The sequence below is a fragment of the Macaca thibetana genome, chromosome 5 (assembly GCF_024542745.1).
Source record: "Macaca thibetana thibetana isolate TM-01 chromosome 5, ASM2454274v1, whole genome shotgun sequence".
NCBI classification, from domain to species: domain Eukaryota; kingdom Metazoa; phylum Chordata; class Mammalia; order Primates; family Cercopithecidae; genus Macaca; species Macaca thibetana.
This window is the reverse complement of record NC_065582.1, coordinates 167,110,869-167,182,957: the sequence shown is the minus strand read 5'-3', so window position 1 is coordinate 167,182,957 and position 72,089 is coordinate 167,110,869.

The following is a 72,089-nucleotide window of genomic DNA, read 5'->3' as shown; positions in this document are numbered from 1 at the left end:
TGAGGCCCACCCAAGTTCACACTGTCAAGCAATAGTGGAAGTAGGCCCTAAATAAAGATTTTTCAGCCAGCAAAGACCATGATTTTTTTTCATAGGGCTATGCAACCAATAATATTATCTAGATTTATCCCTTACCATCAATGTCAACTTGATAGCTTACTCATGCTTCTGTGTTATCTAGGAGTCCATTCTGCTCCATAGGCCATTGTTTTCATACATAGATTATGTGGATTACCCAGAATAGTTTAATTTACAAATTTTCCTTCACTCAACTACAAATTTGGAAGTTACCTGCTTTGCAAGAGAAGGCAGGGACGTAGAGCAGAAAGGGGAAGAAAGTAAGAAAGTGAAAGCCAAGACAGACCTCCTGTATGAATTGTGTCCAGGAGTCTTTTGTCCAGCAGTGTTGGAGTCTTGTGGAATGAGTGCAGGGCTTTTATTTCTCCTTTATAGCTTCAACAGGAAGTTACTACCACACACGACACTTTCTGCCAAAACAGCTGACTTTGGGGATGTTCATGAAAATGATTGAAATGGATGCCTTCTCCCTGAGCTACCAGGGAGCTGTACCTAACATCTTTAAGGGCAGCTTGGCCTTCTTCCAGCAGAGGTACTATCTGATTTACTGCCGTGCCTACTGTGTTGCCTGCACAGCCCAACTTCCCACCTGACCAGTGGGGAACAGCTGCAGGAACATACCCTCCCCCTCCCCTTCGCCTCACTCCAGCCGGAAGGGGAAGGCCAACTCAACATCTGTCTTTCTTATCTGTTTCTGATGTGCACAAAAGTGCACGTTTTCGAGTTGTTGTTTGTCAAAGAAGCTTTCAGGCATGTAAGTTGTCCCTCCTCTACTTCTTGTTTAGATCTTTCTGCAACTCATTTGGGATCCTCAAAAAATAAAAACAATCTCTCCTTCACAGAGCTCAACTAGGGGATGTTAATGCAGAGACATATTTTATGTATCAGTTTCTCCTAATAGATTTTCACTGTTTTCATTATAAAAATAAAGTCCTAAGGAATAGGAAAGATGAAACATGCTACTATGCTGCATTTTAGTCACCATCAAATTGGTAATGACACTTACGGTCCTGGCCAGTGTGAGCCCAAGGTGCTAAGAAGTACAACAGTAATTTGTGTTTCTTTTAGATTTTTCTCCATTAGTTTTTCTAGTCCCCTCTCCCCTCATCAAATACTTTCATTCTGAGAGTGAATACAGCATTCTCCAGCAACTTTTGTAACTTACTCCTAAACGGTTTGGTTAGCTCCAAACTTGGCATGCTTTGTGCTATCCTGTTGTTCTGATGTGTGCATGTGAAAGAGGAAGCGGGAAATAGTGTGGAACTGGAAAAGCTGACAAACAATACAGAGTGCCTCATGCATTTCTATAAAACCGATTATTTACTGTTAGGGTTTTTGGAAAGGAAAAAAAGCAAAGCAAAACTCTAGAATAACTATTTTAGCCTAATGCTATTTGGTCCTTCGTGATGTTTGAGTTAGCCACCAAATGGGGAGGGCAGCAAAAAGGAGAAACTGTAATGTAATTTTTTTTTTTATTTAGATAAATATTTTAAATATATACTGAGAAGTTGGGGAGGAAACGCTAGTGGGAAACCTACAGATAGCAGAACATCTGATAGAAAACATCAGATAAACATATAGATAGTAGATATTATGATTTTTTAAAATTCAGTCATTGAGGAAGTGCCAGAAAGTGCTATTAACTATTTTGATTCCTAATTTTTAACATGCGTGGGGGGAATATTTTAGAAGAAATGATGTTGATGAGAATAGATATATGCATTGTAACGCAAATGTTTCTTGTCCGAAAAGATGTGCGAATTGGAGATTGATGCTGATTTCCAGAGGAGAGGAATCCAGTGAGGTGGAGTTTATTAGAAAATGATTCTGAAACATTGTTTGAAATAAAACTACACCTTTTTTTTTTTTTTTTTTTTTTTTGAGGCAGAGTTTTGCTCTTGTTGCCCAGGCTGGAGTACAGTGGCGCGATCTCAGTTCACCACAACCTCCACCTCCCGAATTCAAGCAGTTCTCCTGCCTCAGCCTCCCGAGTAGCTGGGATTACAGGCATGCACCACCAGGCCTGACTAATTTTGTACTTTTAGTAGAGACAGGGTTTCTCCATGTTGGTCAGGCTGGTCTCAAACTCCCAACCTCAGGTGATCCACCCGCCTTGGCCTCACAAACTACTGGGATTACAAGCGTGAGCCACCACACCCAGCCACCTACTTTTTAATCATCATTGAAGAAAATGATAATATACAACTTTGAGTGAGACTTGGAGACCATGCCTTAGATCAGCTTATACATTGAAGCTTAATCGTTTTCACTATTTCATTGATTTCTTAATAAACCAGAAAAAATTTTATCTGCCTTGTCATCACACTGATTCCTTGATTTCAGTCCTGTGTAGCTACTCTTAGGTGCCCAAGTAGACCCCACAGTTTCAGCTGCACTCCCTGTTGCATTCTTATCTGATGAATCCTGATCCACTTTTTCAGCCCCCACACTTCTTCCATGTAGACAGCTCTCCTTTCTTAGAAACTCAATACAAATTACAACAATGAATTTCAAGGATGACACTTAAAAAAAATACCATGAATCATATTTATCTACATATATATATATACCTTCTGTTGGTTTTCAAACACCTCGAAAAGATGAATTGTGTCATTTTTATCTTGTATTATCTCAAGTAAATCCTACAGTGCCTAGAGCACAAATGACAAAATATAAATATTTATTGAAAACTAGTAAGTTTGTAGATTGTGGTTTTGGTTTTCCTTGATGCAATTGCGTATTTATTTATAATCATAAAATAACTGATAGAAAAGGAGAAACTATTGGTGACAGCCATTTTTTTGAATCCACTATCTTCAAGGCTCAATGGCAATCTCTTTATTCATATTACCTCATCTAATTCTTACAACAATTTTTCATGTTTGAAGAAAAGTATGAATATTTACTATATGCAAATTTAAGTACATATTCATGTTCATTTTGCTTATGAGGAAAATGATGCTTAGAAAATTAAAGGTCACAGAGCTAATCAACAGAAGAACCAGTATTCAAATTTCATTATATTTTGATGCCAATATCCCAAATTTTTAATTAAAGGATATAATTCAAAATAAACTATTAAAAACTGACACTCTCCTTTCTATTTTCTCCATCTAATAGTCTACAGTGACTATTGTTCCCATGTTTATATCCATGTGTGCTTAATGTTTAGCTCCCACTTATAAATGAGAAAATGTGGTATTTGATTTCCCATTCCTGTGTTAATTCGCTTAGAATAATGGCCTCCAGGTTCATCAATTTTGCTGCAAAGAACATGATTGCTTTCTTTTTAATGAATGCATTGTATTCCATAGTGTATATGTACCACATTCTCTTTATCCAATCCACCATTAATGGGTACCTCAGTTGATTCCATGCCTTAGCTATTGTGAATAGCATGGCAATGAACATATAAGTACATATGTATTTTTGGTATAATGATCTACTTTTCTTTCAGAATATACCCAGTAATGGGATTGCTGGATCGAATGGTAGCTGTTTTAACTTCTTTGAGAAATCTTCAAAATGCTTTCATAATGGCTGAACTAATTTACATTCCCACCAACAGTGCATAAGAGTTCCCTTTTCTCCTTAGCCTTGCCAGCATCTGTTGTTCTTTGACTTTTTAAAATAAAAGCCATTCTGACTGCTGTGAAATGGTATCACATTTTGTCATTGATTTGCATTTCTCTGATGATTATTTATAATGAGATGTTCTCATATGTTTGTTGGCCATTTATATGTCTTCTTTCAGAAGTGCCTGTTCATGTCTTTTGTCCATTTTTTAAATGGGATTTTTTGCTCTTTGCCTGTTGATTTAAGTTCCTTGTAGATACTGGATATTAGACCTTTGTTGGAGGCATAGGTTGCAAATATTTTTCTCTCATTTTGTAGGTTGTCTTTTTATTCTTTTGATAGTTTCTTTCACTGTGCAGAAACTCATTAATTTAATAAAATCTCATATGCCAATTTTTGTCCTTATTACAATTGTTTTTGGGGACATAGCCAAAAATTCTTTGTGAAAGTGGATGTCAAGAAGAGCACTTCCTAGATTTTCTTTGAGGATTTTCATAGTTTGAGGTCTTATATTTAAATCTTTAATACATCTTGAGTTAATTTCTGTATATGGTGAAAGATAAGGATCCAGTTTCATTCTTCTGCATATGTCTAGTCAGTTATCCCAGCACTATTTATTGAAATCCTTTCCCCATCACTTGTTTTGGTTCAGCCTTGTGAAAGATCAGGTGACTATAGGTATGCAACTTTATCTCTGAGTTTTCTGTTCTATTCCATTGGCCCATGTTTTTCTTACCATACCACTGGTGCCATGCTGTTTTGATTACTGTAGCCTTATATTATAGTTTGGAGTTGAGTAATGTGATGCCTCCAAGACGATCCAAGAAGGTATCATCAGAAATGACAAAGATGATATTACAACTGATGTCACAGAAATACAAAATATCCACAAAGACTATGTACCACTCTATGCACACAAATTAGAAATAATGAGTTAGAAGAAATGAATAAATTCCTGGAAACTGACAGTCTTCCAAGATTGCATAAGGAATATACTGAAACCCTGAATAGACCAATGTTGAGCTCTGAAATCAAATCAGTAGTAGAAAACCTAACAATCAGAAAAAGCCCTGGGCCAGATGGATTCACAGCCAAACTCTATCAGGTATATAAAGAAAAACTGGTACCAGTCTTACTGAAGCTTTTCCAAAAAAAAACTGAGGAGGAGTGACTCCTCCCGCTTATTCTGTGAAGCCAGCATAGCCGAATACCAAAATCTGGCAGAGACACAATGCAAAACAAAACAAAACAAAACAAAAAATCTTCACACTAGTATCCCTGATGAACAGATGCAAAAATCTTTAACAGAATACTAGCAAACCAAATATAGGAGCACCTTTTGAAGTTAATTCACCACAATCAAGCAGGCTTTATCCCTGGGATGCAAGGTTGGTTTAATATGTACAAATCAATAATTGTGATTCAACATGTTAATGGAATTAAATGCAAAAACCATATGATCATCTCAACAGATGTAGAAGAAGCTTTTGATAAAATCCAACATCCTGTCATGATAAAAACCTTCAGTACACTGGGCATTGAAGGAACATACCTCAAAATAATAAGAGCCATCTCTGATAAACCCATAGCCAACATCGTACTGAGTGAGAAAAAAACCCTTGAGAACTGAAACAGATAAGGATGCTTGCTGTCACCACTCCTGTTAAACATAATACCAGAAGTCGTAGCCAGAGCAATCAGGCAAGAGAAAGACATAAAAGGCCGCCAAATAGAAAAAGAAGAAGTCATGCTATTTCTCTTCACTGATGACATGATTCTATACCTAGAAATTCCTAAAGACTCCACAAAAATGCTCCTGGAACTAACACATGACTTAAGTAAAGTTGCAAGATACAAAATCAATGTACACAAATCAGTAGCATTTCTATACACCAACAATGTCCTGGCTGACAGTCAAATAAAGAACACAATTGCATTTACAACAACCACAAAGAAAATGAAATACCTAGAAATACAGCTAACCAAAGAAGTGAAAGATCTCTACCAGAACTATAAAACACAGCTGAAGGAACTCAGAGATGACACAAATAAATGGAAAAATATTCCATGCTCATGGATTGGAAGAATCAATATTGTTAAAAGGGTTATATTGCCCAAAGCAATTTACAGATTCAACGCTATTCCTATCAAACTAGTAATGTCATTCTTCACAGAATTAGAAAAAAATCTATTGTAAAATTCTTATAGAACCAAAAGGGAGCCCTAGTAGCCAAAGCAGTCCTTAGCGAAAAGAAATGAACTGTTCTTAATGTAACAAAGCAATGAAAAGATGTCTTCTAAATGTATTCTTAGTTCATCACAAGCACATTGATTTGTATTTCTTTTCTAAGGCTATTAAGGAAAAACTCTTCCAAAATATCATTCAAAAATGTTTCTGGCCAGGCACGGTGGCTCATGTCTGTAATCCCAGCACTTTGGGAGGCCGAGGCAGGTGGATCATGAGGTCAGGAGATCGAGACCATCCTAGCTAACACGGTGAAACCCCGTCTCTACTAAAAGTACAAAAGAAAATTAGCCAGGTGCGGTGGCAGACGCCTGTAGTCCCAGCTACTCAGGAGGCTGAGGCAGGAGAATGGCGTGAACCCGGGAGGCGAAGCTTGCAGTGAGCAGAGATCACACCACTGTACTCCAGCCTGGGCCGCAGAGCGAGACTCCTTCTCGAAAAAAACAAACAAACAAAAATGTTTCTAATTTTGTTCAGTTGCTGAGTTTTGCCTTTCATACAATGACTTCTAAATTTTAAGTAAGCTATTATTCAATATCTTCTTACAACTAAGAAAGATGTGCTCACTATTCTCTGTGGTCAATGTTCTTCAACATTCGTCTTTCGTTTTAGTGCCTTTTATTTACAAATAACAGAAAATCAACTCTGTCTAAGCGAAATAATAAAGTAATGCAAAAAAAAGGTGCTTTATTGGCTTATGGAACTGAAACCAAATCTGAGATAAATTGGTTTCAGGCACCGCTAAAACTAGGCGGTCAAATGTATCAAGTCTTAGTCCCTTTGTTTCTTAATCATATCTTCTTCTTCCCTCTCTATCTTCTTCTGTTCATTTCTATCATTCTCTTTATATCTTAAATTTGCTTTCCTCTATGTTTGTTGCATTTTCAAACAGGCTTTCTCTGAATTTAGCAAGATGGCTACTCACAACTCTAGAGTTAAATCTAATACAATCAGCAATACAATTGAGAATAAAAGGTCTCTATCCAGTTAGCTCAAACAAAGTCTGTGGAAATACATTCTCTTTACTCATGTTAGTTATATTCTAGAAAGTTGCCATAAATGCTGAGTTAGAAAACACTGAACCATTGCCCCAAGGTAAAATACAAGAATATGGGACTAGGTCCCTGTGAATCTGAGCCTAATCAAACCATTCTCATCAATCATTACATAATCTTGTTTTATGTGTGCTTTTGTTTAAAAACCATTTATGGAAACACACATAAAACAAGATTATGCATTTTATATGTATACTATATGTATATAGTTAATATATAAAACTATATATATGACACTATATATATATAGTTTATATATACACATGTATATGCACACACACATAAAGTTATATAGTTGATTTATTTACATTAAACTCATGACAAACAGCACTATAGCTCATGCTTGAACAAAGCTTATATAACATGTATATTTTATTCAAAATGTATGTCAAATCCTCCTTGCTCTTTGGAACACTAGACAGCACTTTTTAGCACTATTCTTGCAGTCATTTTAAACGGTAAAATCACACACACAAAAAAACAAAACCCTACAAAAATGTGAAAAACATGGCCCGGAATAGACTTCAAAAGAACATGTTTACTGTATGAGAGCTGAAACTAAAAGTCAGAGCTTTACCTTGTTCAGCCTCAGCTGGGAACATGAACATGGAGTGACCCAATTTTTTTCTGCTGTGTTTGTGTCTTTGAATAATCAGGATTTGGGGATTGCAAATACATTTTAGAAGAATTTAGAAGAATTTATATCAGTACCCATTCACAAATATAAAAGCCATGAATAATGAAGGTGTGCTGAAAGCCTTATGGCTCTGATTGACCAAGTTCTGAGTCACCTACTCACTCTTAGACACAAAGGAACCGATATCAGTTCCCTGTAAGCAACATGGATGATTCAGTCAATTCAGGATGGCCCCCTAAGGGAAATAGATGCAATTATTAGTAGCAGGGGAAGGAGAGATTGGAATTGGTCAGGAAAAGAAGATTACTAAGTATTATTGACACCTTGTTTCAGCCTACTCCTTCCTGGGTAAAAGACATTTATTTCTTAAGACTTTTACTTTTAAAATTCTCTCCTATTAACATCTAGCTTTCCTCATGTGTAATTGATCAGCTGTTTATATGAAGACTCATACAGAAAATATATACTCTATATAGTAATTATTAATTAGTGTAAAACCATCAAATTATCCTAAATAATCTTATATATTCTATGCAAGTTTTTCTAGTATTTTCTTTAAATTAAATTTAATTTGTGATAATTCTGTTCTCATTTTCTTTTTTGAAGCTGATCACCAGTGAAATAACAAAAGTAAAGTTTCCTTATTAACTGGGGAAAGTGATTGTGTCATACTTATGTCAAGCCCTATTTGTTTTTATTTCTTAAAAGATAGGGAAATACTGCTTATTTTGCTTTCCTGTGGATAGGCTTCTTGCCTTTACAGATGGTGTTTTATCATCAAAAACGTTTCTTCTGAGAAAACATAACTGAGGCACAGTTTGGTAACGTAATTCCACCCATTGATGTACAAATTCAGTTACCACTTATTATTTTCTCTGTGCTTGGACTGTGCTTGGCATTGCAGACTCAATGCTCTGAAAGACAGGTAAACAGAGGGTTACTTACGGCATTCATTAAATAAATAAATAATTCTTAAAGGTCTCTTCATGCTAAAATTGGATTGGTTTGGGGAGATGGGGAGAGGGGTAGGTCCTGTTTTTACAGAGTGTGCAGTCAATTGAGACTCTTAACTCAGTACAAGGGGATCCATTAGAGGTGAGCATGGTTTACCTGGATAGCACACATGTGGAAGCAGAGATAAGGATAGGTGACATTTTAATGACACCTTAAAGGATGAGTAAGTGTGTCTGAGCTGATTGAGAGATTTGGAAGTCTCTAGGGAAGTTTACTAATATTTGGTTGACGCTAGTCCTTTGGGAACTCATAGGACTGTATTTCCCACTGGTGAGCTCCAGTCTTGTGAAATATGAGAAGTGACACATGGAAATAAAATCTTTAGGACCCAGCATGCTGGGGGAACATCCAGTGTTCCCATTCACCAAGATTAGGAGTTCACATGGCAATACAGGGATTCCCAACTACTGTTCATTGGAATAATAGCTGCCCATGATACTAATTAGTATTTTGGGCAAAATAATTTTTAGACCAAATAAATGCCCTAATTACTGTGTCAAAGAGGTCAAATGTGTACCTCTACTAAACTATTTCCTAGTACTCTTAGAATTTTTTTTTTTTTTTTTTTTTTTTTTAATGAATTCTCTCACTGTGACCCAGGCTGGACTGCAGTGGCCCAATCTCGTCTCACTGCAAGCTCCGCCTCCTGGGTTCAAGTGATTCTCCTGCCTCAGCCTCCCGAGTAGAGTAGCTGAGACTACAGGTACCTGCCACCACATCCAACTATTTTTTGTTTTCCTTAGTAGAGATACGGTTTCACTGTGTTAGCCAGGATGATCTCAACCTCCTGACCTTGTGATCCACCCATCTCATCCTCCCAAAGTGCTGGGATTATAGGCGTGGGCCACCGTGCCCGGCCTAGTACTCTTAGAATTCTAATAAAACTTGTGAAGTTACAGAAGGAAGATACATATATAGCATTCCTGATAATTGTTTTACCCACAGGTCACTAAATCCAACATATATTTTTCAGTCCTTGTATTGTTTGACTTCCTTGGTTTATTTGACATGGTTGACCTCTTTTCCTAAGGCATCTTATTTCATCCCTTCACCTAAGTGTGTGTTAATTATTCCAGTAACTTTTATGAATCACATCACATGTGTTAGGCCTATGTAGTCACTTAAGAAATAAAACAGTGAGCACAAACAGCCATCATTCACCATTTCACAGAGCCTAAGCTGGCTGAATGAGTTTGACTTTAGCTCAGCAGAAGGATGCTTCAGTTCAAGATAAGAAAAATCTTATAACCAAGGAGGCTGATCTACCCAGTGGAAGAGGGAAAACTAGGTGCTTGTGTCAATCCTGGAAGATGAGGAGGAGTTACTGAAGCTAAGGAGGCAGGGACCACCGAGCAAAGGAACAAGCATTTCAAATGATTTGCCATGTGTAGGCAAACAGCAATACAAGACCAAAAAAATGGTAGTAAGTCTAGTGTGGCTCAAGAACAGAAAAAATCATTAATGGCCGTAACCACCCAGTCATGAAGACCTGATGCCGGTGTGTTAGGCTTCAGTACTTTCTTTATCTTAAGCTATTTGACAATTCATTGAAGGAATTCAAGCTAGACAAAGGGATGCTGGAGAAGGGAGCGCCCTTTTTTGGTACCTTTCATTGTTGATCATCATTTACTATGTAAATCAAATAATGCGTCAGAAGAATAGAGACTCCCTGTAATGGTTCACCATGGTGTTCTTGGAGTCCAACAGAATGACCAGTCCATAGCATTCCATAAGTCTTTACTAAATGATTGAAAGAATTCATTATATGACATTTTTCATCTATCATCTCTCTCGTAGATTTTCCACAATTTGAAAAGAAACACTCTAATTCAGTAATTTTCAAACTTTAATGTGTATATGAATCACCTGAGAATCTTTTTTAAACTGAAATGGTCTAAGATGGAGTTTAAAATCCCTCAATTCAAATAACTAGAAATGAGGATGATACTGGTGGACCATGGAATACCCTTACAGTAGTATTGAGTCCTAAGCCCTGAATCCAAACCTAGATGCAGAGAACAGAGTGAATTCAGCAAATTCCCTCCTGTACCAGTGAGTCTCATACTCTCATAATTGGATGCCCATAGAAATAATCTGGAAAGTTCTCTCTCTCTCTCTCTCAATATATATAGATATATATCTTTTTTCTGGTCCCCATCACTAGAATCAGCTGATAAGGAGTAGAGTTATAAGCACTGGAAGACTGAAATCGCTATCCTTGATAGGCTAAGGAACACCCATGGCTGAGATTCAGCGTTTTATATAAAGGCGCACCTCTGGATTGCTTGGAGTTAAATCCAACTCTTTTGCCTTCTCTCCTCATTCCTCCAGTCCCTGGCCTGCCCCTACTCACTTTGCTCATTAGTCTAGCTCCTGCACAGATGGTGTTTGTGGGCATGCTGATGACTTCCATCACCATCAGGGTGCTCATTGCCAGAGGGTGCAGCAAATAAATTGTCTGTGCAGGTGTAATTGGGAAAGGAGGATTGATGCTCAGAGGAATGTCTTATTTTGTGATACATTCTATCAAAATCAAAATCCCCGTGGCTGACTTGCCAGGAAGTATACTTTGTCATGTTAATATGAAAAAGAGCTAATGACACTACATATATTTACTTTTCTTTCTTCTTCTTCTTCTTTTTAAACCATCCAGATGTTCAGGAGCTAGGCATTTAATATTCCATGTTTGACCTTATAGCCCTCTGCCATCTGCTACACAGGATGTTTCAGCAAGCTAATGTGAAAAGGCATTTGATAACAAATTAACTTGATTGTAACACATTTTGATAATCCCAATTCAAGGTAAAATTTTCATGCTAATAATTAATTAGATGAGGGCTCTCATGGATCTTCCTCAAATTTTCTGATGCCTTAAGTTTCCTGCAACTGTGTGAAGATAGGACGACATCCCAGCATAGCCTGTTAAGTCTTCCTTAAACTAAACTATATACTAAACTATAAACTGAGTCTTCCTTAAACTAAACTATATATCTCTTTTCCCTGATAACTGGGATAATCTCCTCTAATCTGGAAACATAACTTTATTTGGCCTTTAAAGAGTTAATACATTCCCAGAAAATACTATATCAGTGAGAGTAATAACAAATTCTAATAATATCCATGTATATATTAGTTACTTAGTCAATCCATAAAGGAACAATGTGAACAGCTTCATATTTTAGGTGAAAAGAAAACACCCCAAGAACAAGAAGAGTGTTGGGTCTTCCTGTGAGATTTGTACTTGCGCCCATTTATCCACACCACCCATATACTACAAACAATCTCAATGATAATTCATTGTCAGCATTCTCATATTGATATAATGCTTTTTTTCCTTTATCTTTCGGTCAAAACATCCTTTTAAGTTTTTAAGGAGTAATTTTAGATTCACAGTAAAATTGAGCAGAAAGTACAGAGTTCACACACACCCCACCGACTCACACACACAGCCTCCCCCAACATTCCACATATCTGTGATATATTTGCGACAGTTGATGCACCAACATTGACATGTAATTATCAACTGAAGTCCACAGTTTACATAAGGTTTCATTCTTTGTATCGTACATTCTCTGGATTTTGACAAACGTATGACAGGTATCTAACATTGCAATACCATGCAGAATAGCCACATGCCCTGAAAATCTCCCCTGCTCCATTTATCCTGTTCATCCTTCTCATCCTCACTCCCCATAATGTCTGGCAACAACTGATCTTTTTCTGTCTCTTTAGTTTTGCCTTTTCCAGAGGGTCAAATAGTTGGAATTGTATGGTATATGGCCTTCCTCAGACTGACTTCTTTCATTTAGTAATATGCATTTACGTTTTCTCCATGGCTTTTCATGGCTTAATAGCTCTTATTTTATTTTTGATGCTGAATAAAATACTATTGTCTGTATATACCATAGTTTGTTTATCCACTCATCTATTGAAGAAAATTTTGCTTGCTTCAAGTTAAATACAATTATGGGTAAAGAGGCTATAAAACTTTGTGTATAGATTTTCCTATGGACATAAGTTTCCAACTCCTTTAAGCAAATACCAAGAGTGCAATTGCTGGGTTGTATGGTAAGAATATATTTAGTTTTGTAAGAAGCCACCAAAATGTCTTCAAAAGTGACTTTATTATGTTGCACTCTCACTAGCAGTGAATGACAGTGCCTGTTTTCCACATCTTCACCAGCATTTGTGGTGTTAGTGTGCTGAATTTTTGCCATTCTAACAGATATATAGTTATATCATTATTGTTTCAGTTTTCACTTCCTGATGACATATGACGGAGGGCATCTTTTCATATGCTTATTTGTTACCTGTATATCCTCTTTGGTGTGGTTTCTGATAAGGTCTTTGGCCCATTTTTTAATCTAGTTGTTTGTTTTCTCATCAGTGAGTTTTAAGTGGTCTTTGTACAGATGCTCCTCAACTTAAGATGTGGTTACATCTTGTAAAACCCATTGTAAGTTGATAATATCATAAGTCAAAAATTCATTTAATACACCTAACCTACAGAACACCATGGCTTAGCCTAACCTACCTTTCCTGTACTTAAAACACTTACATTCTCCTACAGTTTGGCAAGTCATCTATTGAATACAGTGCACGGTAGAGTACTGTATCAGTTATTTACCCTCACGATCATGTGGCTGACTAGGAGCTGTGGCTGACTAGGAGCTGTGGCTGACTAGGAGCTGTGGCTTATTGCCACTGTCCAACTTCACAAGAGAATATCCTATCTCATATGACTAATTCTGGAAAAGGTTCAAATTTTGGACTCAAAATAGGGTTTCTACAGAATGTGTGAAGCTTTTGTGCCAGGGTAAAGTAAAAAGAAAAATAAATAAGTCAAGCCATCATTACGTTGGGGACCCATCTGCGTATTTTGGATGGAAGTCTTTTACCAGATAGATATCTCTTTTGCAAATATTTTCTCCAGTCTGCAGCTTTTCTTTTTATTCTCTTGACAGTGTCCTTCACAGAGTGGAAATTATTAATTCTAATTAAGTCCTGCTTATCAATTCTTTCTTATTTGAATTTTGCCTTTGCTGTTGTATCTAAAAAGTCATTGACAAACCCAACATTATATAGATTTTCTCCTATGTTATCTTCCATAGGTTTTATAGTTTTGTGCTTTAAATTTAGGTCTGTGAATCACTGTGGGTTACTTTTCTGAAGGGTGTAAGATCTGTGTCTAGATTTGTTTCCACTGAGGATCCAGTTGTTCTAAGAGGTTTTCAATTCTCTATTTATTCTTCATTCCCTCTAATTCTTCATTCTGAACAAACTCAGAATAAGAGAATTGGAGAAATCTCATGAAGATTATTGTTTTCTGTTCACCCGGTATGTAGATCACCTTCATTTTTACTTGGATGCTAATATAATTCTTTCCCCCACATTTGGATTGAGGACAGTTGCAATTCCAATACATGCTTTTCTGGATACAAAAGGAATTTAACCAGTACAAGAGTGGTGTGTGTGGGGTATGCACAATTGACTATCTAGCCCATTAGATGTGAGGAGCACAATTTATGAGAGTGGATATTTAAGGACCTTCTATAGCTTTTGTGCAGCAATAAAAACAATCATAAAATGAAAAGATAAGCAAGAGATTGGGAGAAAATATTTGCAAACTATAAATCTGATGTGTGTTATTATCCAAAATACATAAGAAACTTCTACAACTCAGTAGCAAAAACAAAACAAAGCAAAACAAAACAAAAAGAAATAATCCAATTTAAAAATGGGCAAAGGACCTGAACAGAGATTTTCTCAAAGAAGACATACAAATGGCCAACAGGTATATGAAAAGGTTTTCAGTATGACTAATCAAGAAAATGCCAATCAAAATCACAGCAAAACTTCACACCTGTTAGATAGCTACCATCAAAAAGACAAGAGATAACAAGTGTTGGTGAAGGTGTGGAGAAAAGGGATCCTTGGTATAATGTTGGTGGGGATGTAACTTGGTACAGCAATTATGAATATCAGCATGGAAGTTTCTAAAAAAATTAGAAATAGAACTCCTATATGTTCCAGCAATGCCTCTGCTGGTTATACATCCAAGGAAAATGAAATCATCACCTCCTAGAGATATCTGCACTCCTGTGTTCGTTGCAGCATCACTCACAGTGGACAAGATATGAAAACAGCCTGACTGTTCCTTTATGGATAAATAAAGACGTAGTGATATAGTGATATCATTCAGCCTTGAAAAAAAAAAACCCAGAAATTCTGTCATTTGTGACAACATGGTTGAAGCTGGAGAATATTATGCTAAGTGAAATAAGCCAGACATAAAAAGACAAATACTACATAAACTCACTTGTGCATGGAATCTGAACAAAGAGCAGAATACATAGAAACAGAATAGAATGGTGATCACTATGGGCAAGAAGGAGGGGGAAATAGGTCAAAGTGTGCAAACTTGCATTTGTGTAGAATGAATAATTCTAGAGATCTAATGTTCAGAGTGAGGACAATAGTTATTAATATTGTATACTGAAATTTTACAAAGGGAGCACATTTTAGGTGCTCTTACCACAAAAGAAGTATGGAAGATAATGAATAACTTAATCTGCTTGACTGTAGTAGTAATTTCATTATGTGTATGTATATGAAAACATCAGGTTCTACATCTTAAATATGTCCAAAATACTTTTAAATAAAGGTATTTTGTAGAGCAGTTGGGTGGAGGTGGTAATAAAATAATTTTCAAGTTGGCACAGGAATAGGGTCTTTCAGTTCAGGGTGTGCCAAAGAGATGGGTAGATGCCTTTTTTTTCCTCCTCTCAGTTTTATTCTATTGCAGAATTTAAACCTAAGATGAAGACTGATAGTTCCTGAGTGATGCTGGATGAATTCCTTATGAAATATTCAGGGAGGAAGATGTATTCTATAATATGTGTAGAAAAATAGTACATAATATTTTTAACTAAATGCTTAAACTACTTTTCTCAAAAGTGAAATAACATGACAGATATAAATAGATTGATGTATGCATACATACATGCATAATTAGAAAAAATGTGTGCATGCTTGTCTCTGCATGCCCAAGTTATATTTATTTTTCTTTTTTTTCTTTTTAATTTATTTATTATTATTATACTTTAAGTTCTAGGGTACATGTGCATAACGTGCAGGTTTGTTACGTATGTATACTTGTGCCATGTTGGTGTGCTGCACCCATCAACTCGTCAGCACCCATCAACTCATCATTTACATCAGGTATAACTCCCAATGCAATCCCTCCCCCTCCCCCCTCCCCATGATAAGCCCCAGTGTGTGATGTTCCCCTTCCTGAGTCCAAGTGATCTCATTGTTCAGTTCCCACCTATGAGTGAGAACATGCGGTGTTTGGTTTTCTGTTCTTGTGATAGTTTGCTAAGAATGATGGTTTCCAGCTGCATCCATGTCCCTACAAAGGACACAAACTCATCCTTTTTGATGGCTGCATAGTATTCCATGGTGTATATGTGCCACATTTTCTTAATCCAATCTGTCACTGATGGACATTTGGGTTGATTCCAAGTCTTTGCTATTGTGAATAGTGCCGCAATAAACATACGTGTGCATGTGTCTTTATAGCAGCATAATTTATAATCCTTTGGGTATATACCCAGTAATGGGATGGCTGGGTCATATGGTACATCTAGTTCTAGATCCTTGAGGAATCGCCATACTGTTTTCCATAATGGTTGAACTAGTTTACAATCCCACGAACAGTGTAAAAGTGTTCCTATTTCTCCACATCCTCTCCAGTACCTGTTGTTTCCTGACTTTTTAATGATCGCCATTCTAACTGGTGTGAGATGGTATCTCATTGTGGTTTTGATTTGCATTTCTCTGATGGCCAGTGATGATGAGCATTTTTTCATGTGTCTGTTGGCTGTATGAATGTCTTCTTTTGAGATATGTCTGTTCATATCCTTTGCCCACTTTTTGATGGGGTTGTTTGTTTTTTTCTTGTAAATTTGTTTGAGTTCTTTGTAGGTTCTGGATATTAGCCCTTTGTCAGATGAGTAGATTGCAAAAATTTTCTCCCATTCTGTAGGTTGCCTGTTCACTCTGATGGTAGTTTCTTTTTCTGTGCAGAAGCTCTTTAGTTTAATTAGATCCCATTTGTCAATTTTGGCTTTTGCTGCCATTGCTTTTGGTGTTTTAGACATGAAGTCTTTGCCCATGCCTATGTCCTGAATGGTACTACCTAGGTTTTCCTCTAGGATTTTTATGGTATTAGGTCTAACATTTAAGTTGTTCCACAGTTCAGGATCTGCCAACTTTTCCTCAGTTGGCTAAATCACTTTCATAACCAGCAAACATATGTTATTTAAGACGGAAACAAGCTATTTGATATATTTACTCATTGTATTTTTAAAATGTATTTTAATTTTATAGCACCTCTATAAGAATCAGTACATCTCCACCTGGAAGCTAGGACAAATATCTCAAGTATCAGGCCTCTGGGTGGAAACCTCGCCATATACCCAAAGTACTGGGCCTCTTCTACACACACCCTTTCTTCTCCTAAATAGGTAAGAACTGTGTAGCCTGATGACAATTACCTTATGCCCTTCAGAGGATTTCAAATTCACCAGCTATTATTAATCTTTATTTACCCTCCTTAAGTGTTCCAAATCATATCGATAACTCACATTCTTTTAGGACATACCATCCTGGACATTCAAAATACCAATTTGTTTTATTTTATTTTGTTTTTTGAGACAGAATCTCATTCTGTCACCCAGGCCAGAGTACAGTGGCACAATCTCTGCTGACTTCAACCTGCGCTTCCCAGGTTCAAGCGATTCTCCTGTCTCAGCCTTCTGAGTAGCTGGGACTACAGGCACATGCCACCAGGCTGGCTAATTGTTTGTATTTTTAGTAGAGATGGGGTTTCACCATCTTGGTCAGGCTGATCTCTTGAACTCCTGATCTCATAATCCGCCCACCTCGGCCTCCCAAAGTGCTGAGATTACAGGCCAAAATTTTGTCGATCCAGGCTTCCCACAAATCAAAAAGTCTAAGCCTTCTTTGCTGTTCTAAATACTTCTTGAGCATCCTATGCGTTTCGTTCTATGCTCTGAGAGTCCTTGCAATCACTAAGTCTGTTTGTTCCATTCTTTTTCTGTTATTCCAACTCCTGTCTTTGAGAGAGGACCCCATCATGGATAACAGAAGAGAATATGACTAAGGCACCACTGCCCTGTCAAAGTTGGCAAAGCTGGTGGTGCCTTGCATCCCCAACATATCTCCAAGATTGCAGAGGCAAGATTCTTTTATTAGAAACCACTGTAAACAATTGGTCCAGGGGCTCATTTAAATGCTGGTCAATCTGCAGTTTTCAGAACCCCATCTAAATCTGACACACAAGTTTTAGAACTTTTTTATACTTCTTGACTTTCCATTTTTAAAGAACAGGTGATTCCTTGGGAGTTTCTTAACACCTCTTCTACACAGCTTTCTCACTGCCACCTTCACCATCACCAATCCTGCCCAGCTAGCATACTAGACATTTCTGATTACTAGGGGGCCTCTAGCATATATCCATTATAGATGTTCCTAAAATTAAGCCGTGGTTGCATAAATTAGAAGTAATCAAATGTCCAGCTATCAGTAAAATCTTGAACTGCATCGATGTAATTTGAGTGCTAAAATGCACAGATATGAGTGATGTAATGTAGTTATTTATTAATTCTGGTGCAGTGTACAAGAAAGAATGTTGAACTGAAAATCAAGAGATGGATTAGGCCCTTCCTGTTTATTCCAGAATTAGTTTTATAAGCTTGCAAAATTCTCACAATTCCTAGCTCATTTAAAACTTAGGGAGTAACTCAGTCTCTAAGTTTTCTTCCAAGGTGCTATGGATTAAATGTTTTTGACCCTCCAAATCCATATGTTGAAACCTAATCCCCCATGTGATGGTATTTGGAAGTGAGGCCTTTGAGATGTGATTAGGTCATGATAATAGAGCCCTCATGAATAGGATTAGTGCCCTTACAAAAGAGGCTCCAGAGAGCGCTCTCATCCCATCTGCCATGGGAGGACATAGTGAGAAGACAGTACCTAAACACTAGAAAGCATGTACTCATCAGGTACTGAATCTGCTGGAGCCTTAATTTTGAATCTCCTGGCATCCAGAACTGTGAGACATAAATATGTGTTGTTTATAAGCCACCCACTTTTTTTTATTGCAACTTGAACAGACTAAAACACAAGGTTCCTTTCAGTTAGTTCTAAATGAAAACATTTTGAGGGGACCCTGTTTTGGGGGAACAGTGAGAAGGAGCTTATCAACAGAATGTAGGTTCCGTAGTTTAACACTGACGCATCCATTTGCATGATCTGTGTGAGAATAGCGAAAAAGAGGAACCTTGTCAGCCCCACCCTCAGACAATGCACTTTTCAATTTTTTACTTCAAGGCTTGTAGGTGGAAACAAGATTTATCATTGCTTTCAAATTATATTTCTATCTACGCAAGAGAACATAGGTCTTCAAAATAATACCAAAGTCTGGGAACTGTCACAGCGCAATTTAGGAAGGATTGCAAGTAAAACTATTCGAGGATACAATATAATGCAAAGAGTCAAATTCAGAGAAGAAAAATACATGTATAAGTTTAGTAAGAACCCTCAGCCACTCTTTTTTCAATGAATATAAATCTTTTGGGGAAAAACTCCTACTGAGATTCAAATTACATAAACAGAGAAAGAGAGAATATATGAGTTATTTATGGCAGTGTTACTAAGGTAAATGCAAATGCAACTGCAAAATGGCTGTGCTCATAATGGTAAAATGTAGGTTACATACATATTTTCCCTAGCATCTTACTAGTGGATTTGAAAGTAAAACTGCAATTGCAATTCAACTTGAAGAATGAGAAATGTTCCTACCTGGGAAGAAGATTAATCTCTCTTTAATTGACTCTTTGATCAGAATAAAGATTTATAAGATGAAAATGCAATATGCCTCTGATAAGGAATTAGGGATGATGAATGGAGAAGCCATTAGCATTATGGGGATTCTAGGAAGGCATGTGTTTCAAGACAAAGTAACCTTTATTGAGGCAAGGTAATTTAAGAAGTGAACTTTTTGGTTACATTCAAATTTATCTGCAAAGTACTTTCTAAACTTTCTAGTAACAAAATCCCAATTCTTGCATTGTTACAATGGCAGTTTAGAACAAGTTCTTCCTGCCTTTATTAGGTACTTGACAAAAACACAGACTAGCCTATAAAGTGCCATAAAAGCAAGGAGAATGTTGTTTATATTTTCCATAAAGGTCTCAGCTCACTATGAATGCTAAGTGGATGCTAAATCTGAGTCATGAAAATGCCTCTCTAATGAGTAGTAAAGAATTCGCAGAATAAGATCGTGTCTTTGTAACCAATGTCAAAAATCAACCTTCCTCCCTTTGTATCAAAGTGGTTCCCAGAAGCTCTGCCCATAATCCTTTATCATCCACAGACCAGGTACTCAGACAATGTTGATTGAATTAATTTGAGAGTTTTGTTGAAATAAAATGCCTCAGGAAAAAGGTTTAGTAGAACCAATATTTCCAGCTCTATTATCATATTGAAAAAGGTGTTTTTGTTTGTTTGTTTGTTTCTTTGTTTTGTTTCAATGCTATAACACTATCACCATACTAGTAAAATTGCAGGTTCAGTTTCAGGGACACTCATGGAAACCATTCTCCTGCATACGGTCTCAATTTTTTTCTCTTTTCTTTCATCATCCCACTCACTTTTCAATGCCAGCCCTGGTTAAATTCTACTTTGCATCTATATCCACACAGCTAAAAATGGTTGGAGACCAGAGCTATGCCAGCTGGTCTCATTTTGAATTCAAGATCACCCAATCACAAGTAGGCTCTGAATGCTCTCCAGCCACCAGAACTTATTCTATTCTAATTAGTTTCTCCGGCTCCTAGACAACAACTACGCCATCTTTCTTTTCTCTCTTCAAGCATCTAGCCCCTCTACTTCCATTCTCCATTTCTGCTGATGACCTTGTTTCCTATTTCACTTAAAAAATAGAAATTGTTTCACTATCTCACATCTCCTCACATAATGGTATCAGTTCAACACATTCTACCTTCTCTCCTAATGCCTTTGATGAATTTCCCTGCAAAAACATTGACCCAGCAATTTTCTCTCCACTGAATCACTCCGAGCAGCATACAGACATGCCGTTACTTTTCCCAACCGAAAAAACAAAATTGACAAACAAAAGGAAAACAAAAATCTCTCTACATCTCTTAACCTAATTCCTTCAACTGCAGCCCCTCTTTGTCTTACAATAGCAAAATTCCTAATAAATGTTGCCTACATTTGCAACCCTATTTATCTTCTCCATTTGCTTTTGAACCCATTGCAAGTAAGTTTTTGCTCCCCACCTCTCCACTGAAGTTACTGGGTCAAGGTCACCATGAGTTTCATATTGTTTAGTCTGCAGATCAATTCTGTCCTCATCTAACTGTACCTGTCTGCGTCATTTGAGAGTCAATTCCTCTTTCCTCTTTTGTTCACCTTGTTTTTCTGACTTCACTCCCTTTGTATCACTTCTTTTGGCTTTTCTGATTTAATCTCCTTTTCTGGTTTGTTCTTTTCTCTCCAATCACTTCAATTTTAGGAGTATACCAAAGATAAATTTCCTGGCTTCTTCTCTTACTTATCTGACTTTCTCTTGGTGATCTCATCTGATCACTGATGACTACAGAATGCCCATCTTTGGCATCATGTTCTCTCCTAATTCCAGCCCACATTATATAATAGCTGCCCATTTAATATTTCTATGTAGATCTGTAATCAACATCTCAAAATTAGTACCCCCAAACAACCATCTAAAAATATACCATTCCTGCCCGGTGCCAAACTTGCTTTTTCAGTTTCTTGGACAAAAAATTCTGGGACCATCCTTGAATTTTCTATTTCCCAGATACACTGCAGTTAAGTCACTAACAAATTGTGTTATCTGTGCCTTAAAAACATTCCCAGGACTGGGCGTGATGGCTCACACTTGTAATCCTAGCACTTTGGGAGGCTGAGGCAGTTGGATCACAAGGTCAGGAGTTCAAGACCATCCTGGCTAACATAGTGAAACCCCGTCTCTATTAAAAATACAAAAATTAGCTGGGCATGGTGGCGGGCACCTGTAATCTCAGTTACTAGGGAGGCTGAGGCAGAGAATTGCTTGAACCTGGGAGGCGGAGGTTGCAGTGAGCTGAGATTGCGCCTCTGTACTCCAGCCTGGGCGACAGAGTGAGACTCCGTCTCAACAACAACAACAACAATAACAAAAAAAGTATTTCCACAATCTGACTCCTTGATATTACTTTCACATTCACCCCACTGGTCCAAGCTGCTGTACTGTCCCATCAGCATTCGTGTAGTAGCCTCCTAACTAGTATCTCCACTTCTACTCTTATCAAACACAATCTATTATTAATAAAGCAAGAAGATTAATCCTCTCAAAACTTAAATCACGATTCCAATCAGAAAGTTGCAGTAAATACTGTTATGGCTATCTATTGCTGCATAACAAATAATGCTAAAACGTAATAGTTTTAAACAAGTTATTATATCTCTCTGTGTTGACTGGTGTTAGCTGAGTGGCTCTAGCTTGAGGCCTCTCTTGTGGGTTTTGGATGCTAACAGATAGTGTCTGGGACTGGAGTCATCTGAAGGACTGAGTGGAAGGATGTCCTAGATAACTCATCCTCATGGCATTTGACTGGAAGTTCAGCTAGCTGTGAGATTGTCTATGCTTCTCTCCATGTGAGTTTGGTTTCTAAGAGCATGATGCCTAAGTTTCAAGAATGAGTCTTTCACATAACGGGAAGTAGAAGATGACATTCTACAAACTGGGACCCAGAAACTGTCACAGTGCTACTTCTTTTGCATTCTGTTGGTCAAAGTAGGCACAAATTCTACTAAAGTTCAAGGAAAGGAGACACATACCCTGCCTCTCAATGGAAGAAATGTCAAACCTGTTGAGACCGTGCTTAATCTGCCATAGTTCCCATATTATTCATAGTAAAAGGCAACATTATTGCAGTCATCTTCAAAGCCCATTGTATAAGGACTCAAGATACCTCTCTGATCTCATCTTCTACTAGCCTCCCCTTTCTTACTTCATTCTAGCTACTCCTCAAAGCTGCAAAGCTTTAGTGTTTGTTATTTCCTCTTTCTAGAATCCCTTTCCCTCAGGTGTTTATATATCCACATGGCTTGATCCTTCTTTTAATGTCTGTTTAAATGTAACCTTCTCAGGGAAGCCTTCTCTGACAACCAAATGTGTGTGTGTGTGTGTGTATGTGTGTGTGTGTATGTGTGTGTGTGTGTGTGTGTGTGTGTATATATATACACACACACATATATTTGTTGTCTGACTCTTATCAATAGAAAGGAAGACGCAAAGTGCAGGGAATTCTCACAATTTTATTTACTTCTGCATTTGTGGTGTCTAGAATAGTGCTTGGAACATTAAACAAGCTCAATAAATATACTTTTGGAATGAAGAAACATACTGCGTTTCTTTAATTCCTAGCAGTAGATTTATTCCATTTAACTGCAACAATTAAGGATTTTTCCCACTTGACTCACTTTGAGTTCACAAGAAAAGAAAGAAAATAAAAAAGAAAAAAAAATCTATTTGTGGAAGGGGTGCTTATTGCCCAAATACTTGATTATACTCAGAGAACAACTCCAGATACATCCAGCATTAAAAGAGTGATCTTCTAAATCTTAAGACAGACAACTGAACTATTAACCCTGCAAAGATGGTGCCTCATTAGGGAGCAAAGGTGGCAGTGGAAGCTCAATTAACTCTTTCACACCACTTTGGAATTTGAAGAATCCAAATAACTAAATTAACTACTTTATAGTGTGTTAAGGTTTTGAGGTTTACAAACCTATTTCCTAAACTTTTTATGTACATAGATGGAAATCATGCTAAATTCAATGAATATTATAAGCTGAGAAGCCATCCATTGAACGCTTTTTGTTTCTCTTGATCTTTAGTTCAGTTCTCTGTTCATCGAACCGTTTTGCTCCCAGGAAACACATAGAGCATTTACATGTAAGCATTCACTCTGGGCCTTCATGTATGAAGCCCTCCTAAGATTTCTCACCACAAGCTCAGTTTCATTTAAAACTACAAGATATAAGGAAATTCTTGAACTTTCAAAAGTACTATTTTTATCATGAGTATGAGTCATTATTAAACATTATGAAGTTCACAATTAATTAATTCACATTTTATTGTGATTGTTGCTGATTATTTTTCAGGACTATGCTCTCCACACACCATAGTTTGAAACATTAGGAAAAATACTGTTGGTATAGCTTGTATACGAAACATGCAATGAAGTTTTCCAAAGGTACTTTTGCCTGAACAACATTTGAGCCCTGTCAGTGAGACCTCAGCACTATGTGTCAAATGAACTAGAGGGGAAGCTTCTAATATAAATATGGTATTGAAGACAAAGTCACTGGGCTCTTTGCAGCAGGGTCAGCTGAAGCCAGGAAATGCGTCCCACATTTTATCTGAAGATCAGCATAGGACAGCAGCCCCTGCTCCATCTGTGAAAGGTTAAAGTGATGCTCTTGCAGATGCAAAGAGGCAGAGGGCAAGTTTGGCAGGAAGAAGGGTGACACTGCAAAAAATGTCATTTAAAATTGTATTGAAGGATGTCCAGTAACTTCTAGCCAGTTGCTTCTCCTGGTATTAGGAGATGATTATTCACTTTGCAGCAGATTCCAGAAACTGTTTCATATTCAGTAGGTCAACATGTTTCAGAATCCTGCATTGATTACAATAATTCCAATTCTGTTAGCTTTTATTGAGAGCTTACTCTGTGCTATAACAATCAGCTGAATGAAAAATTATGTCACTAATCCTAAAACAGCACCAGGAGGCCCTTTAATTATTTTTCTAATGCATATTAATCTACCCATGTTAGTCCATTTCTGCTAAAAACACCAGCCAACATCGTCTCTCGCTTAAAGTATTTTAGTAACATCCAGGTAGCTCTCCCTGTTTCCATTCTTATACCTTAATCATTTCTCTATGCAGCAAAGAGATGGATATTTTTATGGTCATGATATATCCTTGTGTGATCTGTGCCCTGCCTACTCTATCAGCTTAATTTCATATCACTCTCCCCTCAATTTCTGTGTTCCACCTGTATTAGTCTTTTTCTTTTTGTAGTTCCTTGAATATTTCTTGTCTCTTCATCACTTACAGATATTTTCCTACAGAAGAAAGATCTCTATACTTATTCCTTCTCCCTGCCCCTAGAATATTCTATTCTTCCTTGTCCCAAATCTCATTAGACACTTTTTAAACCATATATTCCTTCTTACTCGCATTTAGAATAACTGCATGTCAGCAGTCCTTGGACAATTAATTTGTTTTCATCTCTGATGCAGAAGAATGCAAGCTTTGAAAGGGAAGAGAACACATCTTTTTGTTAATTTCTTACTTCCTTGGCAAGCCATTGTATCACCTACACATAATTAGCACCAAATATAAGTTTTCAAATAAATGAAAGACCCTTTATGCCTATAATATTAGGAAAAATGGACGTTTTGAATGAGAAGGATCACTTTTACAGGGAAGATAACACATAAAAACAGGTAAAGGATAGTCTTTGGAGGCACATCATCATAATCTTAGGGCCAATATTAGGTAATAATAATGACTCCCAAAGAGGGTGACCATGGAAAGTAGCAGGAACTTACAAGCAGAACTGAGAGTCATTCCATATATATATAAGATTATACACACACACACACACATATATAATCTTATATATATATGGAATGACTCTCATATATATATGATTATACACACACACACGTGTGTGTGTGTGTGTGTGTGTGTATATATAAAATTCCAAGGCAAATTGAGATTCGACTGGGCAAGGAAAGGCATCCATGTGAAATAGATTGCAGATTCCTCACTTGAAATATGCATTTCTCCTCTTTGGATATGTCAGAGTTTAATTGTAAGTTAACATAACATATGTATATTCAGGTGCAGCATCAGTTCACTTTTAAAAGAAGAAATGTTTTTCTGTACTCCAAAAAACATTGACAGAAGCGATGAAGATTAATGATTGTCCATGCTGACGTGAAGTTTCTGAGGCACTTGGTTCAGGAGCCTGCTCACTTTCCCGTAATGTGTTTTCCTTCCTTAGCTAAATGTGCTATTCTCTTCTGTTGTTCTTGGACTTGTTTCCCTGACATTTCCTTCTCTGTCCCTTCTTGAATGCTCTGTGTTTTTCCAGTGTTCTATCGTAAGCCTTCTACTTACCTTATCTGATCTTCTTACCTTATTTTCTACTTACCTTATCTGATCTTCTCCATTGACTGGGCTTTAATCACTAAAATTTAAAACAAACAAAATCATAGTTTCTTCTTTCTTTCATGTTGGCTTCTCAGATACATCATTTCCTACTCAAACTATCTGTTGAATGTTTATTATGGGCTAATGCGTTATCCACTGAGTTGGCAATCTGGAACAAAATGGGCACAAGATATGTGCCCTCACTAAATTTATGAATGCAGAAGAGACTGCAAGCCAATACATATAAGCAAATTAATAAAAATCAGATAGGTTATGATTCTGAAAAAAAAATCTAGACTATGTTATGTAAGAGGGAAGCACGGGAGACATAAATTTGTTGGGGTCTAGTCTAGAATGACCTTTCTAATATAGGGGACTTCCAGCTGATTTCTGAGGGCTAAAATATTTTAGACAGGCCAATAACATGAAAAGAGAAATCTGGCCCAAAGACAAGAACGAAGCTGTGTGTTTAAGGTGAGACAGGAGTTGTGTTAAAAAGACAATCTGTAACCAGCCTCTGGTTCACAAAATCTCCAATCATCGGGAAATTAAATCAGAGTATCTGAGCTGGTAAGTGAAGAAGCCACAGTGCTTTATGATTAGGGAAGGGAATGACCCTCCAAGACTTGTTTGGATATCGGGGGTACAAAAGAACATGGGGGTTTGTGGATATACAAAAACCCAATACCTTAGAGGTGACAGGAACTTCAATGGGTACCTGTGTGGACCAGGTACTAATTGTTACCACGTTGGAAGATTTGATGGTGCTTCCTGTAGTCCAGCTCAACATTGAGTTAAAGCTATTGAAAGGACTTCCCAGATGATTTCTGGGAAGGGACTCGCTAGAGCAGTGTTCAGCAAATTGTGGTCCATGAACTGAATGCCTGTTTTTACATATAGTTTTTGCAAGCACAGCTACACTCATTTGTATTACCTGCCACTGCCTTCATGTGACAATGGAAGATGTGAATAGTTACCCACAAAGCCTAACATATTTTCTATCTGTATTTTTTTTTTCAGAAAAAGTTTCCTAATCACTGCTGTGACCCTTACTTTCTGTTCCTTGCATCTAGATTGTCCTTAAAGTCATCTTTTGACTGACAGAACCCCTAACTTATCAAGTCGAAGTTCATGTCACTGTGCTGAGAAGACTTTAAAGAGTGCCTTTCTACCCTCACCCCACAGAGCTGATCACTCCTATCCTATCCTGCACTGCAATTATCATACTACCTCAATTGCAACATTTCTTCTTCTAACAGGCTCTGAGTAATTTGAGGCCAAGACCTGTGTCACACTGACTTCTGTATATCTCACATACTTTGCAGTGTATCTTGCATATCGCAGGGCAAATTGGCCAGGAAGGGCATCAATGTGAAATAGATTGCAGATTCCTCACTTGAAATATGCATTTCTCCTCTTTGGATACGTCAGAGTTTAATTGTAAGTTAACATTATTCTGGAATCACAGGTCTCATCAAGAATGTCAAGATTGTTTTATACTAGTTTGCTTCAGAGACCATAACAGTCAACTGGCTCTACTAACACAAATGACCAGGGTGATTTTCAAATGAAAGGTTTGTTTTTGCCAGTTCTGTGAATTAAATCATTTGGATATTTTGCATTTCCATAAAATGCTAATAGATTCACTAATGTAATCCAGCAGTCCTCCTCTAGATATGCAATTAAAGTCCACTCCCATCTCAGCCACCATTTATCAGAAACTTGCTGGCCCTGAAGGTCATCAGAATTTAGCACCAACCGAATACAGAGAGAGCAGATGTCCTTTTGTAGAGAATTACCCAAATAAATTTTTCTGAACAAAGAATTAACACAAAGCATTATAATAACTCACAAATAGTTCTCAGGTGGAAGGTGGTTTTCAAGATAACTATTAAGAAAAATAGAATTTCAATCATAAATGTTCACAAAATTTTCTATTGATTTCAAATAGCAAATGAGTTGGAATTGCTATTCCCTGATCAATTTGTGCCAAAATCATCAGAAAATAGTTACTGCAATTTCATATTTGGTAGGATTTTATTTTTATTCTTAGCAAATACTTTGTCTCATTCGACACTGAGATATTTCTCATAATAATTGTAGAAAAGTAGTAAAAGAGACAGTCCCTATAGATTTCCTCCCAAAAAGGCTAAGCCTCTCCAGATAACAATAAAGAGTCTACAACAATGACCTTGATTTAAGATTTAGTGGTCAAGGCCCAACAAAATGATCAGAATTCCTTTGTAGGAGTATATTCCAAATGATAAATTCTGTTATCTGTTTTCCTTAAAATGTTTCTTTACTATAAGTACTTGTGAAATAAACAAAAATATAGAACAAAAGAGAAAAGACTCAAAATGCCCTGGAGGTAAATTTTTTTATAAAAGTTCATGTGGCCATACTTACAATAATTCATACACAGCTTTAATCACTTGAAATCTTATGTAACCAATTTCCTTCACTCCAGAGACAGGTGGCTGGAAGGAAAGTCTTGGTCTTAATGCTCATTCTCCTCCTCGTCTCTCTCTTTTTGTCTTCAGTTCACTGGAATTCCCTTAGCTAGGGGGACTCTCCGACTCAGGCTTTGCCCAAAGACAGATCAGAGTAAAGGTCTTGTTATCCAGACCATAATCTTTCCTCTCCCACTGTGGCTGCTGCTCCTCTGTTTCTCTTGCCCTCTGTGAGGTGTGCAATAGCATGGTGCCACTTTAAACCAAACTTCCTCACTGTGCTGTCCTCTGGAACTTCTCTCAGGATAGCATTTCTCCTTCGATCATCAACCTCAACAAGAAGTTTGAGACTTTCTAGTCTGGTAAAGAATCTCACTCTTGGTGAAATATTTTCAGTTATCTCATTGATCGCATATTTCTGTAGTGTTGCTGATTACACTGATGACCTTGTGTGCAACACTCAAGTCTAACATCTTGCTGTGGTCTGTCTTTCCATCCACTATTATACCTATTATTCTCTATTTTTAATGTGTACTCTGGTGGTATTATGATACTACAAAATGGAGATTATTAGCTTCACATCCTCAGTGCAGAATCTTAGGCTGAGAGAGGTTAAGTTGAATGTCCAAAGTCACCAGTTAGCTGCCAAAGTCAGTATCCGAACTCAGATATAATTTTAAAATATGAATGAGCTACAATATTAAAAATCAACAGGCTCTGTATGAAAATCTGGAGCTTTTGTTGAATTATCAGATGCTCACAGTATCTCATGAACTTGCAACAGCCAATTAACCGGTGTAAAGTACTGTGGCATAAATCCACAGTGGCCAGGTCTATGCCAGCCACTCTGCGGTTATAGAGAATTTTTGTAACATGTAGAAGCTGACCTTGGGAAGCTGAGAATCTTATTGAAGAGAATGAACAATGGTACAAGAAACATTTTCAGAATTGTAGATCATAATCTGGTGCTAAAATAATTGGAAGGGAAAATGCATTAGTGACTCTCAACAACACAATTGGAGAAAGAAATAAATATTGGCCAGAATATCAATGAAAGTCACATGAATGAGGTGACTCAGAGGAGGTACGTTAGTCTGTGGATAGTAAGTCTCGGTTAATCTATTATTAAATTATTAGCCTGGGTCTCCTCGGAAGCAGACAGTGAGACAAGGACTTGACTTCAAGTGGTTTGTTTGAGATATAATCCCACAATATAATGATTAAAAAGTGCAAAAGGGGGACAGGGAAAGAAGAGAATCAGGAAAAGAAAAAAAAATAGCAAGCCATTTAGTATGTGGAAAACTAAGCATGTTACTACTGTAGACAATTGGAATTTAATACCACTGGGAATTCTGGCAGACCATATACAATATACATCAGAGTTGCCCCAACTGAGGAATGAGAAAGATAAATCTGCCATTGACTAAGGGCTACTCCAAGTGGTATTAACTCTTCAATGCTGTTGGTCACCTGTACACAGATGCAATTTGCCCTGCTAGACAGAGAAGATTTCAACGTGGCTGTGTTTTTCATTCAGAGATGCAGAGATGAGTGCTATGAGGATGTGAGTGGGTCACTGATAGTCAGCAATAGGTGGGAGCAAAAAACAAAGAGAGAGAGAGAGAGAGAGAGAGAGAGAGAGATAGTCTGGAAAAAGAAGAGGAAAAGACAGGTATTTTTAAATGATAGAAATTTAAGTATGCACATGAAGGTAAAGTGACTCCAAATAATCGCCCTATCTTATATCATTTTATAATGTACAAATTGCTTTCACATATGAAATATTAAATTGAGTACTTGATATGCTATTATGAGAGGACTAATAGAGGAGACCAAATCTCAGAGGCCTTATTGAAGAGTGATGAAAACTAAAACTGAGTAAGTCTGTGTTCTAGATACCCCACAAAGTAGATGAAAAGATTAGTCCTTCTCATGGCAGAGAAAAGGAGCACTGGTGGATTGCATAGGGAAGGGCTATGATAAATGCAACATTTCAGAAGGATTTTTGACAACTATGTAGCCATTCATTCATTTGTTGCAGAAATATGTTAGTCACCCTCTATATGCCAGATGCTGAGAAAGAATAAAAGTGTGAATAAGATGCAAGAGATGCACATGCAGACAAACAACAGCAAGACTAAGGGTAGGTGAAAAAGAAGAAAAACTGTGACACAAATGTGGCAGAAGAAACTGGAATTCAGAGAGTAGACAGAGTCTCTATTTTTTGTAGTAAATCCATTGGCGGTTCTGTGACTTCCTAAAACAGGAGAGTATCAGGGGGATTGTAGAGAAAATGATGGAGAATGTAGCAGGCATTGTTAGTTGCCTAAACCAGTAGACTTGCTAACGAAATTCCAGTTTATTTGGGAATATAATGGGGCCAGCCCCAGAGATGAAAATATGATACACCTGAGACAATCAATCAAAACAATTTCATTTCCTTTGCCTGATATATCCAGCTTCGCTTGAAGCTAGAAGAAACTGTGTGGAACTACATATAGCCAAAGAGATATTTTCAGAAATATGGTGGGGATGGAGGTATGAGTGTAGTTCTTTCTGATAAAAATACATATCGTGTGTTCCTACCTTGAATATTGAAGCATAGTCTAAGAACATGATTCTTAGACCTTTTCTTGTGGCTGGGTGTAGTGACTTGAATAAAGAAAAAGAGGCAATATGATCACAATAGCTGAGCAAAACGATGGGGGAAATGCCTGAGATCCTGAACCAGCCCTGTAATTACAGGCCACTGTTTTTTGTTTGTTTGTTTGTTTGTTTTTGTTGTTGTTGTTGTTTCCTTCTACTTTAAGTTTTCGGGTATATGTGCAGATCATGCAAGTTTGTTACATAGGGTATACATGTGCCACGGTGGTTTGTCACACCTATCAACCCATCATCTAGGTTTTAAACTTTGCATGCATTAGGTATTTGTCCTAATGCTATCGCTCCCCTGCCCCCCTCCCCTGACAGGCCACAGTGTGCGATGTTCCCTTCCCTGTGTCTATGTGTTCTCATTGTTCAGCTCCCACTCCTGAGTGAGAACGTGCAGTGTTTGGTTTTCTGTTCCTGTGTTAGTTTGCTGAGGATGATGGTTTCCAGCTTCATCCATGTCTCTGCAAAGGATTTGAACTCACATTTTTATGACTGCGTAGTATTCCATGGTGTATATGTGCCACATTTTCTTTATCCAGTCTGTCATTGATAAGCATTTGGTTTGGTTCCAAGTCTTTGCTATTGTAAATAGCACTGCAATAAACATATGTGTTCATGTATCTTTATAGTACAATGATTTATAATCCTTTGGGTATATACCCAGTAATGGAATTCTGGGTCAAATGGTATTTCTGTTTCTAGATCTTTGAGGAATCGCCACACTGTCTTCCATAATGGTTGAACTAATTCACACTCCCACGACACTGTTTTGTTTTGAATTTATGATTATTTGGATTTTTCTAGGCACTCTTATTCAATATTCTACTATATGTAACTACAATCTTTCCTGTCACAATAAGTGTAACACTTTATAAAAGCACTGTCCTAAAACAAACAGAAATGGTAAGTGGCAATGGGTTTAGTTGGTGACATATTTAAATTAAAGTAGTAGTTCTCAAAGTGAATATGATATAAATGGTTCCAAAATCCCACATGGAAGAGTCATTCTAAGTTGGCCAATAAGGTTTGAGTAATGTCTCATGTACAACAGGAAAGGAGGTTTCTAAGAGAATGCCTAAAATAATTTGCTCTTGTCATTCTTTTTGTCAACCTTCTTTTCTAAGTTTTTTGGCTAAAGACAAAGAAAACATACATATGATAATGCAAGTGAATCACATATTAGATAGTTGATACCTTGCTTCAAATAATTGAGACTCTAAAAATATTTTGGCTAGATAAATAACCTAAAATATAGCAGATGAAACAAAATATTGGAAAAAATATAAGCTTTAGAATTAGGTCCATTAAACAAGCACTTAAACAATGCAGCTAGATGTTACAGTTCAACAGCAGGTGATGTGAAAATGACATATGTTATTTGGCTACTTTAAAACTCAATGTAAGTCAAATGTACATTCATTCATTCATTCATTCATTTATGCAAGCCTCATGTTAGATAATGGACATAGGCACACTCAAAAAACAAGACACCCCAAGAGCTTAAAATGTGTTGAAGGGTTTAATAAGTAAATTACTGATCACAATACGGTTGATAAATGTTTTAGTGATACTATACTTGAAAGATATATGTGTATATATATAGAACCTTTCCTTTAGTAGGTAAAATACACCCTAGCCAACATACTAGCTATTAATAACATCATGAAAGTTCCTAAATATCAAACCTCTATTTATTTATTCCCCAAATAATTATTAAACATCAACTATGTGTAAGGCTCAAGATGAGAAGCTTTATCAACTAGGATTTACATTCATGTAAGAGATGGATAAAGAAAAGGAATGAGAATTGACCATTGGATCTGGGGAGATGGCAGTAGTTGGGAACTTTGTGAATTCAGTAGATGGATGTGGATTAAAGAATAACTGAAGATAACTGGAGGTAAGCAATGGAAGGAAGTAAGCACAGAAAAATAATGTTAAAAGTGTACATACAGTCCACTGAGAAATGAAGTTGTAGTTGGAGAGGCAGCTTGTCTGAGGAGGATTTTAAAAATAGACAATATCATAGCTCATGTGTAACAGGAAATCCCACAGAGAAGGTGAATTTGATGATAAAAGAGGAAGAAGGGATTAGTATGAAGAATCAAGACATAGAGTAAGTCAGAGAACATGAAATGATAGTTCTTCTTTACACATGTAATGATAGCTCTCCCATTTTAAAAGAAAATAATACAGAATATATGAATATATTTGAAGGTGGGTTTGTAGAATTAGTGATCTTCTAAGTGCTACTATTTTCTCAACGAAATAAGAAGCAGGCCAACATTTGAGGCTAAGAAGTGGAAAATTTGATAAGAAAGAAGAGATTTAATACAATATTTTGTCAATCAGGATACACCATATGATGCTAAAGTAACAAACAAGTTTCAGTGGCTTAATACATAACGTATTTCTCAGTCATGTTAAACGTACAGCATATGTTAGCAAGAGATCCTTCTTACTGTAGTCATTCAAAGACCAAGGTCTACAGAGAATCTATCTTAACACATTACTATAAACACACTGACACAGTGAAAAGGGAATGTGTTCACTGTGCACTGACTTTTAAATCTTCTGCCTATGCTGATTGTTATGTGGGTTACAAAATAAGTAGAGTTATGTAATATAATGTGCATATCTAACACAAAAATTAAGTCATGTGTTCTTGGTTGGAAGTCATTTAAGAATAGGAATTACATTATATAGCAATCACACAATAGATACATTCAATGCATTTTAGCAAATCTAAAAAGACCATTTCCTGATTCTTAATAATGTTTGCAAGTTATAGATAATCTATGTCACTTTCAATGGAAATTTTGGGTTACCTCTCTAATCATTCATTTTAGAATCTATTTCTGATGTAAGATGCAAGGGAAAACTAAGACTTTCCAGCCAGGCGTGGTGGCTCACACCTGTAATTCCAGCACTTTTGGAGGCTGAGGCAGGAGGATCACCTGAGGTCAGGAGTTCAAGAATAGTGTGGCCAATAGGGTGAAACCCCATCTCTACTAAAAATACAAAACAATTATCCAGACATGGTGACGCACACTTGTAGTCCCAGCTACATGGGAGGCTAAGGCAAGAGAATCACTTGAACCTGAGTGGCAGAGGTTGGCAGTGAGCTGAGATGGCACAACTGCACTCCAACCTGGGCGACAGAGTGAGACTCCATCAAAAAACAAACAAATAAAACTAAGACTTTCCACCTCAAGCCACGTATAATTTAAATCACAGTCTTATTTGATAAGAAATATTTAGCTTAGCAAATCTTCACAAGAACCTTAGTGAGAAGTGGTTAATTTGAAAGATGGAATTCATCCACACTAATAGTCCATTTGTTCATTTCTACATCTAAATTTTTACCACTAGGCAAGCTGCTCATTGGGCTTCTTACACATTTTAAATTTCATTAGAGTAGCAAAAATTAAGTTGTATTTCTAGTAAAGAGTACATAAATCTACAGCATGTGGTCACTTACTATAGCAATTCAAGTCAGACTTAAAGCCTATTGTAAGAAATGGAGTATTTCTACTAAAATACGTTTTTGGAGAACCATGTTATTGAGTCAGAAAGAAGCCAAACAATAACAACTGAAATATCTTCAGGAATTGACTTCCAAATAGAGAAACAGCTAGGTATACATAGCTTGTAAGCCAATGAGGAAAGAGATTAAGAAAAAAACCTAACATCATCTGAAGCATATGATATGTAAATATCACAGGAGAGAAGTTAAAAGGTATTATTCATGAATACTGAACACATACATATTATGAAAACATTTCTTGCAAAAAAAATCACTGAACCACTGAGCACAGAGATTAATCTCTTATGGAAAACACTGGAAACCCAGTTGCCTGAACCAATTAAAATTGAATTGACCACAGTAACATTTTACATCAGCTAACAAACAGGGCTCAGGTAGGAAGAAATAGCCAATGGATTATTTCCCTACTCAGATATCAATGTTTTTGTGAAATGAATCTGCAGAGAATAAAACATCACAGTCCCAAATATAATCTACTCATTTATTTTAAGTAAAAAAATTGTTTCCTTCACCCTCTAAGTACGGGAAAATATATGAACATAAACAGAGAAGGGTAGTAATTACAGAAGGAAGTGTTTGTAACAAAACAGAGCAGGAGAAAATTCAGTGTGTGAACAGACTTTCAAGTAATGGGTAGAAGGAGAACATAGTTGGGTTAGATGACTGGTGAAAAATGAAATTTAGAAGCTAAATAGATGTCCCTGAATTCACTCCATTCACCCAGGAAATCTCATATTATGAAGTCAAGATCAAAAACAAATTAAATGAATAAACATTTCCCATTTAATTTTATCAATACAAGCATCAAATCTTGGAATAGTTATTGGGAAACTAGAAACACTCGACTAGAATATCTGCATTGATCATTATCATCAAATGATGACTTCACTACCCAGCCCTGTTTTACTAAAGGTAGAAAAATGCCTAAGGAAAATCTCAGAGCTCTTTAAACAGCAAGAGTCAGAAGTATTTATGGTATCATTCTTCTTTTCTAATGTATGTGGTGAGCTCCCCAGAAGTGGGAGTGAAAAATATTTCAGGAAATTTGATTTCCTAAGTACTGTGACCAGTCTCACAGCTCACATCTATCTATGTTTGTTTAAAGCCAGTCCTGATCTTTACTTTGCTAAAAATTAGTTGAATGTTAATCTGCTTAAGAAAGAAATGATGAGAGAACTTGAGCAGAAATTTCTAAATTCCATAAACACGATGGCTAATACCTTCAGATTCCACTTTTGAAGAAACTTCTGTAAATGTTTGGGATCCACCTTTTTCTCTGTTGCCACCATAATACAGGTTAAGTAAAAAGCAAGTAAAACCAAAAGGGTGAATAAATTTAAATAATAAAAATATAAGTATAGGCTGGGCATGGTGACTCATACCTGTAATCCCAGCACTTTGGGAGGCTAAGGCAGGCGGATCACGAGGTCAACAGATGGAGACCATCCTGGCCAACATGGTGAAAACCTGTCTCTACTGAAAATACAAGGATTAGCTGAGCATGGTGGTACCCGTCTGTAGTCCCAGCTACTTGGGAGGCTGAGGCAGGAGAATAGCTTAGACTCAGGGAACAGAGGTTGCGGTGAGCTGAGATTGTGCCACTGCATTCAGCCTGGTGACAGAGTGAGACTCCATCTCAAAAATAATAAAATAAAAATAAAAATAAATTAAAATAAGATAAAAAGGTGTATAGTAGGTTGCTGCTTCACAAAACCTAAAATTATAAGTGGCATGGCATGACCTTTACTACTTTGGATATATGTTATTTTTCTACATTTTGAAGCCAATCATGCATTGCAATGTACTATTCTGAGAAAAAGCATATTGATAACCTATTGATTTCAGGCATAGTGTTTCAATGCAAACTATAAATAGTATATAAAGCAGATCTAGGATGAAAGAGGAGATGAGTGGTTATAGTCTGTAGTCTATGGTGTTAGATAAGAATAAAGAGTGCTTATCCTGGTTCCTGCGACAGAAAAGTAAAGGGAAAAAAGGGCTGTCATTAGTCATCAACTGAAACTGAACCTTAAAAGTTTGGCCTTTCCAAAAATCTGATTTGCTATTTCCCAAAGTGATATGAGGTTTGAAAATGAGATGATTGTGCCTGGAGAGGAAGTGGGTGTGGGTTCTGTGGCTTCCAGACAGCGGAAGGGAAATCATTGTGTCTCAAGCCAGGGTTATGTTTTCCCAGGCTTGGGAATGTTGATGGGACTTAGGCAAAGGCAAGAAGACAAACTGGTCGTTGGCCTTTTATTTTTCCTCCCTCAGGTCAGCCGCAAGGAATTAGGTATAGAGAAAGGCAGAAATAAAAGTAAAGGAGACCCATCTCTTAACCTCTCAAAACCTGGTTCAAGATGTCATAAATGCAGCTGCCAGAAATAAAGAGAAAGGAAGTGTATCGGAGTCTAAGAAAAGCAGAAGAGGAAGGGAGGCTTTGAAAAGCCACCATGGTAATCAGTAATCTGTTTGACATCTGGCAAAGAGACACATCTGCAGGGGGCAACTGGGATGAGTAATTGAACTTTGATTTCTACATTTTCACTGAATGTCTATGTTTAGCACCTAAATTTTAAACACAGAATGATTTTTGGAAACACACTCTTCTCTAAGAGGTTGTTTCATGGGATACAGGAAACATCTGGAGTTAGATCAAGTAAGTTTCATGGCTGCCCAGACAACTGGTGTTTGTACTGTTTCGTTATGGTCCTATAATGGATAGTTAAAATTCATTTGAGGGTTTTCCTAAATGTATATGGCTATGCCAGCATTTCTCAGAATCCAGCCAGAAACAAGAAAAAAGCTACCTCAAAACACATGTCAGACAAGGGAATAGAATCCTAAATTGAGCACCTGCAATAGAGGACTAATTTATTTAAAGTTAAAGGACACCTTCCACTTATTAGAATTACTAAAGAACAAGAAATAATTTATTTCAATATATCTATCTTGTGATATTATGAATAATTCTTCTGTAGATTGAACTTAGTCTATTTTCTTATTCCCTAGCTTCAGATAACCTACAACAAATTGAATCAGAATTCAAGATAATTTGCCTAAAGTGCCTAAAAATGATGCTTTTAAGGTCCATCTTTTAATCCTGTATGAGGCATATTTGCTGGTTTGTAATGAGGTCCCCCACTTCTGCTTCACAATAAACCCAGAAGATGTATGCAAGGGTAGAAATGAGGTAACAATGGAAATAACAAATAGTTATTAAGTACATATTTTAATAATGGATACATTGGCATTCTAGATTAGGAGCCTTAAAATAACTCATATCCCTTTGCTTAGTTGATCCAAAAAGAATTATACACAAAGTTATTTGTCACAACATTATTAATAACAAACAAAACTATAGTCAACTTAAATATCCCAATAGAAATTGGTCAAATTATTTTTAGGATTGGTGTGATGAAATATTACATAGCTAATATAAATGATATCTTCAGAAACTAGGTAAAATAAACAGAATACTTAAAATGTTAACAATAATTTCCCTTCGGGGGATATAAAACTGTATATAAAGTAATTCCAATATTGTATGTGTAAATACATATGTGGAGGGGAGCTAAGTTTACAAAAGCAGGAAGATTCTTCTCATAAAATGTTACCGGTATAGGGTCTTTAATAGCCTGCTGGGTGTAATGAATCATGAGAGGGGCTATGGCAGAGACAGGAGACATTTATGGATGGACAAAGAAAAAGGAAAAGAATCTTTTCATGAGAATATAACTCAGGAATAAATAGATTAGCTTACTCAGCATAAAGTTTGCAAATTTTATTTTGCAAATAAAAAAGCAGATAAAAATTGTTATGTGTTTAAGTGCAACGAATTCCAAACAGACATGCAGATTCATATTAGTTAGCTAGGGTATTTGAATAAGAAGAGATTCATTAAGAGAACTCAAAATTTGCATTAATTGGGAAGCATTTTTTATTTTGTTTATTGTAAATAATAATATAGAAACAACAGGAGCGAAAAAGATAATAGCTAAGCTTACAACAGGTGAGGCCAAGTCTCAGTGTAAGTGCTTCGAATGAATTAACTTATTTAAACCTTAAAGCAACCATATGATTGTACAGGGGAGGAAATGGATAACTCTCAGTTAAAAATGCATTGATCCTGCTGGGCGCGGCGGCTCACGCCTGTAATCCCAGCACTTTGGGAGGCCGAGGCGGGTGGATCACGAGGTCAGGAGATCGAGACCATCCGGGCTAACACGGTGAAACCCCGTCTCTACTAAAAATACAAAAATTAGCCGGGCGTGGTGGCAGGCGCCTGTAGTCCCAGCTACTGGGGAGGCTGAGGCAGGAGAATGGCGTGAACCCGGGAGGCGGAGCTTGCAGTGAGCCGAGATCGCACCACTGCACTCCAGCCTGGGCGACAGAGCGAGACTACATCTCAAAAAAAAAAAAAAAAAAAAAAAGCATTGATCCATAGATTGATCCATAGATAGATACATAGATAAATAGATGCATGTATGCACGCATATGCATGTGGTAGCATTCAGTTAGTAGGAAAGAGAGTTGAGATCTAGGCAATCTGACTTCGGTTGCCTACTCTTGTATCATTGACAGTTATACTATATGTATTAGTCCGTTCTCATGCTGCTAATAAAGCATACCCGAGATGGGGTAATTTATAAAGGAAAGAGGTTTAATTGACTCACAGTTCAATTAAACTGTGGCTGGGAAGGCCCTGGCAATTTATAGTCATGGTGGAAGGTAAAGGAGAAGCAAGGCACCTTCTTCACAAGATGACAGGAAGGAGAAGAGCTAGTGAGAGAAATGCCAGACGTTTATAAAACCATGAGATCTCTTGACACTCACTTATCATCACAAGAAGAGCATGGGGGAAACCAACCCCATGATTCAATTACTTCCACCTGGTCCCTCCCTTGACAAGTAGGGAATATAGGGATTACAATTCAAGGTGAGATTTGGGTGGGGACACAGAGCCAGACCAAATCACTACACTAACCCCTCTTAGTTAGAAGTATTATTTTTCTAATTAAAGATATAAATAGCATTTTAAAAAATCTGAATGACTAATATAAAATATGCCCATACTTGCTAAATGAAGAAGGTTTTCTTATTCATTGAAATATCAAAAGAAGATTTTAAAAATAAAATGAAATAAAAAAGGGAGAATATAAGAGATTCACCATTGACTCTGGGTCTGTTCCTTCATGTAACTCACAGGCTTCCAAAGCTCTTATCCAAGTTAGGGGTGAGTTACCCATCAGGACTGGAGAGGAAAAGGAGAAAGTGAAAGGAGATGTATAATAAGATAGAAGGGGATTCAGGAACTTTGCATAATATTTTAGATAACTAACTGTATGTTTTTGCATGCTGTAACTATCAGTGACCTGGGGAAAACTCATGTTTACTTTAGCATTGTTGTTAAATTGGTTTGTGACATTTGATAGCTGCCTGGCTTATTAGTGCTTCTGTTTTTCTTGTTATCCAGTCATGATGACAACCGACCCTGTTGTAATTCTCAGGCATCAACAGTATGATGCAACTGGCCCTGTTGTAATTCTCAGGCTTAAACCAGAGTACACAGTTTTGTTTTACTCTTATTCTTATTAGGGAGAAAAACAAGTCAAGGCAAATAAATAATTGACATAGCATAAATAGAAGACACTATTCTTTATTTCATAAATTGGTAAGGATTAAAAAATAACAAATAGAAAAGTGTCAAGTGTCATTACAACACCATAGGATTTCAATAAATTCAAGATTTTATCCTTCTCTCTGATCTTTATTAGATCAATTCCAAATTTATTCAATTATTTTCCTCCATTCTACCTATCAAGTACCCAATCTGATAAAATAATTCAAAGAGCTTGATGTGTGGCATGCTCGTTAATTCATTAAGCATTTACAGAGAATCTGCTAAGTGCCAGACACTGGAAAAATCCTAGGGCATACAGTTGTGAAACAGGCAAATGTGTTTTTATTTTCATTGGATGATAAGGATGTGAGAAGGAAGCAGAAAAAAATTGAGTGTTTAAGAACTCAAGCTCTAAAATCAGCCTGCCTAGTTCAAATCCAATCTCCAACTTTTACCAACAGTAAACTTTAGGTAACCTACTTAGCCTCTCTATAAATATTCTGTGTATTTATTAAGTGGGAATAATATTAGCTAACTCACTTGGTTGTTGAAGAATACAATTTGAGACGAGACACAGTGGCTTATGCCTGTAATCCCAGCACTTTGGGAGGCTGAGGTGGGAGGATCACTTGAGGCTAGAAGTTTGATACCAGCCTGGCCACCATGGTGAAACTCCAAGACTCTGTCTCTACTAAAAGTACAAAAATTAGCCAGGCATGGTGATGTATGCCTGTAAGCACAGCTACCTGGGACACTGAGGCATGAGAATCAGTTGAACCTGGGTGGCAGAGGTTGCAGTGAGCCAAGTTCGCACCACTGCACTCCAGCCTAGGTGACACAGCACAGCGAGACTCTGTCTCAAAAAAAAAAAAAAAAAAAAAAAAAGAAGTAGGCTTGGGAGTGGTAAAATTACACACCTGAACACGCCTGTAGTCCTAGCAGTTTGGGAGGCTGAGGTGAGCAGATCCCTTGAGCCCAAGAGTTCTAGATTAGTCTGGGCAACATGATGAAAACCTGTGATATGATTTGGCTGTGTCCCTACCCAAATCTTGAATTGTAGCTCCAATAATTCCCATGTGTTCTGGGAGGGACCTGGTGAGAGGTAATTGAATCATGGCGGTGGATCTTTCCTGTGCTGTCCTAGTGATAGTCAATAAGTCTCACAGGATCTGATGGTTTTACAAAGGGGAGTTCCCCTACACAAGCTCTCTTGTCTGCTGCCATGTAAGACGTGACTTTGCTCCTCATTTGCCTTCAGCCATGATCGTGAGGCCTCCCAAGCCATATGGAACTGTGAGTAAATTAAACTTCTTTTCTTTAAAGTCTCAGGTAGGTCTTTATTAGAAGTGTAAGAACAAACTAATACACCCTGTCTCTACTAAAAAATAAAAAATTTAGCTAGGTATGGTGGTGCATGTCTGTTGTCCTAGCTACTCAGGAGGTTAAGGAGGGAGGATCACTTAAGCATGGGAGGTAGAGGCTACAGTGAGCCTTGATGGCACCACTGCACTCCAGCCTGGGTGACAGAATGAGACCTTATCTAAAAAAAAAAAAAATTAGAGAGTAAAATAGTACTGTGAAAATAGTAAATGATCGATAAATGTTAGTTTTATAACTTATTACAATGGACATTTTTACCAGGGCCTCCAACTTAGTCATTAGAGGAGATAATTTGGAGTAAAGACCCTTTGCTAGTCCTCTACAAAGCTGTCTTCTTTATATATAAAGTATATATATAAAGTATAATGTGTATACACATATATATATAATTTTTATATATACACACACACAAACACACACACACACACACACACACACACACACACACACCCTGGATCCTGTGACTGGAAGCGAGAAGATCTGTTGATGTTTGGATCCGAATAGAGATTTTCAGAAAAAGATTGTTATCTTGCGATGCCTACTAGTAATACTCATCTGGACATTGCAGAATTATGGAGAGAAATACAAATTATGGATGACAGAAAGAGATTTTAGCCAAGGCCCTAAAGAACAGCTTACCATTATCAACTGCTTAGTTTGAAATAGTTACTCTTAAAAGCACTTTATGGCAATTAAATTGTTTCATACTCACAACATGGCCCTGGTAGTGAGTTTTAGTGTTTTAAACATTTTGTGGAAGTTGTCAGAGTCAAAATAAATTCACTTGTGTTAACAACAAAACAAAACAAAAACCCGAAAAACAGAACCAGAGAAGGCCATGAAGGATTATCATGCATGAATGCCTAGTAACAAAAACAATCACAAAAGACTACAAAAACCACAATCTTGCACAAAGGCCATCACTACCTTACACCAAAAAACTGCTCAGCAAGTGCCAGCCCAACCTTGGACTGATGCCACCTTTTTTTTTTTTGTTCCTTGTCACCAAGGATAATTATCTCAAAACAATTAGGTAATACTCTATTTTTCCTTGAAAAGCCTTTGCTTTCCTTTGCCTCACTGAATACACACATAGTTTACTATGACACCAGTGTTCCTGTTGCAACACCTATTCCCAAATAAACGTTTTCTTTGAGAAATTCTCGTTCTTCATTATTTAGATCAATGATTTCATAAATTAGGGAATGCAGGCATAGAGAAGTAAAAGGAATTACTTAAGTTCTCACAGATAGAGGCAGAACCACAGAACCACGCCTCTGACCTAGAGAGATGGAACCAGGCTTTAACACCTACACTCTGCTCCTTCTCTTTGCTTGCCAATCCAATTAAAATCAATACAAAATATCTAGAAAAATGGATGTACCATCATGCTCTCATAGAGATGTTAGATGCTGAAAAACATGAATCGCTTTCCTTATGTAGAAAATATAAAACTGCTATTCTCAAAAGAAAGCTAAGACATTATAATATATTTATGTAATATCCAGAAGAAAAAATTTGAGAACAAGAGAAAGACATTTCACATTCTGAAGAGATAAATTCCAAATTGTTAACAGATAATAGGTAATCACAAATGAAAAGGTATGAAAATAAGTGCGCACTAAATGAAATACTGACGTTGGGTTGCTACAGTGTCGATCACTTTGGTTGTTTCATTGATAGAAAACTGGATTTTAGAACTCTCTTGGATTTTTAGGCTAATCATTTATCTAAAGTACAGACATAGTCTGGATTGATAATTAAAAACCAGAGACACTGGAACTTTAATATAAGCAAGAACTATATAATGACCATATTTATCCAGATCCTGGTTAGTGTCTGGGAGTTAATGAGCCAAAGTCTCTAAGAGTATGCAAGTTAGGCTAGATGACCCTTCGATAAGAGTATTACAGATCCAGAGCTGGATAGGCTGTTTAGCCAACTAATCTGCAGATTGCCTTATGAACCAGAAAGTCAGGGAAATAATAAATGTCCTCATTCATCAAACCATTATTGAGTACCTATGTATTCAGTTCTATATTTTCCTTAGTAGAAAAATAAGATGTGGCCCTTTTTAGGAGATCTCACCATCATTATAAATACAATATCTAGTGACACTAAAATTTTTCTCCCTGATTTGTGCATGCCCTTAAACATCTAACAAAAATAAATAAATTATTGTGTTAACTTTTTTTTTAGCAGAGTTAGGTGGGAGGAGATAAGTTTCACAGAAATTAAATGAGTCTAGTTCAAAACAGAAAAAGAACTATGAATCCTTAAAGATATGAACTCAATGCCAAGTGGAAAAAGAGAAGAAAACGTATTAAGAATGTGACATCCACAATTCTGCTGCCAAACACGTGTGTGCATGAAGGAGGGCACAGAAACACTTTCACCTGGGCCTGAGGACTGAGGCTGCTATGTAAAACAGGGATCCATCTGCCTGTGAACAATGAGGTCATCCCACTGTGTTTCTCTGACACTTCATTGATTGTGTAATGGCATTTGATATCACTAAGACCTGGTTGTTCTGGAAGCACTGGTGCATTACAGCAGAGAGATGCATTGTGTATGATGAGTCATGCCCCACAAATTTGTGCTCAGTCTCTGTACAGTAAGAAAAAAAAAAAAACAAGATCAAGTAACAGAGAACTGGGGAGGGAGAAAGTTCTCATTGCAGGCACAAATACACCTCCACTTTGTGCAAGGTAAAGAGGGCTTACACACACTCAGTTTTCCACAGAGTTCTAGTAACTTTCAATAGTCCAAATCCTGGATCAGATGTCAGTCGAATAATAATTCCAATAGAGGAAAAATACTTTTCATCTGTGAGTCATTTTTCAGAAGGGATAATGTCTAAACCTCGTAGCCTCTTCCTGGTTACCCTGAGGTTTGGATGTTTGCCAGGAAGGAAGTAGAAGAATAAACATGACCAAGGCAAAGAGTTCGATGAGAAACCCTCAGAATTTTTGGAGAGAGGAGAGGAAAAACAATCTGAAACATGAGTATATCCAGAAAATCAGTTCATTTATGTAACCCAGGATGATTGGCAGATATTTGCTGGCTTTCACAAGTCAATCCTCAAACAAGTAAATGGACACACCTCAAGGGAAAAAAAAATCCTTAAAATGTATATGTGACCTTCTTTACCATCCCATTATTTTTAAAGGGGAAAAACCATTACCTGAGACCACAGTCATGATTTGACAAAGGAAATCTGCTTAACATTCTTCAAACTGTTTTCTATAGAGTGAGATACCAGCATCTTTCCAGGACATCTGTGAATCCTCTAAGATCTGGCCCCAGCCTCTTTCCCATACTTCTTTCCTTCCAAAATTTACTTCCATCTCCCCTATACTTCAGTCACATCCCTCTATGCAGAGTGCTCAAGGGAGTCTTTTCACATTTTCTCCTTTGGCACATTCTCACCTTGAGTGGCATGCCTTCCACACCTCACCCACTTGGCAAAATCCTCTCTTCTCTCAAAGCACAACTTGAATAGTCCCTGTTTATGGAAAGACATCCATGGGCAGCTCCTACTCCATTTCATTTTATCACACCCTCCACTGTTTTCACCATTTAATAAAAGTAAAGCTTCTTTTGCACTTACTTTGGACCATGCAAAATTACAAGAGTCTTTTAATATATTAACTCACTGAATCCTAGCAACAGCCCTATGGAGGAGGTACTAACACTATCTCCATTTTACAGGTAAGGAGACTGAGGCACAGAGAGTATAAATAAATTTCCAAAAATTGCATCACATGTACAAAATAGAGCTGGAATTTGGACTCAGTGTATGTTGACTAACCTGTTCTTTGGTTTCTATCCCAATCGTATATTCCATCATACTTGATTTCAAATATTTGTTGACTATTGTCTGCAGTTAAGTGTGAGTGTCTTGAGGGCAGAGTCTGAGCTATATTATGTGTATGTTGAACATCTTTTGCAGAGACTGCACATAGCAGGTACTGGGTAATAAATAATCAGTAAACCAGCAAAGCAAGCAAGAGTAGGAATATTATATAGGTTGTGAAGTAAAGAATTAAAGATGATAAATCACCCTAGAAATAACATTTTCTGATTTGAAAACTGTTCCAATTTTGTGTTTGTGCATGCATTTTTCCCCAAGTAAGGCAGAGGGCATGGTAAATGACATAACAGAATTAAGGAGGGAGCAAAGAGAAATGGAAAATAGTGGTGATCTAAGAAGAGTAAGGAGAGACTCCCAGATTCAGAGAAAGACTGGAGCACACTGCTAGCATGGAGAAGACAGAGAGTATCCCAGCACTGGCTATAGGCTCATCTCTGTCTGATGCTAGGCTCTGATAACCACAGGTTTCAGGCAAAGGGAAGTACTGGAAAGGTTTTGTTTGAATGAGCTGATTTGCAGGGTAGTGCATGGTCGTTTGGCTTGAAGGAGAAGACCAATGATTCTCTCCCTTGGGGGAGGCGAGGAAACACTGATGACTGCATCAGACTTCTGCCTGGCCATGAGGACTATGTCCAAACCATAAGGAGAGGAGGCTCCAATAGTCCTTTTACAGAGGACACTTTGAGATATTTAATACAAACATATGCTGCTTCAGGGCAGGGGCGATAAAGAACCACTCAACTGGACAGAAGACTATTCTCCCCATTTAGTTGAAAATTAGAGTTTTACATCTGCCAATTAAGACCTGCAGGACATGTGGCAATGTGTACATTGGAGGCAGTGGCAATGTCCTCACGTTTCCCCGAAGAAGAATCTTTCAGCAGCAACTGTACCCTCTTTAGGAAGGGCTATTTCAAGATTCTCTCTGTTTCTTCATCAACCTGTTTCTTACAAGTCTTCCTTAGTAAAAGGCTGTTATCTGCTGGACAGGAATGGTGAGAGCCTGGCGTCACTTGGTTTGTGTTTACCACTATGTACAATTTCTATACCACAAATGCAATGGACCACACCTTCTTGTGTATTCTTTGTTTTTCTGTGTGTGTGTGTGTGTGTGTGTGTGTGTGTGTGTGTGTGTCTTAACCTGCACATTCTTAGTGAAGGATGTGGTCATTGTGAAGTCATTTTCAATGTGTTAAGCAGACTGACCATGGCTTCCTGCTGGTCTGCTCTCTCTGTTCAAACTTCTCCACCTAAAGTTCAACACATAATAAAATCAGCCTTTCATTGGGAGATCCAGCATATTTGAAGTAACAGAATGATGGATGAGACCACTGCTTCAGTCTTGGGTAAAAACTGCATGTTTCAATCAAAGTATTAACAAGTTCATGATGTGTTTCCTGTTTGGCCCCTCGTGGGTATTCTCCCTATAGAATAGAACCTGGAAGGAGGGATAGGGGTCCCACGGCATGTGGGAAGCCACAAGGAACATCAGCTGAGAGCGCCTCTGTAACAGTGTGCTGGGCCTTCATATCCACACTGCAGTGAGTGTTCACAAGGGAGCTGCAGCAAAGAAGGGAACTAAGTACAGAAACTCTGGTAGGTGAGCCTGATGACAGACACCTTTCAGAAGCTCATGAACTGGACTCTCAAACACAAGTGAGAAGACTTTGCTGGGTACTATGTGAGCAAGCAAGGGCCAAAGTCAGCAAGATATGAGTTGTAGTGCCGAGATTAATATCTCATAAATAGCCAAAGACTGGTCAGGCCTGGAGAAATGCAGAGTGTGTGAAAGTCAGAAGCGAGCTGAGAACAGATTTAATGACTGATACTCTAAGCCGTTCTATTCCTTCAGTGTGATTAACTTGTTATGTGAAAAGGGAGACCCTATTTAAAGTGGTCTTGAGGTCTCTTACAAAGAGTGTGGATTTTGGAGACAGAGCTCTGACTTTAAATAACATGTCTCCTATTAAAAGTGATGTGATCAGATGTAAATCCCTTAAATTCTCTGAGCCTCTCATTCCTAGAGAGTATTTGAACTGCATTATCGCTCTCTGCCTTCCATGACCATGCTAGTGAGCATGATAAAGGTGAACACTTTTTGATAGGAAATTAGAATAAACAGAAAATCTACTAAACTTGAATCTTTATTTTGATTCTTTTAGAAATCATTTCAATATCATATAATAACACTAGGTCAGATCATGGACATCAGGGAAAACATTAAAAAAAAATCCTGAATGAAGGAAAAATGATTTAGGAAGAATCACCACTGGGCTACTTTTAAGCTATGAAACTGGGTTAAGTTAGACAAACTCTCTGAAACTCAGTTCTCTCATCTGTAACATTAGACAAATAATGCATATATTAAAATCTTGAATTTCATGACCTAGCCTCATCTCAGCAAAATATTAGCAATAACTTTGTGTAGCTCAAGCCTTGATTTCTGCTTCTGAATGAAGGGCATAGAAACATCCAAAGGCAACATCTAGTTATAGCATTTGGTGGGATCAAGAATAAGATTTTTCTTTTCTGCAAGTGATTTAATCTGGTTTACCCAGTGGGAAAGCACTAAAGGCTATCATTTTGTTTTCCTTAGTTGAAGCTATTAACTGTAATTGCTTTTGTTAATAATACTTTACTTATTATAATCAAAGTTCAATTTTTGCACTTATACCCTGGGGCCAGTTTGCAGAGGCACAATTTATAAATGGATGAAAGACAATTAATAACAACTAGAAAAACCATTAATGATCTTATCAACAAAGTGCTATGCAGTCTCCAATTGCAAAATCTTGCCCAACACATAAAATACAACACACAACCTCAGCTAGTGCTGTGGGCTTTCCCAGTAATGACCAAACAGAGTATTTCAATAGCAGAAAAATAATGCCTCTGAGGGCACTCTCCTCCTGGGCTTAACAGGGGATGCTTCTATTAATCTACTGAAGGTCAGATGCAGCCTATTATAGTTCCTGTGGGGTGTGAGCCTTCAAAGAGCTAAACTACAATAATTTAAAAGGAAAAATATTCCATCATCTCTCCTCCAAAGCAATTCCCTGCTATAGCCACCAAGACATTATATGATCAGGCTACTACCTCCCTCTCACACCAGTCCAGCCCCTTGCCCCTTAAATGCCCCCTTAACTCTAAACTCCAGCTTTATTCCTGAAAAAAAGCTTAATTTTTTTGCCTACAGCCTTTTATTGACTTTCCCCTTTGCTGGGAATAAGTTCCATGGATGCCTTCTTCTTATATTCAGATCTCAGCCCTAAAACAGGTCTCAGGTCTTCCCCTAACCCCACTTCGAATGTTGCTGTCAAAAGCCCCAGACTTTGTTTATCATATCACTATTTGAAATTAATGGATTCAACGTCTGGTTTGTCTTGCTCACTACTGTATTCCCAGTACCTTGAACAGGGTCAGAATCATACTTAGTTCTCAAAAAATATGTGTTGAATGAATGGTCTAGTTGATGAATTAATGAATTCCCACTGGCTGCTGGGACAAAGCAAATAATTACTTACTCATGCCATTTTTCTCTCATGAACATCAGTTACCAATGTCTCCTTCCTCTCTCCTCCTCTCATTCCTTCCATCCCCTTTCTTCTCCCTCTTTAATTGCTAAAAACAATTTAATTGCTAAAAACCATAATTTTAATTGCTAAAAACCCAGGCTCAAGTGTCCAGCAGCCTGTGTTTGAATTTAGACTTCATTTACCTGTAGGTCCATGAAGGCAATCATTGTCATTTTTTGTTCACAATTTATTTTCCTGGGACTAGCAGAGAGCTAGCATCTGCTCAATAATTCTTTATTACCAAATGAGAAAAAAAATGCATGAATAAGTAAGTGCTTTCTACTTTTCTTCTTTCTAGCTGAGTGATGTCAGATAAGTTACTTAACCTCTTTAACTACGTTTTTCATCAGGAACAATTTAAGAATACTATTTGCCACATGGTTTTATTGCAAGGATCAAATGAGACCAGATAGGCCCAGGGAGAGTAAACTTTCAATAAACAGTTAAGGATTTATTATCAAAATTTTCTCCATTTATACTTAAAATATAAGTACAAGCTTTGGTCCAATCACTCTGCTTCGATGTTTTTTAACCCTGCAGTAAAGTATGGCCTTGCTTCCAAGCCGTCATGCTCCACTACCACAAAACTGAAGCTAGAATTCTACTCAACCTCAGCCCATGAAAAGAAGACTTGGAATATCACTCTCCCTGGGCTCTCCAATTCACTTCCCAAGACCCTAGCCATTCCCCACTCAACAGGGCCACCTTTCTGATAATGGAGGTTCTTACTTTGAATTTCTGAATTTGCATTCTCATTGCATAAGATTTCTTCTTTGATGCCAAGTCAGTTGGAATGAGTTTTATTGAATATCTGACTGGAAAGAAGTCATTAATTTATCTACTTGCTTTTGTCATAAACCCAGATGAAGAACAAGTATCCAAAAATAAGACCAAGTACGGCTTCATGTTTACAGTGTCAACATGGGTCACTGGTGCTGAGCTGCTTGTGACTGTACACTCCATCCCATCATAGGCCACACTTACCTACACTTCAAGCCTTAGGTTGGGCATTAGTCTCTTTGTGAAAAATTCAAAGTCTCAAATATTATAAGCCAAGTAGAAACCAATTGTACATATCCAGAACTTCTTATGAATTCTTTCATTCAACAAACATTTTTTTTCAGAACCTACATATACTGGGATGCTCTGATTTTTGTTTGTTTGTTTGTTTTGAGACAGTCTTGCTCTGTTTCCAGGATAGAGTGCAGTAGCGCGATCTCAGCTCACTGCAATTTCCGCCTCCTGGGTTCAAGCGATTGCCCTGCTGCAGCCTCCTGAGAGCTGGGATTATGGGTGCACACCACCACGTCCAGCTAATTTTTTGTATTTTAGTAGAGACGGGGTTTCACCATCTTGGCCAGGATGATCTCAATCTCCTGCCCTCATGATCTGCCCTCCTCAGCCTCCCAAAGTGCTGGGATTACAGGCGTGAGCCACTGCGCTTGGCCTCTGGGGTGCTCTTTTAGACATCAGTTATATGGTAATGAAACACAACAACAAGGGTGACAAAACAGGCAAAAATTTTTATCTTCAGAAATCTACATTATGATAGGAGAAAAAGACAATAAAGTAGAAAGATAAATAAGATAAAAAATGTTTTGCATAGTTTCTGAGCAGAAAGGTAAAACAAGGTACAGAGATAGATGCCCCATGGAGATATAATTTTATTTAGAGTGTCCTGGAAGGTCTCAGTGATTAAGGTGGCATTGCAGTAAAGACCAGAAGGCAGTGAAGTGTGGGCGCTGCATATCCCTGTCTTATCACCAACTACGTCACAGTAATGTCACAAAGCCTAAGCTAAGTAATGTCGCAAAGCCTAAGCTAAGGCTTGAAGTTTAAGTAAGTGGGCCTATGATGGGATGGGGTGTATGGTCGCAAGCAGCCCAGCACCAGTGACCCATGGTGATATTGTGACATGAAGCCATATTTGGTCTTATTTTTGGATACTTCTTCCTCATCTGGGTTTATGACAAAAGCAAGTAGATAAATTAATGACTTCTTTCCAATCAGATACTCAATAAAATATTGAAAGAAGAAGAAAGGCCTTCCTGCTCCTTTTTCCACAATCACAACTTAAGTTCCCTGAAGGAGAGGGTCATATCTACTCATAATCTTATCCCTGGAACTTAGCTCAGGGTAGAGAATGTACTATGTGCTCAACACGTGTTTGCGAACTCCTCTGCTATTCTGCTGGTCACAGCCATGTTACCCTTCAAGGGCCAGGCCCTATCTCATATTTATGTACTGTGGAAGTTGCATACACCAGAGTAAAATCACATTTTTTTCGGACCCAGCCAAAATAGGGCCAGGAAAGCTGGAAGGAGAGGAGGTCCATATTTACATGTAGGAGATATGAACTGTTTCCAGGAACTTTCTAAAAACCCTTCATGTGTCTCCTGCTTTGATAAATTTTATCATTAGACATTCTTAGGACGGTACTGATTCAGATCAGAAGTTTTCAGAACACTTGCCCAGTAAGGGCATCTCCACCAATAAACTGGCAACAATGCTGGCTTTGAACCTCTGATGAACTCTGTTTCTAAGCAACTTACATAAATTTATATTTTAAAATTAAACTCCCCTTTACCCTTTTCTCACTGAATGCACTCGTGGTTTGCGATCCCATGCATTCTAGATTATAATCCTTATTTCTTTTCCAGAATAAACCCAACATATTTAGAGATAATTTTCTCTAGTGTCTTTTTTTTTCAAGGCTGACAATAATTTCCAGGTATGCCCACTGCCAGCCTTTCTCACTCTCGCCGAACACATCTGGATTCCTCATCACTGAGTTCTACTTACTTTCTTGAGAGAACTATCCAGAAGAGCACTAAGGAATTGAATAGCCAGGTCACCAATCTACAATGGGGTACAAAAGCTTTCTGAAAATGTACCTTGATAGAGAAAATCTCCAATTCATTTCCATTTGTATGGTGAGGCAGACGAATTCTACAAGCTGTAAAGAGGTGAGGGTTATATCCTCGAGGGTCATACTTCCTAATACTTGATCATCATCATACCACATGTTAGTCCATTTGGGCTTTTATGATAAAAGATCATAAACTGGGGGGCTTAAGCAATAGGCTTTTATTTCTCACAGTCTGGAAGATGCAAAGTCCAAGATCATGGCTCCGGCAGGTCTCCGTATCTGGTGAAGGCTTTCTTTCTCTCTTGGAGACTATTAGCTTCTCCCTGTGTCCTTGGATGGCAGAAGGGAGAGAGACAGAGACTCTATTTTCCCTTCTTCTTTTCATAAGAACACAGATCTCATTATGAGAGCCCAACTCTCCTGACTTTATTTAAATCTAATTATCTTCCACAGGCCCCATCTCCAAGTACCATTACCTTGGGGGCTAGGGCTTGAACATATAGATTCAGAGCAGGTGTAAACATTCAATCCCTAATAAACTTCCTTGTACACAGAACTGTAAATGAGAATAATTATAAGATGCACCACTTCTAAACTTTTCTGAATGTAAAATGAGCAAAAATTAAATAAGTAAAACTCTTAGCATGGCTCAACTGGGCAATATTTACTATCCAATTCTGAGGCTTTGAACTCAAGGCTTTATTTATTATTTACTTTAGACAGTAAAAGAAGTCTCACAGAGGTGGACTCACACAGAAAATAATGTTCATCAGTCATTATTGTCTTAATAATGCTGCTTTACCAACTACTATCAAATATTAAAGGCATTCACAATAAGCAATGATTTCTCACTCACACATCAGTGGTCAGTTGGAGTTCAGTTAATCTAAACTCATCTTCACTGCACTTGATTCTGACTGTGGGTCATAACAGTGATTACCTTAGGTATGTTCACAGGAAAAGGCAGTAGCACATGAGGGCAAGGGCATTTCAAGCTCTGCCAACACGTCTGCCATTATCCAATCCTTTGTGAAATTGTGAATTGTCCAAAACAGTTGATTCCAAAGAAAGGTGCAGGAAGGTAAACTCTACTCATTGAAAAACCATTGTGAGGGTATGGATAGGTAATAATACTCCAGGAAAATGAAGAATTGGGATTTATAATCCAACCTACCACACATTCCATTGCATTTGAAAGCATTATTTGAAGAACTGCAATGCTTATGTTCAATAGTTAAGGACTATTAAAAACTAAATATAATTCATAACACAGTGAATCTTGTAAATCCTAGGTGCTTATAATTTGCTTATAAGAAACAGAGGTATAGCTTTATTTTTTTTTTTAGCATGGCCTAATATATTGGAACCTTTGTTTTTGAACTTTTATCTTTATTATGGAAGCAGTATGGCTCCGTGGGAAGAATGTTAGTGGGATTTCAAATACCCAGATTCTAGTCCTAGATTTACCACTAATTAGCTCTGAGACAATCAGCCAATTATCTCAACTTATCTTGGCCATGTTCTCCTCTTCTGTAAGGGTTTGGGCTGGTTAGTTACATTTCCTTCGATCACTACAACTGCATGAGCTTGTATTTACTGACATGTAAGTTGGCCGATAGGGCTTGCCTCATCTCCTTCTTTTTATTCAAAAAAAAAATTGTTGCATCATATTAAGAGTTCCCAGTACCAAAAATACATGTGTGAACCAAAGTGCGAATCTTATCTAAAGTCGTGGACAGCATTTAAATGTTTTTCAGATGAACCAGAGTTAAGCGGGCCCTTCGTTTCCTGGCCACACACTGTCAATGTGGAGGATCTCTGGCCATGAGTTAAAGATCACCCATGATACCAAATTGCAAATTGTGCAAATTGTGTTGAGAACGGAGAGGGTTTGCAAAGCTGTAATGAATACACAAAACATGCTTATTTATATCACTCAGGTTTGTATGGAAACGCAAAGTACTGTTTGCAAATATGATGGTATTTATCTTCCTGAAATTGGCACAAATTACAAATGTTTGTTTGGGAAGTTAATAATTTCACATATGCTTTTGACAGTGACATATCAGCAAACAATTTTTATAGAGCATTGCACACACTTCTAACACACCACAGCTGAGGTCTGATTCAAGCTAAAACCCCAAGTGACTATAAACCAAACAATTATTTTTTTAGCCCTAATGTGTTTGCTTCCTAATGACCCACAGCCTTAAACTCACACTGAGCGGGACAGCATAAACTTTCTTTTTTTATGCTTCAGGCCCCAACAGGGCAAGGCACATTCTGGAAGACTACTTGTGGGTGACCAGAGTGCAATTTAAAACATCAGAAGCCTTTGATCAGGGCAGCTTGCTTACTTTTAATTGTTTCCAGAGTGCCTGTTTGAAAATTTGTTAGATTACACATCACATGCAATGGGAATTGATGGCTGCATTCACTGCCTTAATTCTTGGCTCAGAAAGGAGTTATGCTTACTTCAGTTACACTTAGGAGACTGAGTTTTTGGCCCAGCAACATAAAGGTGATATCAGTTGCTGTCTCTTTTCACCCATACCCAAAATAACAAGAAATGAACTGAGAGATCCTTTAGGAAAGTGTGAGGTAATTGGTTGCTGGCAATTTATTTTTCTTTTCTGGCTGCACTAACTTTAATCAAAGATTCTTTTTTTACTTCTTCATGGGTATTAGTGGATACAAGATCTCATAAGGTTTTTTCCTTAAAAAATAAAATAGCAGATAGAGTGCAATTAGTATCAAAGAAAACTTCCTTAAAACCAGATATGTCAAATTCTTTCAATGCTTTGAGGCACAAATCAATATGACTGGACACTAAGTTAATGAGTGAGAGAATCCTTTCCTTAGCAACCCCAAGCTCAGCACTTTTCCTGTCTAACCCTCATAGCCTCCTTGGTTGATCTGACAGAAGTCAACAATGACTTTTGTGTAGATAATGCTTAAAGTTGCATCCACACTTCTGACTACCAACTAGATACAAATCATTGACTAGATGGTGGTGACACATGCATCCCAATTTTCATGTGGCCAATAATAAGTTGATTGTCCTGACCCACTCCCACCCCATACCCAATCCCATTTCTTTCTCATTTTTAATTTTGTAAATGGTACCACCGTTCTACTATTCCAATCACTGCTGATAACTTATTAATTCTTTCAACTGCTTCTTGTCTCCTGTGTCCTACATTCAATATGATACCAGGCTCTTTTAATTCTGTACCCCCACCCCTATGCTTTTCCCAAATTTACTCTACCTTTATGCTCACAATGTACCGAACACAGATTCCTAACAGCTCACAATGCACCAAAACCAGATTCCTAACATGACCCCGAGTCTTCTAAATTGCCTCTTACTAATCCATCCTATATTTTAACATCAGGATTATTTCCTTAAACCCATCTGATTATGTCAGTTTCAAATTAAAGTTAATTAATATTGTCTATACCACAAATGTTAAACTCCTAAACTCCTAAGACTGTCATTCTCCAGTTTTACACTCTATCTTCAACAGTGCTGTCTGCCAATGTGATTAATCCTGGGTTCCAGTGATAAATTATTTGCATAGCATATGACATGCTCTTCAATTCTTGATGCTCAGCACTTGCTCCTTACTTTGCCTCCTTCAAATGCATCTTCCAAAACTCAGTTGAGAGTGACATCTTTTCTGAATCCTTAAACCCAGACTAAAAGTATGCTCCTCCTCTGTGCTTTTGAGGAATCTAGTAAAAGCATATATTATTAAGGTAACCAACCATCCCTGTTTTCAGGATGCTTTCTCTGTTTTATGATCCTAAGTCCTGTAACCAGGAAATCATGTGGGCCCAAGCAAACCAGAAGGGTCAGCAGTCACCCTTGACACACTATGTGGTCACTCTATGTCTGTTTCATCCACCAGACTGTGAGATGCTTAAAGTCTCTTAGAAGTTTAATGTATCTTTGTAGCCCTAAAATTTAGTTCAATGTTTGCAAAATAGTGAACTAAATAGTCGATTTCATATTGTAATAACGTTTTGCTCTTTTCTGTTGAATCCTCAAAGTCTTTGGAGGATGTCAACATTAACTCCAATTTTTTTTAATCCATGAAGAGAATACATCCAAGAGAAACTTAGTGATCTGCCCAAAGTTAAACAACCAGACTACACACAGATGTTTTTCTGATTACTAAACCGTGCTTATTTCACCATGAAAACTGAGTAAATCATTGGCTGGAATATTCTGTGATGTGTTAGATTGAGTATTTTTCTATACACAAATTGATTTAGGGAGGAAAATGATTAAAATCAGATAAGCAGTTAATTACCAGCCCTTCCACTCAATTAAATTTTGGAATAGCTATTTGTTTGAATTAGACATCTTCAAACAAGATTGACTGCCTAGATATAACTAGTACAACCAAATCAACAGAAAATTAAAATAAATGTTATTTTCACAGGAACTAAATGAGATAATTTAGAAAATGAGACATTGAGATTTTCTAGTTAACATATTTATAAATCACAACCACACACCTGTTATTTAATCCAGAGGTTCTCAATGGGGATAATTTTGCACCAGGAGTCAGTTGACAATGTCTGGAGACGGTTTTAGCTGTCATAAGTGGGGTAGAGATGAGGGATGCTGCTGAATATCCTACAATGCTCAGAACAGCACATCTACCACAAAAAGTCATCCAGCCCAAGTTGTCAGTAGTATGAATGTTGAGAAACTCTAATGTAAACTGACAAGTAGCTAAAGCAAAGGTTGTCACATACATATTTTAATTAACTCTATTATAAGAAATTAAATGTTAACAGAAAATTCCACAAATGCATTTAAAAAAAATACAGATTTTATGCATATAAATATATGTATATACATATATTATATATATGGATAAACCAAACCATATAGTGTGTGGGGTTTTCTTATTTTTTTTATTCTTATTTTTATTTTTTTAAAGACAGAGTCTCGCTCTGTAACCCAGGCTGAAGTAAAGTGGCACAATCTCGGCTCATTGCAACTTCTGCCTCCTGGGTTTATGCAGTTCTCCTGCCTCAGCCTCCCAAGTAACTTGGATTACAGGTGTTCACCACCATGCACAGCTAATTTTTGTATTTTTAGTAGAGATGGGGTTTCACCATGTTGACCAGGCTGACCTTGAACTCCTGACCTCAAGTAATCCGCCTGCCTTGGCCTCCGAAAATGTTGGGATTACAGGCATGAACCACCGTGCCCAGGCAGTGTTTGTTTTTTAATGATGTGAGTAAAGGTGATATTTATACAGTTCTGCTGTATCAACAGACAAAACTTTTTATTTCTTTAAAAGTTATGTCTTTTTTCTTGTTCTTATAATGAAAAAAACAGGCTTACTACAGATAGTCATTACTCAAATAGAAAACATTTTTTAAATTCTATAATCCAACTATTGAAAAAGAATGAAAGCATTTTAGTTTATGTGCTTTACTCTGTAATTTGCAGAATTTAAAAAAATTATACTTACAAAAACAGTTTTGAATCATGCTTTCTTTACTTAACATTATATCATGAAATAGCCTTCTAAAAATGTCATTTTACTATTGAACAAATTCCCTCACATGAATACACCATAATTTATTTAATAAATCTCCTGAAGTTGGATATTTGAAATTTTTTCTCTATGTTTTGCTATAATAAATAACACCATGATGAACATTCCTGTACATAAATCTTTAGTCCCTTCTCTGATTATTTACTTGGGATAGATTCCATGAACTAAAATGTTGAGGTCAAAATGAAGCCATTTAAGGTTTAGGATTTCAGTGATATAATCCATAAAACAGAAATAATAAACTATGGCCTCTCCATAGTCCACAGTATAAAAGGGTCATGGAACAGTGATTTATTAACATAAACCAGAGACTAGGCATCCAACTGTGAAGTTATCTCTACATGTGCAAATATAGGTGGGGGGCAGAGAATACACAAAGGCCCTGTTACAGAAATAGACCTGTTCATGTTTATTTTTTATTTGGTTCACAATCTATGAGTCAGAAAATCCTCTTTTCAGGTAGAACGTGACAGAATGTGCCAAAGAGAGCTATATGAGTGATTCCCACTTCCCACAAAGGTATAGCAAAAGAAAAATTCAATTTCAGCTTATATTGACTACAGCATACCATTCAGTATATGTATATGTATACTACATATACCATTCAGTACTCATTTAGTGAAAACTTACTGTATCCTCCTTGGCACTGTGCTATCTTTGCCTCTTTATTGTACATTTTGTTTCTAGCCCTTATAACAGTTCTAAAGTATTATCTCGTTGCGTAGATAAGGATGCTGAGCATCTGAGAGTATTAGGTAAACTGACCATGTAAACAGATTACTAAGTAAAGAATCTTATTTAAACACTCATTTGTATGATCCCTAACCAATTGTTTCTAAACTCAACACTGCCCTTCATGTTTATAATATTTCTAATCCCACATATAAGAACCTACTGAATGGAATTATATAGATAAAAGAATTAATTTATCTTCCTTCACTCTAATCTGCTTCTAAGTGTGACTACTAATTCATCATCATAGTCTATCAAGCTACACTAGATCTCCTTTGTAGGCCTGGCACTGTAGATATTACCCAATCTCATTTACAGTCACTCAGAGACCTAAGGAAATGCACGTGAATTTTCACTTCGAAAACTTCACACTGGAGAGGGATTTGAAGTACGGCATTCATTTAAGGCTACAGCCTTGGAGACGTGGAGCTGTCTTTCATTTCCATCATGTTTAAGGAAACCATTCTCAATAACGTGGGATCAATTGTCCCGAGAATAAGAAACTACCACCATTCTGTGAGAGCATTTTTAGGTGCAGATTTTGTACAAGCTGACACATGCAGAGAAACTATGTGGGTCTGAGATCTGTTTTCTGTTTTTTGGGTTTTTTTTTTTTAATTGGTTGAACTTCAGAATATTCTTTCTTCTAAATTTGTCTTTCAGATTCTTTCTCTTGGCCAAATACATAAGTAGTAGGTTTTTTCTTCTTGTTCCTCCACTATTTCTCTTCTCCATCATGATAGAGCTACATTTCCCAGCTCTCTCCCTCCCACCTACCCACCTATTTATCACCTGGGGTTGACCAGTGGGTTGCCTTTCTCTTTTTGACTGAGTTATTCGGGCACACCCCATGAATGACACTCACATACAATTTGTGAATACAGTTTTTATATGCATCTCCTGTCTTAATATGCACCTTCTCTCCTTTAGTAATCAATTTTCAGACATCTACTTTATGCCTAGGTTTCCCTTCATATCTTTAGATTCTTTCCTAAGTCATTCCCTTCCATATTCCTCCTTCCCATGGATATCTGTGTTTCCAAATTATTTTCTGAATATCATAATTTGGTGTATTATAGATGAAATATGAATGCTTTATAAGTGCTATATTTCAAAGTCATTGGATAGTTCCAATATCCATTAGCATGCAGTAAGTGAATATAAATGTATCTATGTAAGCAATCACCTACACCCTTTTAATACATATTCACATTGTAAATGTTAAATTCAACTGTATATTTTGTTAATGCTTACCATATGTGAGGAAATGTGCTTGGCACTGACCATGCAAACATCCACAAACGAAGAACGACATTCAGTGAGGTGAAGTGATGTGCCCACAGTCATGACAGCTAGGGCTTTGCAGATGTGGTCTCACATCTCATTTATGCTTTCAGAAACATCCACTGCAATCACTTTCATACCTGTAGCACATTTGTTACCTCTGTGTCTCTGCCACTTAATCTTCACAGTGAAAGTCTTGAAAGTGAAACTCAAACATTACCTTTCTTTGAAGCTTTCTTTTACCATTATCCCTGCACATTGAGACCAAGTGGCCACATATTTCTCTCTTTAACATAGTACGTCATGCTAGTAGAGTAGTCACTGCATTACATTCGGCAGTGTTTGGTCTCTATGTCATTCTTTTTGATCAGTCTTTACCTTGCTCATCTTGTACCCAACTTCTCTGGCAGAGTGATACCTAACAGATATTTGCCTGGACGAATTACCAGTTAAACAGTCCTCTGAATTTGAAATCTACTAAAGAAAGACATTACAGTTACAGTCCCTGCTTTTGGGATTTAGCGTAAGACCTGTCTGAGCAAAAAAACTCGTATTCCAGGTATTGAGTTCACTCTTTGAATTGTATACCATACTTCTCTATTCAGCCAAAACAGTTAAATTGACTATTCTTGTTGGTGTTCCTTTCTGATGGCTTATGAATGCTGTTTGAAAATCCATTTCTTTTACTTTCTAGTAAAAGTAAAAAAGTAAATAATAAAAAATAAAAAAAAGTAAAAGCAAGCTGATGAGTTGCATAAGTAAGGCCATGAAGTCAAATATTCTAGGGTAGAAGCTGATGGCATGATCCTAGACAAAATAAATGGCCTGCTTCCGTTTTTTCACCTATGAAACAGGATCAATATTGCCCACAAGCACAGTTTTTGAATGTCTCACATATGAGAATAAATTTGAAAAAACAATAAATTTTGAAACAACACCCCCGTTGTATAGAGTAACGGCCCCTCCAAGATGTCTACATGCCAATCTCTAGAACCTGTGATTTTGTTGCCTCCACAAAAGGGACTTTACTGATGCGAGTATGGTTAAGAACCTTCCAATAGGATGAAGATCCTGGATAATCTGGACGACTCTGATCTAATTACAGAAGTTCTTAAAAGAGGACATCCTTTTGGCTGTAGTGAAAAGAGATGTAATAACAGAAGAATGGCCAGAGAAACATCACATTGCAGGCTTTAATGATGGAGAAAATGTGGCCTCTAGAAGCTGGAAAAGGCAAAGATGCTGATTCTCCCCTAGATCCTCCAGAAAAAAAGTATAGTCCTGCTGATGTCTTGATTTCAAACTGGTGAGGTGCCTGTTGGATTCTGACTGTAAGACAATGTATTTGTGTTGTTTTAAGCTACTGATTTGTGGTTAATAAATGTTTGATCTGGTCTTATGTAAATGCTGCTTAATCATATGGACAAAACAATGAGGTCAAGCACTTAAAGCTCACAAAAGGTTCATTAACTATATTTTTATCTAGTTTGACTCTTCAAATGAGCAATTGCTTGAGTTCTTAGAAGGAAGACTTGTTCAATGACCATTTCAAGTTCTTTCTCTTATGGTGTGCATTAGCGATTGGTTGCAAAATTAGTAAATTCTAAAGAACTGTGTTATGCAATAGCTTACATAATGCGTATTAAACTATAATTATTTGCATTATTCATTCCCTTACCATTCCACAAATACTGGTTGGGAATTTCCCAAAGAAACAAAATATTCAAAATGGAAAAATGTACTTAATAAACTCCTTCTGCCCAGATGAAACATTCAAGCCAGCAAAAGACAAAAAACCAAAATATAACACCCAAGAGCCTTAAGTTCTGAACTCTGCCTTAACTCACAGTTGCAACTCCAGGTCTCAGCACAGTCCCTGGCATATGATAGGTCCACACAAAGAAACTGGGAACTTTGTTGAATCGACTGCTGTATTTGTAATAGTTTAATAACTTACAGAAGGGATGATCAGCCAAAGCTTCTTAGAAGAGATACCATTTAAAATTATTGCCAAAGGCCAAGAAGAAGAGAGTATGCTTAGAAACTGTTTATAATTGAATTTGAAAAACAGTATTGTGTATGAAAACTGCAATAATAAAATATAGGGCCAAAGAGTGGGTTGCAGAGAAATCATAAGAATTCTGATTTCTAAAACTGGGTTTCAGCACTAGAAAACTCAATGAAGTTTGTAAGTAGCAACAACAAATCATTCTTTACTCACATAAATTTGACTGGATTAAACAAAGTTAAGCAGGTCTTTTCAGCATAGGATGTTTTAGGCTTCACTAGGCTAATGTGCCTTAAGCTTTCTAAGTAAAGGATAACATGTCTGTATCAGTTACCTATTGCTCAATAATGACCTATTTCAAAACAATAGCTTTAAATCATGCTTTATTACTTCTCATAACTCTGTGTGCTGGCTGCTGTTCTGGGCTTAACTCATGCACCTGCTTTTGGCTGATGCATGGGCTGGAGGCTGAGCTCACCTAGATGGCTGGGTTTCTTTCCACAAGTAGGGTTTTTTTTTTTTCTTTTTCTTTTCCACATGTAGGATTTTTTGTTTGTTTTTGTTTCCTTCTTGTTGTTGCTGTTCTTGTGTTTTCCTTTTGTTTGTTTGATTTCTCAGGTTTGTTCACATGATGGCAGACGTATTCCAAAACAAGTGAGAGTAGAAGTCCCAAGGTTTCTTGAGATCTAGGCCCTGACGTCACATGGCGTCACTTCTGCCACATTGTATTGGTCAAAATAAGTCACAAGGTCAGCCCCAATTGGAGAGGCAACTTTAATTGTAGACAAGCAAGTATACAAGGATGAGAGGAACTTGCAACCACATTTTGTAATCTGTTAGTTTAGTTACATTAGTTAGTTCCAAAACTAATGTAATCATTAAACTTTTCTCTTTTATATATACCACCTTGTAATGTGCAATTTATTAATGCTGATGTAAGGCTTTGAATTATACATTAAGTAGTTTTATGACTAGGGACTACTGGAGTCTTTAATTAAGCATTCGACTTTAAAAGGGACACATTTTATAACATATAGCTTTCTACTTTGCAAAAGGCACATATGAGAGTATTTAAGTGAGGAATAGAGCAAAGCAATTTAATAACAGATTATCGGTGTAGCTCAGATGAGTGGAAAAGAGATCTTTATTCAGGTTAAGTGATACTGAGATGAGAAAGGAGAAAGTAAAGGTATATTATATTCTACAGATAGAATCTTTATAATCTGATCAGTCACTTATGCTACAGTTGGGCACAGAGCAGGGTGGAGTTAGTGAAAAGATAAAAAGTCAAGGTCCTCCCCACAGATTTGAGCTTTTGGTAATTAGCCCAACAGTGAAATCATGAACAAAAATAAAGGAGTTAAGAGAAGAAATATCAGATAAAAAAGAGTAAATTTATTATGCATATTTTAGGTTTGGGATGTTAGTTAAGCTACCATGCAGACATATTTAGTAGAGTTTTTTAGTTGCAGGACTGAGATTTTAGAAATGTATTAGTTTTGAGGAATTATATATAACAGATTGATTTATTATTGATACAACAAATATCTCTACATATATTCCCTCCATGATACAATGTAAAATGTAGCAAATATAGATCTTGCCATCTCAGAGCTTATAAATAACTACTTAAGCAATTAAAATGCCTGTCATAAATAAGACTTGGCCAAGCGCGGTGGCTCATGCCTGTAATTCTAGCACTTTGAGAGGCCGAGGGGGGTGGATCACCTGAGGTCAGGAGTTCGAGTCCTGACCAACATGGAGAAACCCTGTCTCTGCTAAAAAACAGACACACAAAAATTAGAAAGACATGGTGACACATGCCTGTAATCCCAGCTACTCAGGAGGCTGAGGCTGGAGAATTGCTTGAACCCATGAGGCGGAGCTTGCGGTGGGCCAAGATCACACCATTGCACTCCAGCCTGGGCAACAAGAGCAAAACTCTGTCTCAAAAAAAAAGAAAAAAAAAGGACTTAAGGATATACAAGGTGCTATTGGTAGAAGCCCCCTTCAAACTGTGCATTACAGTGTGGGGGCGGGGAGAGGGGAGACATGAGATATATAAGACAGAAGGTATGGTTTGTAGGAACTAAAATGTAAAAGCAAATGTATGGAAAAAATAGGCACCTCTTCTGCCTGCCCTTTCTCAATAGACTTACTATTTCTAAAAGTAAGGCAGATTTCACTCCTTGAATCACAGTCCTGCAATGAATGGTTCCTTATTTTGCTTAAAACAACATCTTCACATGTCCTAAAAGATTATACATGACTTTTCCCCCATGATACTCTTTGACCTCATCTCTTACCACTTTCTCCTTGTTTTCTGTCCCTTCAAGCCACAGTGTCCTCTTTGCTGTTCCTCACATTATCCAGGCACACTAGCCTTAGAGTATCCATAGTAACCCTCCCCACTGCCTGGAATGTGCTTCTTCACCTGTCTGTTTGGCTACCTCTCTCACTTTCATTAGGTTTTTGCTCAAATATTACATTCTTAAGGCAGCTCATGCTGACCATTCTATTAAACTTTGCAACTAGAACCCCTACTTGCTCTCCCTATCCTGTTCAGTGTGTTCTATTTTTACCCTGTAGCACTTGTCCTTTCTAAAATATATTTTCCTTCATTGTGCACGCACATTGTTCTTTAACTTTTTGTCTCTTTTCACTAGAATATAAGATCCATAAGGACAGATATTTTTGGGGTTTGCACATTGATACATCCTGAGCACCAAGAATATGCCTGGCTCATAGAGAATATTCAATTTTCAATTAATATGTGTTGACCAAACACATTTTGTAGCACTTTTCAGTATGGGAAAAAGCCACATTGCATCCTGACATCAGAATCCTCAGTGAAGCACTGTACTTACAGAATTCAAGACCAGTTCTTCAATTTGACATTTAAGAATCTAATGCCAGGCACAGTGGCTCATGCTTGTAATCCTAGCACTTAGGTGGGAGCATCACTTGAGTCTAAGAGTTTGAGACCAGCCTGGACAACATAGTGAGACCTCATCTCTACAAAAGGGAATCAAAAAACTTTTCCGGGTGTGGTGATTCATGCCTGTGGTTCTAGCTACTCAGAAGGCTGAGGGGGGAGGATTACTTAAGCAAGGAGATTGAGGATGCAGTGACCTATGATCATGCCACTGCACTCCAGCCTAGATGAAAAAGCAAGACCCTATAAAACAAAACAAAATAAAACACCTTCTACCACTTGGCAGAATTTGGAGAAATTTCTGTATCTATACCTTGGTTTCCTCATCTGGAACAAGTAGCTTACTTACTGGCCTGCAAGGGTTATGGGCTGTGTTCAGTAATAAAATATAAAGCACTAAAAATCATGGAACCAACCCAAATGTCCATCAATGATAGACTGGTTAAAGAAAATATGGTGCATATACACCATGGAATACTATGCAACCATAAAAAGGATCATGTCATTTGCAGGGACATGGATGGAGCTGGAAGCCATCATCCTCAGCAAACTAATGCAGGAACAGAAAACCAAACAGCACATGTTCTCACTCATAAGTGGGAGTTAAACAATGAGAACACATGGACACAGGGAGGGGAACAACATACACCAGAGCCTGTTGAGGGTTGAGGGTTGGGGGTGAGAGGAGGGAACTTAGATAAATAAATAAATAAATAAATAAATAAATAAATAAATAAATAGTTAATTTGAGACTTTTACACTGCCAGTATTCCGGATATGGTGAAATTAATACTTTTTTTAAAGGTCCACTTAAAATAATTTTCTAGTGTGTAAAATACATATATGACACTAAACAAAAGGCCTTGAACACAGTAAGTGCTTAAGACATGGTTGGTTTTTTTATTTCCATTGAATTTATTACCATTCTTTGTTATTATTGTTGTTAGTAGTCACGGGAGTAGTACTGTTATGTTAGATTTCACTGCATCTCCTCACATAGCTGATTTAACTGCCTGATAAATCAGAGTAACTGCTTCTTTCTCAAAGCAGTCTATTTTCGCACCTCTAAGCTTCATTCATCCTGTTCTTACAATAGCCAATAGAGAGTATCAGACTCTCTCCTTTTATTATCTACTTATGTACAAAATTTCTCGATAATTAAATTTTCCTGACATGCCTCGTGATATTTCTACTGAATACCCACTCACCCCCTAAATCTAGAAGTGACTTCTCCTTCCCCTGTGTTCCCATGCGTGTTGTCTATGTCTAACTTGCTGGGGTACATGCCTTTTCTCCCCTAGAAGACTTTAAACCTCTTGAAGGTAGAATTGAGTCACTTAAACTCTGCATTCCAGTGGATGCTTGCTGAATACACACCTTTAACCACCCAATTATAACAATAGTTGACTCTACTAGTCAAAGGAATAGTTAATATGAAGATAACTTCCTCTAAATCTGCTCAAATCACAATCTGATAGGAAAAATAACTTCAGAAGGTCTATAAAATAATGCATTATTAGTTCAGTGGAATTAAGAATAGAATAAAGAGAATTAGGGTTAAAGGCACAAAGCCTTGATGTTTTGAGTAAAGAGTGCATTATTATTAAATAATTCAGGTTTAGATAATTTAATGGGAAACCAAAAAGATTTGCATATGGTTAGCTTAAACACCACTTACATGCTGTAACAAAAAGAGAATTAACTGTTTTTATCAAAACACCTCACTTCATAGGCTATTTACTCAATATAATTTGCATAATTTCTAGAAATATGCAAAATGAATTTAGTATGCATTATTCATCATGATCTCAAAAAGAGCTTTTGGCAATTTGCTGCGCTGATATTCTTTCTCATCTGTAATCCTTATCTGCAAAAAAATTAATATTCAGCAGCCATAAGATTCTAAGATTTGGTGATAGCAAATTTTCAAGGAATATGGGTTTTAGAGTCATCAAATATTTTCCTAAAGGAGATGCACATAATGTACCTCATCCTTTAAATCCATCAGGTTAATTAAAATAAAATCATTGAAGTGACTTTGATAGAAATAAAATAGGCTAAGGAGAGGAAAAAGAGAAAGATCTCAAGAACTCGGGCAGCATGAAATATGGAAAATGAAGACTGGAAGCCAGAGGCTTGGGTGCCCCCTGTCTTTATTGATAACCTTCAGCTTAGCAAACTGAAGTTATTGAGGCAGTTTTATTCATAAAAGTGTTAATGTTCAGTCCAATGAGATTTATATCAGTAGAAATATGGAACCACTTATATGAAATGAATGATATACCTTTTTACATATATCTTTCAAACATGTTTTAGTGAGATTATTTTTTTCCTTTTACCACCTCATTCTCTTAATTGGAGTATTTTTTGCTTTTGAGTTCTGTGAATTCCTTGTATATTCTAGATTCTAAGCTCTTGTTAAATCATTTGCAAATATTTTTTACATTCTGTAGGTTGTCTCTTCACTCTATTGAATTTTTGCTTTGCTGTGCAGAAGCCTTTTAGTTTGCTTTAATCCAATCTGTCTATTTTTGCTTTTGTTGCTTGTGCTTTTGACATCTTATCCATAAAACCTTTCCCAAACCAGTCCTGAAACATTTCTCCAATGTGTTCTCCAATGTTTCTCCTGAAACATTTCTCCAGTGTGTCTCACATTATGTGTTTAATCCATTTTGACTTGACTGTTTTATATGGTGAGAGATACATGTCTAGCTTCCTTCTTCTGTTTATGGATATACAGTTTTTCCCAGCATCATTAATTAAAAAGTCTGTTCTTTCCCCAGTGATGTTCTTGGTACCTCTGTTAAAAATTAGTTGCCAGTAAATGTGGATATATTTCTGGGTTCTCTATTCTATTCCACTGTTTTTATGCCAACACTATGCTGTTTTGGTTACTATAGCTTTCTAGTATATTTGATGACAGGTAGTGGGATGACTCCAGGTTTTCTCCTTTTGCTCATCATTGCTGTGGCTATTCTGGGGGTCTTTTGTGGTTCCATACAAATTTTAAGATTTTTTTCTATTTCTGAAAAGAATGTCTTTGGTATTTTGATAGGGGTTACATTGAATCTACAGATTGCTTGGAGTACTGTGGTCATTTTAACAATATTAGTTATTGAAATAAATGAATATGTGTGTTTCATTTTTTGTGTACTGTTTAATTTTTTCATTAGATTTTTTTTTTTTTGAGACAGAGTTTCATTCTTTTTGTCCAGGCTAGAGTGCAATGTCATGATCTCAGCTCACTGCAACCCTCGACTCCAGGGTCCAAGTGATTTTCCTGTCTCAGCCTCTGGAGTAGCTGGGATTAAAGGAACATGCCACCATGCCTGGCTAATTTTGTATTTTAAGTAGAGATGGGGTTTCAGTATGTTGGCCAGGCTGATCTGCAATTCCTGACCCCAGGTGATCTGCTTGCCTCAGCCTCCCAAAATGCTGGGATTACAGGGGTGAGCTACCGCACCCAACTGTCATCAGATTTTTATAATTTTCATTTAGAGATATTTTACCTTATTAGTTAAATTTATTCCCAGATATTTTGTGTTTTTGTGGCTATTGTAAATGAGATAACTTTCTTGATTTCTTTTTCAACAAGATCATCAATGGTATATAGAAATGCTAGAGATTTTCATGTTTATTTCTATCTTGTTACTCTACTGTTTTCGTTTATCAGTTCTAAATATTTTTAGTAGAGTCTTTAGATTTGACTATATGTAAAATTATGTCATCTGCAAGCAGGGGCAATTTGACTTTCTCTTTTCCAATATGAATGCCTTAAAATGTCTTTCTCTTGTCTAGTTGCTCTGGCAAGCATGTCCAGTAATAAGTTGAATGAATGTGGAAAAGTGATCATCCTTTTCTTGTTCCATTTCTTAGACAAAAATTATTTCTGCCTTTTCCTGCTCAGTATGATGTTAGTTATGAGTTTGCCTTTATTGTGTTTAGGCACATTTCCTTCAACACCTCTTGTGTTGCATGCAATTAAGACATGTTGAATTTTATCAAATGTTATCAAATGCTTTTTTTCTTTTTTTGCATCTATACAAATGAATACATAGTTTTTTTTTTTTCCTTCGTTCTGTTGATGTAATGTTTCACTTTCATTGATTTAGATATGTTGAACCATCCTTATATCTATGGAATGAATCTCACTGGATAACGAAATATAGTATTTTTGATGTGCTACTGGACCAGGTTTGCTAGCATTTTGTTGAGGATTTTTGCATGTATATTCAGCAAGGATGTTGGCCTAAAGTTTTCTTTTTTCTTTGTGTTCTTGTCTGTTTTTAGCATCAGTGTAATGTTAGTTTAGTGGAATGAGTGTGGAAGAATTCACTCCTATGTAATTTTTGTGAATAGTTTGAGAAGAATTGATTTTAGTTATTCTTTAAATGCTTGGTAGAATTCAACAGTGAAGCTATTCAGTCCTGGGCTTTTCTTGGCTGGGCCACAATTTATTGTTGTTTCCATGTCATTACTCATCATTGATCTGTTCAGGTTTTCTTTTTTTTTTTTTTTTTTTTTTTTTTTTTTTGAGACGGAGTTTCGCTTTGTCGCCCAGGGTGGAGTGCAGTGGCCGGATCTCAGCTCACTGCAAGCTCCGCCTCCCGGGTTTACGCCATTCTCCTGCCTCAGCCTCCCGAGTAGCTGGGACTACAGGCGCCCACCACCTCGCCCGGCTAGTTTTTTGTATTTTTAGTAGAGACAGGGTTTCACCATATTAGCCAGGATGGTCTCCATCTCCTGACCTCGTGATCCGCCGGTCTCGGCCTCCCAAAGTGCTGGGATTACAGGCTTGAGCCACCGCGCCCGGCCATGGACTTCATTTTTTTCTCTATCAAATGAAGAAAATAGGCCAGGCACAGTAGCTTACGCCTGAAATCCCAGAACTTTGGGAGGCCAAGACAGGTGGATCATGAGGCCAGGAGATCAAGATCATCCTGGCTAACATGGTGAAATCCCATATCTACTAAAAATACAAAAAATTAGCTGGGCATGGTGGCACACACATGTAGTCCCAGGTACTCGGAAGGTAGAGACAGGAGAATCGTTTGAACCCGGGAGGCGGAGGTTGCAGTGAGACGAGATCCTGCCACCGCACTGCAGCCTGGGTGACAGAGCGAGATTCCATCTAAAAAAAAACAAAAGAAAATAATAACAATAATAACGATGCTATATTAGTTTTTTTTTTTTTTTTTTGATGATGAACTACAGCTACTTTTTATTTTTATTATTATTTTTTTAATTTATTTATTATTATTATACTTTAAGTTGTAGGGTACATGTGCATAATGTGCAGGTTTGTTACATATGTATACTTGTGCCATGTTGGTGTGCTGCACCCATCAACTCGTCATTTACATCAGGTATAACTCCCAATGCAATCCCTCCCCATGATAGGCCCCGGTGTGTGATGTTCCCCTTCCTGAGTCCAAGTGATCTCATTGTTCAGTTCCCACCTATGAGTGAGAACATGTGGTGTTTGGTTTTCTGTTCTTGTGATAGTTTGCTAAGAATGATGGTTTCCAGCTGCATCCATGTCCCTACAAAGGACACAAACTCATCCTTTTTGATGGCTGCATAGTATTCCATGGTGTATGTGTGCCACATTTTCTTAATCCAATCTGTCACTGATGGACATTTGGGTTGATTCCAAGTCTTTGCTATTGTGAATAGTGCTACAATAAACATACGTGTGCATGTGTCTTTATAGCAGCATAATTTTGATAGGTAACATTAGATATGAAAAGTGTTAGGAACAGAACAGTTCCTGGCACCTGGTAAACAGAAATCAGTACGTGTTACTTTTTCCATTTTCATCATAAGCATTGTTATTTTGGACTGCATCTCCTCATACCTATCTTTCCCATTATTCTAAAAGTCGCTCCTGGGAAGTGAGGATGCCTTGCTCTTTCCATTCCCAGCACCTGAGCTGAAATGGTCTCTAAGTGCATAATGAATAAGCGGGTGGGTGAGTCAGAAACTGGGCATCTATTCACAGTTCCTTGTTACTTGATAGTGACTAATGTGAACCTAGTCACGCTGACCTTCACAAGCACCGAGGAAATATCTTTCTTTTTTTCTTTGGAAGCAGTGAAGCTTAACCTTCATTTGTTAGGCTCTCCGCCAAGAAGAAGGCACAAAAGAGTACTTTACTCCAATTTATGAAGGCATAGTAAAAATAAAGGCTCTACAGAAATCCTGAGGGCATGAGGCTCCTGCAGCTGAGGCTGTGGATAACCAACCTGGTAGATGCTCCACGACCCTACTCAATGCGTCACACCAAAGCACAGCATGAATGCAGAGAGAAACAGAGCGTGTGTGGATTCTGCATTCGCCCTTTACAAAGAACAGAATAAATCAGGAAGAAGCTATAGTTCATGCAATGCCATTTTCAAAGCATAGCAAATCCAGGTGAGATTAGGAGAATAATGGATCCTAAGGGAAGTAGCACTAAGTGATGTGTACCTGGAGGGGAAATAATCTAAAGGAAGGTTGCTGCATTTCTCATGGTACATCCAAAGGATGTTCAGGATTTCGGTATTGCTTTGCTTGGAGGTTTATGCCTTTACATTAATTTGTTCAATGACTTTATATTTTAAAAAAATTTAAGAAAAACTATGCCTATTGCAAAACGTGGAAAATATGTTATCAAAAATATAGATTACCCCAATTCAAAAACAAACACGTTAAATTTTGCTTTATATTCCTAAAGTTTCCGATAAATTGATACTTATGTGGCAAGGAAAAAATTAATAAAGGAATTCTCAGACTTCACATTTTCCTTTCCTGTTAAAAAGAATTTTGTCTGGAAACACACGTTTCTCTTCCATTTCTTGTGTTCAGCCTTCTAGAGAGAAACCTTCTACCTCTAGATGAGCCCATTGGGCCTTAGGTTTTACTAATTAAGAAAAGTGGAAGGGCTACCAGAAGAAGCTTTGGTTTGGAGAAGGATAGATGTTGAAGAGAATATTCTGGAAGATGGATGTGAGAGAAAGCTGAGGAATGTGCAGGAAGAAAATAAAAGTGAAAGGGAGCTTTCAAAAAAGCATTGTTAGGTGGAATGACATGTCTGTATGGTATTGGAGAAAAATATGGAAAGTATTTGAGTCCTTGTAAGTTATTTTTTGGTTGCCAGATTATATTTTATTGACAAATAGTTTGGATTCATAACCCTTGTTGTGACAAAACTGGATCTCAGAGGTAACAACTTTTTAATGATATAAAAGTGGATATCAATGTGTATATAGAATAAACAGCATAAGTACAGGCATGGGTATAAATATAGGTGGTATAGAGCTAGATATGTATTCACTTAAGTATTAACATCATTACAAGTAGATCTTGGATAGAATTACAGGTGGAAACCAAAAGACAGAAAAGGAAACTTGACACCACATCATATTATTTTAAAAGAACTTTTCTCAGAGAATATAAAATAAACATGATTTTATATTAATAAATCTTTCAACTATGATTTTTTTTTCATAAAATGATCAGACATCCACACAAACCAATTCAATTAAACAAAACTTCATTGTATTAACACACATAAGAAAATAAAAGAGGAGGCTGGGAGTGGTGGTTCACGCCTGTAATCGCAGCACTTTGGGAGGCTGAGGCGGGCAGATC